Source organism: Carcharodon carcharias, chromosome 8, assembly GCF_017639515.1.
Source record: "Carcharodon carcharias isolate sCarCar2 chromosome 8, sCarCar2.pri, whole genome shotgun sequence".
Taxonomy (NCBI): domain Eukaryota; kingdom Metazoa; phylum Chordata; class Chondrichthyes; order Lamniformes; family Lamnidae; genus Carcharodon; species Carcharodon carcharias.
Window position 1 is genome coordinate 78,219,397 of NC_054474.1, and position 72,089 is coordinate 78,291,485.

Here is a 72,089-nt window from a genome sequence, read left to right on the forward strand (position 1 = left end):
CCTCTAAGCCACACACCATCCTGACTTGTAACTATATTGTCGTTCCTTCACTGTCACTGAGTCAAAATCCTGGAACTCCCTCCCTAAAAGCACTGTGGATGTACCTACACCACATGGACTGCAGCATGAAGGCATTTCACCATCACCTTCTCAATGGCAATTAGGAATGGGCAATAAATGCTGGCCTAGCCAGCGAAGCCCACATCCCATAAAAATAATTTTAAAAGTCTTAATTAGCTTTCCAACAGCGGCACAGATGTTCCTCTTACACCTCGGTCAAGCCCGGAAATAGTCGGGTGAAGTTGAGTTCCCAACACCATGCCAATTTTTGGGCATTTCACCCTGTAACCACATTAATGCTGCCTCCACTTGCCCATTAAAAATCGCAGCCATGTTTCAGAATATGTGTGGGAAAATAAAGATGTATTTTACAGCATAACATTTGACTGCTGAAAGCGGAAAATCTTGGCTAATAAGTAAATTATTGTTTGTAACTGGTCACACATCCAGTCTTCATCTGGACAGCCTTGTTTTTAAGTGTGGGATTACCAAAAAAATCTAAAATGTACATTCTGGACACCAAAGTGGAGATGTGGTAGTTTTAACCTAATATGCCAGGCAGAAAAACAGGGATCGTGTAGAAGCCTGTTCTACACCCCACCTAAAAGTACTCTCCATTAATTTTAGTAGGTTGTGAAAATCAGGTGAAGTTTAAAGATGAAGTCCTGCCTCCAGTCTATTGGATTCTGTCTAATGGAGCAGCTGCTTTTCTGTTCAGCAGGATCCCAGCCGACTTCTTAGTCGAGGGTGGGGTGGGGTGGGAACTGCACCCAGTGCAGTGCAGTTAAATCCAGCCCAATGCTTCTGATCAGACTTTGTTTAGTTTGGGGTGGCTGTCAGATGATAAAGAGTTTGAGATTGCTTGATTGAATAACTTATTGCCGTTCACTCTCTAGATTACCATGAAGAATGACTACCACCACTGGTGAAACTGCACCCAGCAAGAGTTAATATTGTGAGCGACTAAGACCTCACCCAAAAAATATATAGAGATATGCTCACTGCTATCTCTAAAACTTTCAAACTGGACAGAGACCAAAAAATGGCCGAATCTATATCTGTCTGTGACCCTGGACAAAAGAAACTAACTAGCAGTGTCGGGGGAACTTGCAGACATATCTCTGAAGGCCCACTAACAACCCCCTGTGGGCTGCACAGGCCACATTCAAAGAGAGCTATACAAAGACCATCTGCATTTCATAACCCAAGCTGGCCAACAGGAGCCTGTTCGCCTGCTAAGACAAAGGACCCAGCAACCTACCTTTCAGTTTATAATGGATGAGGCATTTAACAATCTCGGGGACCCAGACGAGAGGTATGCATCCTTTGTCAAAGACAATATGGAGAAGTGGGAGCCATGTGACATGGGCCTTTGGCTTGTGGAACCAGTAATATTGCCTTGCTGAACTGCAAAGTCTCAGCCTGCTTTTTTATCATCTGAGTCGCAGCCTTGCAGACAAAGGAGCTCTGGCCTAGGTTGGACACACATGGCCCTAATTTATACTGCTTCTGCTGGAAATTCTATAGCATTGCCTACAAGATTGATTTATCTCTGCATGCTTATCTCATCATATGAAGTCAACAACACCAGAAATGTGAATTAAACAGCATTGGTTTTCAGTCTGCTGACCTCCGTGAAGGCATACCTCAATAGACTTTTATTCTGGACTCTGGACCACATGAGCCAATATTTATTTTCTCTTTGGTCTCTATAATGTAAAATCTTCTTTTCTCTTTCTCTCTTTTTACTGTCTGAGTGTGGAGGCAACGTTGGGTCCCTTCTTCTGCATCTTGACTGTGTGCAAATAAACTAGCCTTTTGCGTTCATCCTATCTTGAGTTTGCTGTGGGATTATTACTAGAAAATTGGATTGCACAAAAACTGAAGGGTTTGGAAAATACACCACTGCTAAGAAAGACAGAAACAAATCAAAACGCCTTTCTGTTGACGGGCGGGTGGTGAGAGGAGAAATTAGTGCTGTTTAAATTAAACCCCCTCCTGTCTTTAACAGTGTCTCCAAGGGGCAGCAAAATGAAGAAATTGGACAATACTTTAAAAAAAGAAAGTTAAATATGACTGCTGGTTTTATTAAAAATGCCCAGTCAATGTGAGGCCATGAATCAAATAATTAAGTGTAGCACAGTGAGCGTAAAGTTTGCAAACGGACTCTCAGTTTTTAATTATAAATCACACTCCAAGTGTTACGCTGTTGCTTGGAGCTTTGGTATCAGAGAGTCATTAGCATTTATGCAACCATCCTGCAGCATGACTCACTGCTTACAACAGAGGAGGAGAGGAAAGGAAAAGCAAATTGGAGAAAAACAACCACTGTTGGTAAACAGGAATTTGTTAGCATCTGAGCCAGGAATTCCTGACAACATATGGCCTTTAAAATTCTAGCCATGTAATGTACCAGTGGGGAATTGGAGAATGTGTTGTTCACAGTGTAAGCCTGAATACAAATCTGTTCTCTTGGTTTGACAGACAGCATTTGTTATGCTACTGACTGTTATCTCTGTATTGTATCTTTACTGTATGCCATAAGGACAGTATGGCAAAATTAATTTTGATTGTTATTTTATAGACCTGTGAGCCTTTAAATATCCATTTTACTATGAACATTCTCCACACTTTTGATTTGTTTTCCAGTATTCATTTGCAAAAAAACAGCAACAAACAATGGTGTCATTGTTGGCCCTTGAACACATTCACTCATTAGCTTTGTATTTTCCATTGTGCTTTAGTTTACTCAGAACAAGCAAGCTACCATTAATAGCATTTGGTAGGTGTTAATAGATTAAAGTAGGTAAGACAAAGCAGCATCTGGTGATAACCACGGGCCCTCAGTAATGCATGGTCAACCTTAAGGACAAGGACAAAACCATGAGTGAAAGCACCAAATTGCAGATTCCCCTCCCTGCCCCCACTCACTGAGCCTAAAATAGTGTAGCATCAAACATTATCTGAAGAATGGTTTGTTATTAAAAGAAATAAACAGAAATTTTCCCCTTAAAAAATTTCCTGAATTGCTTTCTGCTTAATATATTATAAGAATATTTACATAATACACAGGACTAGTAAGGCCACATTTATAACCACCTCTGCTTTTCAATCAGCACATTAATTGCTGATGCAAACAGCAGCCTTTGATTAATTTTTGGGACTCCATTTTGTAATTTTAGTGACAGTGCACCTGTAGCTCGTATAGAACACAATTGCAACCTTGTGTCACCACACAAATGCAAACTATTTTCTATTTACTTTCATTGTCAGTGCTCAAGCACAGAGGATAGTGCAATTTCTACTGTATGCTTGATGATGCCACCTATATTTGATGAGATTCTGAAACGTAAGGCCGAATTTTGTTGTCATGTCATATGTGTGGTTGCATACTCAGGGGAAAAGCGTATCTACAGGCTCTTTGGATAACGCACAATGTATTGAAAGGTTAAAATTTGGATATAGCTGGCAACCAGCTGTTCCTGTCAGATTGAGTCTTGTCTGCTACTGCAACTATTTTCATGGTGGCCAATTTAACATGTGGCAATTGAGAGGTTTTGGCCACAAATTTGAATGTTGAACTTCTCTTCCAAGCAGTTTGCAATCAATGATACTTAAAGCAGAAAATGGTGCCTGCTCAACTAATTCTAAATTTATTTGTTTGAAAATATTTCAACTTTGCTATCAATTCTTACTAGGTTTAACAACTGTTCTTCAGTTGTCTTGTGGACAGGTTGGAAGGTCATTTGGAATATTTCCATGGTGAGTGTCACAACAGTTGCCACCACTCAATGAACAAAGTTCAGTGAGATGTAGACTGCACAGATTTTATGGCATTTACTCTTATTATCTATTAACCTGTTGCATAAAAACAAAGGGTGGAATTTTCCATTCTGGATACTATGTCCAGTAACGGGCAGGAAAGTCAGTGTGATTCCCGCCGGGTAGCTGAACATGTGCGATATCCTGCTTTTCAACTCATTAATTATGCGTCAGAGAGGAGCTCAGCGAATCTCATGGCAGGATGGGCAGTGAGTCATCTACCCATCATGGGGTCAAAGATCCTGGCACCATTTTTAAATGGCACCGAGACAGGCATTCATTCATTGCAGCCCAGGTGGAGAGGAAAACAATGGCCCCGAAGAGAAGCAAACCATAGTAACACGGTTCAGCGAAACCTCCATGGGGATTGTCCTGCAGGCCGACCAAAAAAGTGGGAGGTCCTCTTTCCAAGGGGTGGGAGCAGGAGCAGGAGGTCCTCCCACCTGACCACACTGGGCTCGGAGAAGGCCATTAGAGAAGATAACGCCCATGGCACATGGAAAAGGATCACTCTGGAGTGCCGCAAATGCATGAAGGATCTCCGCTCTGCCAGGGTAAGTGACCCTTCTCCTTGCTCCAAACTCTCACTCTCATAAGAGCATCAGGCAGTCTCAGGGATGTCACACATTACCAACAGGTGGGACAACAGCGCTGAATGTGTTACAGCCACTTTAAGCTCACCACCTCATGTAAATTACTGCACAAACGACATCTTAATCTCTTACGGGGAGGGCTTAGCAGACACAACAGGCAAGCATGCTTCTGAACTGCTGTTTCATCCATTGAGGTCACAGTCAATCTCCCTGTCTTTATGTAGGACAACATCTGGCATAACAATAGGGAGAGAGCCATGGCGTCGGGGGAACCCCGGAGTTGCAGACCCTCTCAAGGTTCGAAGTCCAGTAGTGAGCAGGAAAGTCAAAGAGCAGGCTGCAGAGCTCGCTGGTGAGGATAGGAATTGTTTCTGCACGGAAGGCGAGATCAGCCTCTCCCAATAAGCCAGTGAGGGTGCATCCAGTATACATCAAACAGATGAGGACAATGACTGTGAGTGATCTTCAATGTATGAGCCTGCTTAGTCAATCACTAATTCTCTCTTCTTTCTATTCCAGGTACCAGTAAGAAGAGAAAGAGGAATTCCTGAAAAAGAAGACAAAGTCTCAGCCCCCAGACCACCTCTGAGGAGGAAGCAGCAGCTTCCTCAGAGGAAGAACCGTCCCTGTGTTCACCTGCACCCTTCACCAATGCAGATACATGCTGGTGATCACCGCACAGACATGGGTCCATGGCAAGCAGAGGCAGTTCCAAGTGAGGTTTCTGATACTTGAAGGACTGCTGGACACCAGGCGCTTGTTGAGTCCAAGTCCGATGATGAACCTCTGGACTCTGCCCTAACAGGCCCCTTGGAGATTCAGAGACAGGCAGGGGATCATCAGGCATGGTTGCCAGAGGCCATTTGCAGACTGGACTGAAGGGTGGAAGAGTCTGTCCACGTTCTGTCTGAAGTCATGGCTCCAGCATGCAAGTGCAGTTAAGTCTCCATTGGAAGGATGATGGCCACCTTGGAGACCCAGGTCCAGCAGTTTCTGCCAGATTTGCGGTCAACTTGCACATCATCGCTTTACACATGGGTACATTTCAGCAGTGGCTAGGCAAGATGAGGACCTCACCCTAGGTACCCCTTCTCCTAAAGATGTCAGGGAGGAGCCATCAGGCACCCAAAGGGAGGAGGAGTGCCAGCCAGGCACCCTGGGGGCATCCACGCAGAACACTCCAAGAGTGCCCTGCAACTCTAGCTCCCTTCTGCCAGTGACTCCATCAATTCAGGTCAGGTTGAGGAGGTTGTACTTGCACCTGAGCATGTTTATGAGAATGAGTTAATGAAAAAGTAGTATCAAACGTCGAACCCCAAAGGCTCCCATGTTTCTGTGCAGGTAAGTCTTGTCTCCGCACTTAAGGCTAAACATAATTCCATGTTTAGTTCCCACTATCCCCATCCATGACACTGAACTGGGAAAGTAAGAATCAATCGAGGACAATACAAATGTCTGCAAGGAGGGTGTGTGATGTCAGAGGTTTGTGCTCATCTTGATGAAGCCATCTCCTTATCTGTGAGGATCTTACTTTACTCCTGGATAATTGCTTAACGGTGCTTTACATGATCCTTTTGTAAAGGCACAACACAAAACTCGATATGGAATTCATTAAATGACAATGCATCATTGACTTAGGGTACATGGAAAAGATTGGTCTTTGTGAGCTGGACAATGCCAAGGACTATCATTCTCTGAAAGTGATGCTTTTACACATCTCCTAAGTCCTCAGCAAGATCTATGGTGGGAAGAAGTTGTCATTGACAGCTAGGTCAATACTGACTGGGCCACGTTTCTCCCTAATGCAAAGGTCACCCAGGACACAAACTAAGCAACAATTGCAGGGTTCTGAATTTGGTACTCATCAAACCATTGTCCTGGTGAGGCACGCTCTGTGGGGACAACACAGACAAGGCTCACAGCTTTGGATGCATGATATAATGATTTAAAGGTCACTGTACCCCGATGTGTGAAGGGCTACTGTGGTCAGTAGCAAGACGATGCCTCTGCATTACTCATTCATGAGACCTGGAGATTGGAGAAATGGAGTTCTCTGCTTGCTGCTCCCTCTTGAGACGTCCACGTGCAAACCGTTGAAGAATGTTATGTCTGCTCAGGCCATCTTAATAAGCTAGTGTCATAGTGGCATGAGCGCATTCATGCATCAGCTTTTCAACTGCTTGAAAGCTGTCATGCCCACTGACTTGGTGTGCTATGTGGAGCTGCTTACGCACATGCACAAAGGGTATGCTACTTACCTTCCACAGTGGCCACAAGGCTACTATGCCTTCCATGGATAACCCCATCATTATGGCGTAAGGTGACTAATGCTATTGCTGTGATCATTGTCAGATTTCTGAACTTTCCTGAGATGTTCAAGCTGAGAATGAAGGTGTTGGGGCATCCCATGCATCGAATGCTGAAGGAAACATCGATGGTGACAATTTGTACTCACCCTAATTCTCCTGTAATCTTGTAGCTATGAAGTTGTCACGGTCATGTTTGCCACATCATACCCATGCAATGCCTGACCAGTCCAAACATCAGAAAGTCTTCTTCAGGAGGCCAATTGTTTGATGTATTAAGGACCTTGTGGTGGAATGTGTTGTATTGTATCTCCCCTCAGATGCACTCTGTGGATGATGAACAGCCATTATTAGCCATGTCTTCTGAGGGTACCTTTTGTTACCAAGGAGCCAACCTCCTAAGTGCTGAGGTCCTTCAAAGATCTGTGAGACCTGTGAGTGAATCAAGTTGTCAGAATCGTGTGATCTCCCTGTGTACCTAGCACAAACATGCCGTCTGCTTTCTGTGATCATAAATAAGCTGGATTTTTCTTCTTATGAATCCCGCAGGCTGCTGCCAAGGAGCTCTCAAGGCCACACATGCAGCTGATGATACCCTGGAATTTTGGAAATCCTGAGATTGCAGGAAATCCACAGCTCTTGCAGCCTGGCTTACATCATTCATATGGAGCTGGATGTAATGGTGAGCTTTATTGAAAAGGCCATCTGTCACCTCTCTTACATATTTGTGTATTTCCAATTGTGAGATTCCACAAAGGTCCCCAGTGAAACACTGGAAGTACCTGCTGGCTAAAAAGTTGTGTGTGGCGGTCACCTTCAAAACAACTGGCATGGGATGGCCTCCAAGTCCTTGAGGTTCTTCACAGAGAAGGTGGCAAATGTGAGTTAGCACATATCTAGGCAAGCAAAGGTGCCTGTGGCATTGTCTTTCACTCACCTCCATATATGAGCTGTGTCTTCTGTAGACCATTCATCGTGCCAAATGTTTTTTTGCCCCCCTCGGCAGCACCTGGGGGCCCACTGGCTCTTGCTCATCAGGACAATGGCCTCCCTGGAACTGTCTCAATCGGCAATGGGCCCTTCTTCTCCTCATCTAATCATTGCTATCAACAAGGCAGTGTTGTCTGCAGCCTGCATTCTCCACTCCTCCTTGTATTTGTGAATTGATACAATTGAGCATTCATTCATCCCTCACCTTGAATGGTCCCTCCATCTCCAAGCCATGAATCCAGTCTTAAGCAATTGGCCTCCCCTCAGTCTAGACACGGCATCCCCAGGCCGCTCCTTGCAAGTTAATAACATCCTGAAGGGCCACAGGTGGCTGAGCATCTCCCTTAGATATGACTGCACATTTACAGTGAGGGTCTTGATTAGGATCAATAGACCCTTGTGCTCTAACCCTCTGTCAAGCTATTGTCAGCTCACCTCCAGCAACTTAGACACTAACTATCAATACCCAAGCCTTGTACTTATGTCATGACTGTAAGCATGGTGACTTGTCAGCCATGACCAGTACACTGGGAACATTGAGGCTTGCAGGGTCTATTTTGCTTCTGTGCAGAAGCTGTGATCCATGATTGCTTGACCTTACATCCTTTTCACATGCCTCTCTAAGAATCAGATGGCCATTAAGACCAACTGCACTGCAGCATCAAAACATGATGGATTCTCCCTGAATGCAGACCATTAGTAAAGGAGCAAAGCTTGTTCATTGTGCATCAAACCCTTGAATGCAACACTCAGCTGAGCCCTGTTCTTCATGGTTTAAGCAGGAAATTAATAGGGTGCCCCTTCAATTGGCCGAAACTTTTGTGTTGAACTCCTCCCACATGCCCTGAGACCTCTCCCATCCGTGTTTTCAAGCTTGTTTTTCCAGCTTTGTCATTGATCACTGAAGGCGGACGTGGTGCTCATCACATTCGTGGGCGCGAGCAGCTTCCAAGCTCCACAGTCATCCAGCAAGTTCCTCCCATCCTCATCCATTGTCACCGCCTTGCACTTCCTAATTCCCAGTACTCTTGTAACTAGCCAACCTCCACCACTACCTTTGACCCCATCATTGCCATGTTGATATTCCTGTTCTCACCCCACCCCCGTGATCCCTTCAATGTTCCCATGCCCTTCGTCAATCTGACCCCTCCACTTCTTGAGGCCAAATGCACCCTTACTTTTCAAGACATCGCCCCCATGAGACCATCCAATACTCCAATGCCTTTTCAGCTACCGACATACAGAATACAGAGGCCACCCCCTGAACGTTACTGTGCTCTCTGTCTCCCAATACCATGATTCGAACCCCTATGGCCAAGTGCCTTAGTTGATTGACCACGACCATTCTATGCACAATCATCACTGCCGAGAGAGCCCAAGACTGGTGCCAAGACATATGTAGCATGCAGTGCACTCTAACATGGCCCATACAGCCACAGGACAGCCTCTTAAATATGCCCCTGCTAGTGTGGCCTCAGCCCCAAGACAGACTCTTTGTTTAATTGCTTCATGAGATATGAGCAGTGCTGGCAATGCCAGCTTTTCTTGCCCATCCTTAATTGCCTTTGAACTGACTGGCTTGCTAGGTCATTTCAGAGGGTGGTTAAGAGTCAACCACATTGCTGTGGGTCTGGAGTCACACATAGGCCAGACCAGGTAAGGATGGCAGATTTCCTTACCTAAAGGACATTCGTGAACCGGATTGGTTTTTCCGACAATCAATGATAGTTTCATGGTCACCTTTAGCGAGAAAAGCTTTAAATTCCAGGTTTTTTTTTTAGTACTTGTAACTCTTTTGAGTACAAACCCGTTTCCATCTGTTTCAGATGAAGTTACATTGTTTCATAGTTTGCCATTGTGAGATTTGAACTCTTGATCTTGGGGTTACAAACCCAGTACCATAACCACTTGGCTATGTAGGCCAAGCCTTTTTAGTACTTGTATCTGCAGTTTACACTTTATTAATTTTTTTAATCAATTGAATTTAAATTCCACCAGCTGCCATGGTGGGGTTTGAACCTATGTCCCCAGAGCATTAACCTAGGCATCTGAATTACAAGTTCAGTGACATTAACATGACACTACCATCTCCCCCTATTTAAATGCCCCCGAAAGCATGCTTTCAGCCCCAGGACAGCCTCTAAACCTTCCCCAGGCATTCTTTTGTCTTTTACCCCCAGACAGTCTTTCATTTTTCCATGGGAAATCTTTTAATTTTTACCCCTAGACACAGTTTTTCACTTTTCTGCCCTGTTCCTTTCCCAACCTTAGTCCTGCCTCTGTCTTACCCTTCCCCTCTTGTCTTCCCACCCCCAGTCCTGCCTCCATCTCACTCCTCCCCACTCACCTTCCCTTCCTCGTCCTGCCTCCATATGACCCTTCCCCTCTCATCACTTACTCCCCCCATCCTGCCTCCATCTGACCCTCCCCTGGGCCTTGGCAACACCCCCCCACAGCCCCCCACCCGCCTCCCCCCAGTCCTGCCTCCATCTCACTGCTCCCTGCTGGTCGTGCCCCCCGTGCCCTGCCTTGGCACAAATTGTGCCACAGGCACCCACAATGTAGTGGTGATGGTATTAAAGGAAGGCAAAAGCAGCATCTACTGACCTCCAAGTTGTGGATGAAGTGGAGCTCGCCAGGTGGGTGCGCCATTTACATACAGTTGTAAAATAGACCGTCCTAATTATCCAATGGCGGAGCACTTAATTTGGAGGGGGGAACATGACTCTAGCGACTTGACCTTTTCATGAGCATTCTTGAGATGCAAATGAATGCAAATGGTGTGTCAGACATGGCTCTGTGGGAAACTCAACCAGCCTTTAACTGTCCAGGAAGCTGGGAGAAGTAAGTTCCAAACTATTTTCCGCTGGCGGGAAACTGATTTTTCTATTCACGCCAAATTTAGTGCCCCTACCTGCCATGATTCTTGCTGTTGGCAGGAGTGGAAAATTCCACCCAAAGTGTAAATTACCCTCATATGTTTGGCTGTGACACACAATCTAAAATAAAATCCTTTACAGGAAAAATGTTACTAGTTTCTAGTGTTTCATTCAAGTAAGATTTTCTTTTCATTATAAAGAATTAGAATTACATAGGAGTGGATTTTAACACTCCCAAAACAAGTGGGCCGAGATCAAGACTGATGTTAAAATTTTAAAAATATGAAACCTGACCCCAACCCGCCTCCAGCCCAAATCAAGGCAGGATAACAGACAAAGAAAGGGTGGGCAACTAACCTGTTCCCAGGAGGTGAGTTAGCAATTTAAAACTTTTAGTTAGATTGGTAGCCTCGATTTAAGCAACTTTGCAGGGAATCCTGACAGGTGATTGGCCTTATAGCATTGCTTGTGGGCCAGGAGGAGCAGCAGTACTTCCACCCACCCCCAAGATCCCCCACCATCAAACATTCCCTGCCTACAAAGGCCCCAAAGACCGAGGATCGTCATCCCCAGCATCAAACTCCCACAGGGTTTAGGCCTTCCGAGGATTAGACATTCTCCAGGCATCTGACTCCTGATGTCATGGATCATACCTACTCGATTTCTGCCTCATGCTGAAATGAGTGAATTACCTGAGAAATTTAATAAATTAACTGAATTTTTGCTACTAAAGGAATTCTGCTACTTTACAGGTGTCAGCTTGGCTCAGTGGTAGCACTTTTGCCTAATTTGAGGGTTGTAGGTTCAAGACAGACTCCAGTGATTTGAGCACATAATCTAGGCTGGCACTTTTGTACACCATTGATGGAGCTCAGTACTGTCAGAGTTTTTTTAAATTCTTTCACGGGATGTGGGCATCATTGGCAAGGCCAGCATTTGTTGCCCATCCCTTATTGTCCCTTGAACTGAGTGCCTTGCTGAGCCATTTCAGAAGGCAGTTAAGACTTAGTCACATTGCTGTGGGTCGGGAGTCACATGTAGGCCAGACCAGGTAACGATGGTGGATTTCTCTCCCTAAAGGACATTAGTGAACCAGACGGATTTGAATAACAATTGTTGATAGTTTCATGGTCAGCTTTATATCCCAGATTTATTAATTGGAAGTCTCCCAAGATGTGGCAAGCTGGCATTGCCCAATATCATACAATGCAAATTATTAAGGCTGCCAATAGTTTCTTGTTACACCCCGATGACTTTTTTGGTGTGGTTTATAAGCCCTCATCTATGTGTTCTATAAACTCTCAGTATCTCAGGACTATTTCTCTGCTTGTGAAACAAAGTGCTGCAAGTACCAAATGATGGCACTGTTAACAGTACAATACCCCCTATTGTACTGGTGTACTAGCTTGGACATGTGCTGAACATACAACGCTCCTCGGACTGCTGTTCTCGTCGCATCCTGAGATCCACACTCAGTGCCATGCACCGCCATATGAACACACTCGACTTCTCCCTCCAGCAGCACCACCACACCCTATTTCTAAGCTGCCTGTGTCCCCAGTTTCATTTTATTCTTCGTCTCATCTAACGCCTCAACAAGAAACTTTGTCTCTTCCTTTCAGGTGCAAAGGAACGCAAGCTCCAACAACTCATCGACACCAACACCCATCCAGGACCCTCCACCCCTGCTTGTCCCTCTGTCCCCATCCCGTCATCCAATCCCAGCCCCAGCCGTGTATTCACCATACACCGTGACCTTCCTCTCTCCGATGCTGAACGTTCAGTGCTCAGCAAAGGACTTAGTTTCATACCCTTGCGCCCTCATCTCAATGAATTTCGGGCTCGGCACGATGCTGAACTCTTCTTCCACCGCCTTCGTCTCCGTGCTCACTTCTTTGGGCAGGAGTCCTCTCCCCATTCAACAGATCCTTTTACCTGCCTCCAATATTCTCCCTCCCACTTGGACCCCTCCCTCTGGATTCTTACCTTCTCTTGATCTTTTCATTGAGAAATGTCAGCGTGACATCAATCATCTCAATTTCTCTGCTCCTCTCACCTACTCTAACCTGTCTCTCCCTGAACTTGCTGCACTCCGTTCTCATCAAACATGCTGACAAGGGTGGTGCTGTTGTTGTCTGGCACACTGACCTCTACCTCGCAGAGGCTGAGCATCAACTTGCGGACGCTTCCTCCTACCTCCCCCTGGACCATGACCCCACTACTGAACATCAAGCCATTGTTTCCAGGACTGTTACTGACCTCATCTCCTCTGGAGATCTTCCTTCCACAGCTTCCAACCTCATAGTCTCCCAACCTTGGACAGCCCGCTTCTACCTCCTACCCAAAATCCACAAACAGGACTGTCCCGGCAGACCGATCGTGTCAGACTGTTCCTGCCCCTCGGAACTCATTTCTTGCTATCTTGACTCCATTCTCTATCCACTTGTCCAGTCCCTTCCCACCTACATCTGTGATTCCTCTGACACCCTGCATCATATCAACAATTTCCAGTTCACTGGCCCCAACTGCCTTCTCTTCACCATGATCGTCCAATCCCTCTACACCTCCATCCCCCACCAGGATGGTCTGAGGGCTCTCAGCTTCTTCTTCGAACAGAGGCCCGAACAATCCCCATCCACCACTACTCTCCTCCGTCTGGCTCAAATTGTTCTCACACTGAACAAATTCTCCTTAAACTCCTCTCACTTCCTCCAAATAAAAGGTGTGGCTATGGGTACCCGCATGGGCCCCAGTTATGCCTGTCTCTTTATGGGGTATGTGGAACATTCCTTGTTCCAGTCCTACTCTGGCCCCCTCCCACAACTCTTCCTCTGGTACATCAATGATTGCTTCGGTGCCGCTTCATGCTCTCGTCTGGACTTGGAAAAACGTATTAATTTTGCTTCCAATTTCCATCCCTCCATCATTTTCACATGGTCCATCTCTGACACTTACCTTCCCTTCCTTGACTTCTCTGTCTCAATTTCTGGTGTTGGACTGTCCACCAATATTCATTACAAGCCCAATGACTCACACAGCTACCTCAACTACAGCTCCTCACACCCCGCTTCCTGTAAGGACTCCATCCCATTCTCTCTGTTTCTTCGCCTCCGTCGCATCTGTTCTGATGATGCCACTTTCAAAAACAGTTCCTCTGACAAATTTTATTTTAATTTTATTTGCTGTTGCAAACCTCATCCCGCCCATGGATGAAGTTTCCTAAAAAACCCAAAAGTCACTAGGTTGGACAGGCAGCAAAAAAATTCATTCAATTATAACTTTAATGGCCTTAACAGGCCTGTTAATTGTTGGCGGGCACACTTCCAACTCCCGCTTGCCCAACGTCATCGTGCATCATTTTATACTAGAGCAGGTTGGGCACGTGCCCAATGCTCAGCGCAAATTTTTGCCCCATGTTCTTTTGGCTCACTGCTACAAACTGAGCCACAGCTGACCCCCAAGCTAGTTGCACTCTGATCACTGTGTTATTGATTAATTTTGCCTTTTTCTCTTTGCTGTGCTTCCATTTTGTTTTATGTATCTGTTCTATTTGCAGTTTTACTACTACCTAATCTTTATCCATTTTTCTTGTTCATGCTACTCAATGTAACTCTAATAAATAGACGGTAATATAAACTACAACAGAGAATTAAAGAACTATTGCATTCAACATTTTGTGCTCTGAACTTTGTTTGCTGTGCAAGATCAGGTTTGCTTGGACCAATATCATGCCCACAGAATCCCAGAGGTCTATATATTGAACCATTCACGGAGAGAGATTGCATTCTTTATAATGGCTGTGGTGTCACCACAGTGTTTTCTTGCCATGGTACAGCTGGGTTTCAAATTGGAAAAGAAAGTTAATGCTTAGAAATGACTGCTTAAGTTATCAATTTTAATATTCACCAGCAAATATCTCTTAACATTGTTTGAAGCCTGATGTTTAACTGCTAACTACGGTCTATTCATTTAAGGCCACCACTCAATGACCTCCACTTGGGAAAGTGGCCGTACCCACTTCAAAAAAGTGCATTAAAAACATTTAGATTTTTTATAAATTGGTATGATTGGATTTCATAAAATACACCATTAGGCCCTTAAGGATAAAAATACAATGTACTTAGAATATAAAAGTAATGAGAGTTACCTACAATCTTACCTACAATGTGCAACATTCAGTGTATAACCCAGTGGTATAAGTTGAAAGGACAGCTGAGAAAACTTGTCAATATATGGGGAAGAAAAAGAGTATGATGGATATGTGCAAAATAAATAATCGGGAGCTCCTGAATAGTATCAAAATAGCTAAATAGCCAGAGTGGATGATCCATCTTGGCTTCCTCTGGAGGTCCCCAGCGTCACAGATGCCAGTCTTCGGCCAATTCAATTCACTCCACGTGATTTCAAGAAATGGCTGAAGGCACTGAATAGTGCAAAGGCTATGGGCCCTGACAATATTCCGGCAAGAGGACTGAAGATTTGTGCTCCAGAACTTGCCGCACCCCTAGACAAGCTGTTCCAGTACAGCTACAACACTAGAATCTACCTGGCTATGTGGAAAATTGCCCAAGTATGTCCTGTACCCAAGAAGCAGGACAAATGCAACCCAGCCAATTACAACCCCATCAGTCTACTCTCGATCATCAGTAAAGTAATGGAAGAGGTCATCAACAGTGCTATCCACTATCAAGCGGCACTTGCTTAGTAATAACCTGCTCACTGGCACCCAGTTTGGGTTCCACCAGCGTCATTCAGTTCCTGACCTCATTCAAGCCTTGGTTAAAACATGGACAAAAGAGCTGAACTCCCAAGGTGAGGTGAGAGTGACTACCCTTGACAGCAAGGCTGCATTTGACCGAATGTGGCATTAAGGTACCCTAGCAAAACTAGCGTCAGTGAGAATCAGGGGCAAAACGCTCCCCTGGTTGAAGTCATACCTAGCAAAAAGGAGGATGGTTGTGGTTGTTGGAAGTCAATCATCTCAGTCCCAGGACATCATTGCAGGAGTTCCTCAGGGTACTGTCCTAGGCCCAACCATCTTCAGCTGCTTCATCAATGACCTTCCTTCCATCATAAGGTCAGAAGTGGCAATGTTCTCTGATGATTGCATGATGTTCAGCACTATTTGCGACCCCTCAGGTACTGAAGCCGTCCATGTCCAAATGCAGCAAGACTTAGACAATATCCAGGCTTGGGCTGACAAGTAACATTCGTGCCACACAAGTGCCAGGCAATGACCATCTCCAACAAGGGAGAATCTAACCATCACCCCTTGATGTTCAATAGCTTTACCATTGCTGAATTTCCCACTATCAACATCCTGGGGGTTATCATTGACCAGGAATTGAAATGGACTAGCCATATAAATACCGTGGCTACAAGAGCAGGTCAGAGGCTAGGAATCCTGCAATGAGTAACTCACCTCCTGATTCCCCAAAGCCTGTCCACCATCTACAAGGCACAAGTCAGGAGTGTGATGGAATATTCCCCACTTGCCTGGATGAGTACAGCTCCCACAACACTCAAGAAGCTTGACACCATCCAGGACAAAGCAGCCTGCTTGATTGGTATAACATCCACAAACATTCACTCCCTCCACCACCGACGCACAGTAGCAGCAGTGTGCACCATTTACAAATGCACCAAGTCTCCTTAGCTAGCACCTTTCAATCCCACGACCACTACCATCTAGAAGGGTAAGGACAGCAGATAGATGGGAACACCACCAGCTGAAAGTTCTCCTCCAAGTCACTCACCATCCTGACTTGGAAATATATCGCTGTTCCTTCACTGTCACTGGGTCAAAATCCTGGAACTCCCTTCCTAACAGCACTGTGGGTGTACCTACACCACATGGACTGCAACGGTTCAAAAAGGCAGCTCACCACCATCTTCTCAAGGGCGACTAAGGATGGACAATAAATGCTGGCCCAGCTAGCGAAGCCCACATCCCGTGAATGAATATAAAAAAAAGGTAGAATTGAGAAAAAGATGCAGGGGTCCCAATAGATTTGAAGATCAACATGTTAAACAGGTTAACATTGTGAAGCAGTAAATTACAAAATAAATAGAATGCTTACCTATATATCTAATGAGTCTGACAAAATAATGCTCAAAATGTCAGGTACATTTTAGACCACACCTTGAATACTGTTTCCAGTTCAGATTCTCAAGACATGAGGAAGCATTTTTTTTGCACAGTGAGTTGTTATGACATGGAATACACTGGTTGAAAGGTAAGGGAAAAAAGGTTCAATGGCAACTTTCAAAATGGAATCGGATAAATATTTGAAGCGGAAAAAAATAGAGGGCTATAGGTAAAGAGCAGGGGAATGGGGTTAATTGGACAGTTCTAGAGTGACCATGGGCATAAATGAGATGAATGGCTGCCTTATGGTATTAGTACAGAACTATGATACATGACTTTGTAACCCTGGGGAAAATTTAGAGAAAAACCATGAGTCCTTATGAGAAAGGACTTTTTAGCTGTGATTAGAGTGACTTGAAAGATGTATCTCACAGGGAACGTATAAGACCACAACCTACCGTCTGACTCAAACCCACCCGCTTTTGGGGGTTAAAATTCCACTTAATATGTCCAAAGAGTGGTGAGCATGTGCTAGATGCATGACGTCATAAATCACAAAAATCAGAAAAGTGAAATGTATTCTTCATTTATATATATATATATATTTCAGGTGAATCAGTCTTGACTCCATCACAAGAATTACATGGTCTCTGCTATAAATTCCTAAATAGTTATGGTATATTTTCCTTTTCAATATTTTCGCAGCAACTTGGTTCTGAATCTGAAGATTGTGGTTTCAAAACATGAGCATAAAATCTAGGTTGACACTTCATCACTGTATCGAGTGGATCTTGGATTCTTGGAGCTATTTTCAAGTGAGATGTTAAACCAATCCCAAGCCCATTAATTCTATCTCTTTTTTTTTCTCTTTTCTCATTTTTTACACCTTCTTCCTCCATCCTCCCCTCCCTGTATGCAGTCATACCACCGTGCATTTCTTTCCTCTGGTACTTTGGCCAACCCATCACTACTTCTCTGATTTTCTGCTCTCCTGCCACCAGTCCAGGATCAAATCCCCCTTGAAAAGCCCAGACGACTACTTTTGTGCCTCAGTTGATGTTTTCTATAAGGTCTATAAAAGCACTCATCACAGCTCTGTTACAAGTAGTAACCTTAGCTACTGCCCCATTCTGTCCCATGGACCTTCCCACCCTTTGCACCAACCTTATTTCAACCTTATTCATCTTATCCAATCACTAAACCTTGGACTCTGCCAGTGGTTATTTTGCCAGGCCTTTCCACATTTCCCTCCAGAATGTCCATTCATTTTCATCCATGTGTTTAAATCTCTTCAAATCTCTTAAATCTCCCCTCACTATCTCTGTAAGCTTCTCCAGTTCTTCACCCCAACTTCTAAAATTTTCTATTCATGGGAGTAAGGAAATGGGCATCAGGGTTTTGGATGATTTCAGGTTTATGGAGAGTTGAAAATGGGAGAGCAACCAGGAGTGTGTTGGAATATTCAAGTCTAGAATAACAAAGGCATTGAATGAGGGTTTCTGCAGCAGATGAGTTGACGCAGTGGCAGAGTCGGGAGATGTTACTCAAACAAGACCACCAAAATGGATTATTTGGTCACTTGTCTCAGCTGCTGTGTTATGGGGAGGGATGGTATGATGGTTCCCCCTTTTTCCACCTCTTGACTGACCACAGATGGATGTGCTTTAAAGAAGTGTTGCAAACCCTTGAGTGCCGTGATTGACAAGAACAGACAAAAGACGGGTTTTCTTGTAAGTTTTAAAAAAAGGAAGAATAAATATTTATTTCTCAACACCCGACCCCACTCTCCCTCTCTCATGCACACAGACACAAACACTCACACACACACACACATGCAAGAAAGGGTGATTAGAAAAGAGGTAGCATGCACTTTAAAAAAGTCCAAAAATTCACTGTTCTCCATGAGTTATACAGACATACAAACTAGGAGTGGGAGTAGGCCACTCAGTCCTTCAAGCCTACTATGGCATTCAATGAGATCATGGCTGATCTGATTGTAACATCCCAGCTACCCCTGATAACCTTCACCCCCTTGTTAATCAAGAATCTATCTAGCTCTACCTTATAAACATTCAAAGACCCTGCTTTCCACTGACTTTTGAGAAAGTGAATTCCAAAAACTCACGACCTTCTGAGAGGAAAAAAATTCTCCTCATCTCTGTCTTAAATGACCAATCCCCTATTTTTAATATGTGACCCATAGTTCTAGATTCTCCCACAAGAGCAAACACCCTCTCCACATCCACTCTGTCAAGACTCCTCAGGATCTTAAAGGTTTCAATCGAGTCACCTGTTACTCTTCTAAACTCGAGTGGATACAAGCCTAACCTGTGCAACCTTTCTTCATAAGACAACCCATCCATTCCTGGTAATAACCAAGTAAACCTTCTTTGAACTGCTTGTAATGAATTTACATCTTTCCTTAAATAAGGAGACTGATACTGTACACAGTACTCTGGATGTGGTCTCACCAGTGCCCTGTACAAGCATAACCTCCCTATTTTTGTATTCAATTCCCCTAACAATAAATTATAATATTCTATTAGCTTTCCTATTTACTTGCTGTACCTGCATATTAACCTTTTGTGATTCATGCATGAGGACATTCAGATCCCTCTGCATCTTAGGGCTCTGCAATCTCTCACCATTTAGAGAAAATGCTTCTTTTTTATTCTTTCTGCCAAAATGGGCATTTTCGCATTTGCCCACATTACACTCCATTTGTCAAGTCTTTGCTCACTCACTTAACCTAATATGTCACTTTGCAGCCTCCTCACATCCTCCTCACAACTTACTTTCCTACCTATCTTTGTGTCGTCAGAAAATTTAGCAACCGTACCATCTGTGCCTTCATCCAAGTCATTTATATAAATTGTAAAAAATTGAGGCCCCAGCACTGATCCACTGACCACTTGTTACATCTCACCAATCAGAAAAAGACCCACTTATGGCTATCCTCTACTTCCTGCTAGCCAGCCAATCTTCTTTCCATGCCAATATATTACTCCCTACACCATGAGCTTTTACTTTCTGCAGTAACCTTTGATGTGGCACCTTATCAAATGCCTTCTGGAAATCTAAGTACAGTACATCCACCGGTTCCCCTTTATCCACAGCACATGTGACTTCTTCAAAGAACTCCAATAAATTGGTTAAACATGATTTTCCGTTCACAAAACCATGTTGTTTCTGCTTGATTGCCTTAAATTTTTCTAAGTACCTGACTACAACATATTTAATAATAGCTTCTAACATTTGCTCTATGACAGATATTAAGCTAACTTACCTGTAGTTTCCTGCTTTCTGTCTCCCTCCCTTTTTGAATAAGGGAGTTAAATTCAATAATTTCTAATCTAATGTAAACTTGCCTGAATCTAGGGAATTTTGGAAAATTGAAACCAATGCATCAACTATTTCACAAGCCATTTCTTTCAAGACAATAGGATGAAGTCCATCAGGACCTGGGGATTTGTCAACCCGCAGACCCAGCAATTTGCTTAATACCACTTCTCTGGTCGTTGTAATCTTTCCAAGTTCCTCCCTCCCTTCCATTTCCTGATTTACAGCTATTTCTGTGATGTTATTTGTATCCTCTATAGTGAAAACCGATGCAAAATACCTGTTCAATTCATCTGCCATCTCCTTACTTTCCATTATTAATTCCCCAGACTCACCTTCTATAGGACCAACTCTCACTTTGTTAACACTTTTTAAATTTAAATATCTATATAAACTCTTACTATCTGTCTTTATCTTTCTAGCTGGCTTTCTCTCGTTCTCTAATTTTTCCCTCCTTGTTAATCTTTTCATCATTCTTTTCTGTTCTTTATATTCTGTCTAAACTTTTATATGCAATTACATGCTTTTTCTTTAAGTTTGATAATGTCTTCAATTTTTTTAGTTAGCCACAGACTCTCCTCTTGGAAGTTTTCTTTCTCATTGGAATGTATTTACTCTGTGTGTTCTGAAATATCCCTTAAAATCTGTTACTGCATCTCTGTGGGCCTTCCATTAACCTAATTTGCCAGTTCCCTCAGCAAGCTCTGCTTTCATGCCCTTAAAATTGCCCTTATTTAAGTCTAAAATACTAGTCCTGGACCCACTCTTCTCTCCCTCAAACTGAATCCAAAATTCAATCATATTATGATCACTGCTACCTAGGGGGGCTTTGACTATGAGATTATCAATTAATCCCATCTTGTTGTACAGTAACAAGGATCTAGCATAGTTGTTCAAATTGGTAGGTAAAAGGCTAGCCCCAATTCTCTGCCTGAGGGTGGATTTTAGGCAGGCATCTTTCTTTGCTGGGTTCAATTCATTCCCTCTGATTCTCCTTGTCTCCAAGACTGACTAACTGACTGAGGCTGCTTTCAAAAATATGTATTAATTCGTGTTCCTTATCACAATCTGGTTCCTGTCAGTTGACCATAGTATCTGTTTTCCCATTGTCCCCATAACTGATGACTTAAGCATTGTTACGCAACAGGCTTCGAGTTTCAGCCATTTACGTTTCCTTTTGATAAAATGAGTTTCTCCTCATCACCATTCTGTGGAATTCCATTCTGCAGCCAAGAAGTCTGCAGGACCAATGTGAACTAGCAACAGCCATTAAATCCACAGGAATGATCTGTTGCGCTTTCATGTCTTTTCAATGAAAAGTCCTAATATTTTGTGTGCATTTTAATGTCCTGTCCAGACAGGCAGGTTAACTTCCAAGAGATAAAAACAAAAAAACTGCGGATGCTGGAAATCCAAAACAAAAACAGAATTACCTGGAAAAACTCAGCAGGTCTGGCAGCATCGGCGGAGAAGAAAAGTCAGTTCTGTCGAAGGGTCATGAGGACTCGAAACGTCAACTCTTTTCTTCTCCGCCGATGCTGCCAGACCTGCTGAGTTTTTCCAGGTAATTCTGTTTTTGTTTAGGTTAACTTCCAGCCTCATGTAATTCCATGTACAGTGGCAGACAAAAAAAGGTCACCTCATCTTTCAACTCCATCTTCTTTCAAAACAGCTTGTCCATTCTCCATTTTGATTTTAAAAGTAGTGTCAAGTACGACGGCTGTTTGTGGGATCAAACACATTTAGTACATTATCAATAATTGAATTTCAAAAGTTTATTTTTTAGCTGTGAATTGTCTTGGGACGTCACGAGAATGTGAAAGGTGCCATACAAATGCATTGTTTTGTGCAAAAAATTTCCATCAGACTTTTTTATTTGCAAGCATACAAAATGATTATGCAAACTATGTTGATATGCACTTCCATTTCACTTTCACGTCATCAGAACATAAATAGCACAGCTTTTCTCTGCCTCTGCAACTACGAGAGACACGTTTTTCATGAAGACAATGCTTCTTTTAGTACATGAACTAGTGGTATATTGTAGTTTAAAGTGGCAGCACAATTATTTAGCTTTAGACTTAGCTTGCCTTATATATCCTTTCAAGATACTCCATGTATATCCAAGGGCCCAATTCTCAAAAATAGCTTCACTCATTGTTCAGTGTAGAAATCTACATGTTCTGTTTTGAGAGATAGGCAAACCATCAGGAGTGTGTGTGTGCATGTGTACGTTTTTGACAGATAGGCAGCATGGTACCATCCCTTTCTGAGAAAGGATTCCTGTGTGTGCCGTTTAATAATCATTATTGGAAACCCTCTTGTGGTAGAATATGCTTCCGCACTTCTGTAAATACGGTCAGTTTAATCACTGCCCCGTCCTGTGTCTTATTTATTGCATGCATCTATCACAGAGTAATGGCTCTAGTCAATGTGTGGCCAAATTGAATGACCCTGATACTTGAGGAGGTCACTAAGGTTAGTGTTCCACTGAAGTAAGCTTTCTAGCTGAATTGTTGCCCAACTGAGATTCTATCCAAATCACAATGCAAACTCGTCTCATTTAGAGAGAGCAGACAACACCGTTCTTGATTTCATATAACAGCTCTCACTTTGAGTATGGGGGTAGTGTTGTAATAGAGCATTGCCTTCTTGTTTTGTTTTCCTCCAGTTAACAAGTTACAAGACACAGAAAGCACTATTCTAAGAATCTTGAGTAAGTATGGAATACTGCATGGAATGTGTTTTCCCAGCTATGCGCTGTGGATATAGGGATATAACCGTCTTTACCAGCTTTTCTTTTTCATGTGATCCTGATTTAAGATGGGCATTCTTATCTGTTGATTATATTCAATGCATCTCAGACCAGTACATCTACTAGATTATGTAATCATAAAATAATGGAAGGCTAGGCAAAGAACAAATGCAGAATGCAATCATGACAAATTACTGGACACATTGTTTTTGGTTAATCATTAAATGCTAATGAAACCTCTGTGTTTCTTGCATGCAGTGTGAAAACAATCAAACTGTTAACAACATTTTTCTCAAGGGAACAGAATTCATTATGTGCAGCCAATCTTACATTGTGATGATGAAACGCCTTTGAAGCTTTTCCCACTGGGATGTTGATGCTATCAAGCAGTCCTCCATCAAAAGTAATTTTTACTTTACTGCCCAACTTCAGAAAAATAAATACTTAATATGAATACAGCAGCTCTTCAATGTAAAATAATGGAAACTTCAATATATTCAAAATAGTTTAAAAGGCAGGAAAGCTACAGGCTACACTATTGTTGCAGAATCTACAAACACATTTGAAAAAAACTCTGAAAAAGAACAGTGGTGATTTTCCTGATGTTATCTATTTAATGTAAATCATCAGAAAAAGCAGCTGGGCCCCACACTCCCCTCCAGCCCTGACTGTCTTCAAATTTGGAGATCTTTATCTTTGAGTTCAGAAGAAATTGGTTCTCAACCACACTCAAAACTGAAAAACAAGATAGGTTGTGCACAGCTGACAATTTAATGAAAAAGTAGCTCTAACATTAGACAGCACCTGAATGGCAGAGGAGCATCTGGACAAGTGGCAAAGGTCTGATCCCGAAGCTTTTTGTTGCTCTTTCATTTTAATTCAAACCACGTTGTTTGATATTCATGGGGCTAAGTAACTCCAACTCCTGTTAAACGTGTGAGTGAATGATGGGTACTTTGTCCTACTTAATTTTGAGAGTGCCCTTGTTGCAATATTTTTGGCCTCAAATCTCACACATGCATGACCTAATCAAAGAAATAGTATATTGTACCATGAAACTGATCTCTGTGAGAACTAGTATCACAATGAATTATAATTGTCATTTCATTTCTGACATCTAGATTCAACTCTATCCAATACTTTGGGGGTGAAAGACTCCTTTCTCTGCTCATTGTAATATCCCTACAACAATAACAAAACCAACTAAAATGGAAAATGCTTTTAATATAAGAATTATTTCAAGCGTCTCACAAATGGAAATAGGTAAAGGAGAAACTGGGGAGAGATGACAGAAATTATGAATATTCAAGCTTAGTGCAATCAGCAATTTAAATGTGTAATACAAATTTAGCTGCTTCTCCCTACTCTGAAGGATTTAATTATTCTGATAATGCATTTAGTGTAATAATTGAAGTCAAATAGTCATTGTTAGATGGGGCTGAGTATAGCATTCTTGCTGATGAAACAGAAGGTTGAGGGTTTGCAACTCACCCTAGTGGCTTGAGCACAAGATCTGCACTAACACTCCAGTGTAGGACTGAAGGAGTGCTGCACTGTTGGAGGGGCCATCTCTCTTCCCTCTCAGGTGGATGCAAAAGATCCATGGCAGTATTTTGAAGAGAGGTAGGGGAATTATCCCTGGTTTCCTAGCCAATATTTATCCCTCAATCAGCAACTCTTAAAAATGATTATAAAAGCAAATGCTGTGGATGCTGTAAATCTGAAGTAAAAACGGAAATGCTGGAAATATTCAGTAGGTCATGTACGATGTGTGGAGAGGGAGAAAAACAATTAACATTTTAGATCGATGACCTTTCATCAGCATCACTAACCTGAAACATTAACTTTGTTTCTATCTCCACAGATGTGGCCTGACCTACTGAGTACTTCCAGCATTTTCTATTATTGTATTAAAAAAGATTATCTGGTCATTATTATTGTGTAATATGTTCAGTAGGTCTCACAAAGTGGCTCTGAGTCTTGCTGTCCATGGTTGCTTAAAGTTCAGGGGAGTACAGCTGTAAATGCGGTGCAGGTTTTAAAGGTGGTGCCACAGTAACTGTTTTTACAAAGAGTTTTCCCACATTTGTTGCATTTTGGCAGGCTCCCGCAGCAGTGGTGGGCCCAACCGCTTTGTCTTTCGTTTTGTACAGCGATTTCCTCAACTTTGCTGGGCCTTGCCTGCGATATCAGAAGATTCTCAGGTGTTTTACAGTGGATTCCTGGCTTTGGTGGAGGTTTTTAAACCTTCTAATTCATTTTCCTTTATTTCTCATTTCTTACAACGAGCTCAGCCACCTTGTGGTATGGCACCAATTTGGAATCTGGGCTGGCCGTGTTGCTTTTGGAAATGGACTGCTCTGAACTATTAACAACACTGAAGTTTTTTAAATTAGCCATGGTTTAGAACTGAATTTTTTGCTCACCCATGCTAGGTCCTTTGACTCTGTGGGCATTCACAATGGACCTCCACGAGATCTTGTGGAGTCCTCAGCTGCACAGTGGATTTTCTTCTTCTGCCTTTCTGCTTGCAATTCTGCAAAGGAGCTTCTTTCATGTGATCTCCCTCTGTGTCTTCACTTCAGGTGCATTCAGTCATGTCAAAATGTTGCTTCTTTAATTTTCCAGCTTTTGAACTTCTGCTCCAGCTTCTCTGAGTTTCTGAGGTTTTCCATTCACTGCCACCATGTTGTATGTTGTATGTTCAGTATGTGTCAAAAAGAAGTTCTGAGTCTTGTATGATTGAACATTAAGGCCTGAATTTTCCCGTCGGTGATTTGGGGGTGGGGCCCACTCGCCGATGGGAAAGTGACGCAGGATTATGTTGGGAGGAACCCCCGACATCATCCCGGTTCCTTTAAATTTTTAGGAAGGCGGGCGGACAACAAAATCAGCTGTTTGTCCGCCGACCTGTCAATGGCCAATTGAGGCCATTGACAGAGTAACTAAGGTAATTAAAGACCTGCCTGTCCAACCTTAAGGCTGGCGGGCAGGCCAGGAGCCCCAATGGGCTTCTGATAATACATGAAACCTCATCCAGTGGCGGGATGAGGTTTCATGTCCATTTTAAAAAACTTTAATACATTTTATGTGATATTTATTAACATGTCCCATCTCGTGTGACATTGTCACATGAGGGGGACATGTTAATAATTTTTTAACTTTCCTATTTTTAAAGTTTTCTGGACTGTCAGTAATCTCCCTGAGACAGTACTTTGTCTCAGTGAGCAGTGTGGTCTTTTGCATGTATGCGCGAGAGAGCATACTTTGACAGATGGGGAATCGCTCCACCCCACGCACAGGAAGCGCGCTTCCTGTCAGGTGGGCCGCTAGGCAGGCCTTAATTGGCCCGCCCACTCAAAATAGCAGCGGGTCCCATTTCGGTGGCAGAGGTCAGCTGTCCCACCAAGGGCAAAATTCTGCCCTAAGCTTTATTGGTAATACATAACTACATACATATATGTAATGTATAGCTCAAGCTATGAGCTAACTCCATGCTTGCTTCTACACAGGTCTCTATCCAGTGCACAATTGATGCTAGTCTCAGGTCATGTGTCTCTTTACATCACACTATGGGAAGTTCTGTTTCCCAGTCCTACATTAACCCTTGCTGAGCCAGATACCCTTATACTACAATCATCACATTGTTGTTTGTAGGAGCTTCCTCTGGGCAAATTCAATGTCACATTTTCTACATTACAGCTGTGATTTAAACTTCAAAGGTACTTCATTAGTTGTAAAGCTCTTTGGGAAACCCTGAGGTCTTGACCTAGCATGTTATCAAGCAGGAAATGGAAGAAAAACAATGTCACAATGATGACATATTTGTATAGCACCTTTAAAATAATAAAATATTCCAAAGTGTTTTACAGGAGCATTGTAAAAGAAATTATGTCACCTAGCCACATAAAGAGGTATTAGGGTAGATGACAAAATCCTTGGCTAAAGAGGTATATGTTTTAAGGAATGCTTTAAAGGAGGTAGAGATACAGAGAGGTGTAGGGAGGGTATATGCTTATGGCCTAGGCAACTGAGGGCACAGCCACCAATGGGAAGCCATTAAAATCAGGGATGCTAAAGAGGCTGGAATTAGAGGAGCACAGATACCTTGGAGGGATGTGGGGCCGGAGGAGATTACAGAGATAGGAAGGGGACAGATCATGGAGTGATTTGAAAACAAGGATGAGAATTTTAAAGTTAAGATGTTGCTTGACCTAGTGCAAAAAAGGTCAGTGAGCACAGGGATGATAGGGGAACAGGACTTCCTGCAAGCTAAGACATGGGCAGTAGATCATTGCAATTTTATGGAGGGTAGGATGTGGGAGACCAGTCAGGAGTGCACTAGAATAATTGAGTCAAAGCATCTCAAAGACATGAATGGGCGTTTCAGCAGCGGATGGAGCTGAGACAGGGCAAAGTTGGGTGCTGTTACAGAAATAGAAATTGATGACCTTAGCGATGGCATGAATATGTGGCCTGAAACTCATCTTGGGATCAAATGTGGCACCATTGTGAATAGACCAGCTTAATCTCAAAATATTGCTAGAGAGAGGGATGGAGTTGATTACTAGGGAGCAGAGTTTGGAGCATGGACCAAAAACAATGACTTAATTTTTCCCATAATTATAAGAAAATTATAATGAGATCCTTCCATTAATATCAGCAGAAACCCATATCGCCAGGTTCCCTCCCATGCCCGCCACTGCGCCCCCCCCAACCGCCCCATGTTCCCCTGCAGACTTCTTGCCTCCTAATAAATGTCAAATGTCATGAGCTTTATTTCCCAGTTTTATATTTATTTCACCCTTGCTTGTCTAGCTCTTCTGACATGATGTGCTGTTGTCAATGAGTGCATCTGTGAGGTATCCTCTGTTACTTATGTTGAAATATTTTAATTGGAAGGAAGTGCTGTTCAATAGAATTTGAATAAGCAAAGTGTCCATCACTTGAGTAATTGCTTTGGAGATCATTTAAGCAATTAGAAGCTGATCAAATAAAACAAAAGAATGAGTTGCTGCTAAGTAACAATTATTTTGAAAAAGAGGCCACAAACTTGGAATGACACAATATGTTTCTCTTTGTCCAATTTTACAGATACTGCAATACGCAGGTGAAGTTGAGAAGTAAATTGTTTAATAAGATACAGTTGTACTTCACACTTTTTTTTATTTGCCTGGATACCTTCTTCTGGATACTGTAATTATTTTGCAGATAACATTCAATGCATTTGAAAGCAAAATGCTGCAGATAAGGCAGGGTGAAATTAAATCACAAATGAGTTCATGGTACAAGGCCAAAGGGAGTGGTAATGGGACAAGTGAAGAAACAAAAGATGTGCCTGGAGGAGGTGTGAATGGCAGAATCATGAACAGCTGTTATCTGAAACCAAAATAAAGGGGGAAAAAATCAAGACAGAAAGCCAAAACCAGCAAAGAGAAAGGAAACAAAATGGATGCAGGAATTAATCTAAAATTGTTGAACTCAGTGTTGAGTCTGGAAGACTATAAAGTCAGAAGATGACCTACTGTTCCTTGAGTTTATGTGAGCTTCATTGCCATAGTAAGAGGCCAAGGACAGAAAGATCAGAGTGGGAGCAGGGGCCACACTTGCAGACTAAATGGAGCACCTGCCCTTTGACCTTTTCCCTTCTCCACCGTACAAGGCCTCAAATATTCCTTCTAGGTGTAACAATTATTTACTAGTGCTTCTTTCAGTTTAGGATACAGCTCACTATGTGGTCTCCATTACAATGGGGAGGCTAAACATTGATTAGGTGATCAGTTTGTGCAACACCTCCATTCGTTCATAACCTTAAGATTTTGTTAAAATAAATGGATCTAGTGGTAAGGCTAGCATGCAATTATGTCAGAAGACCCAAGTAATATTTATGGGCCTGATTCCAACAGGATGTTACAATTGGGATCGGTCTTGAGGGGGACATAGGCAAAATTCAGCCTCAGGCTCCTACTCCTTCACTTAACGATGATCCTTGTTGGATAATAATTGAATAGCTGGTCAACACTTACTGTCTGAGTTCACTTGGGTGAATTACTGAAAGGTGGATGCAGCTGAAAACATCCTCTTTTATATACAGGCATGTGTAATAGTTAATTGGACACATTGTGACTGTGAAATAAATATAAAACTGGGAAATAAAGGCCATGACATTTATTAAGAGGCAAGAAGTCTGCAGGGGAACATGGAGCAGGGGTGAGAGGGAGCCTAGAAAGTCTGGGGACAGGGATTTCTGCTGATATTAATGCAAGGATCTCATTATAATTTGCTCATAATTATTGGGAAAATTTAAATCATTGTTCTTGGTCCCTGCTCCAAACTCTGTTCCCTAGTAATCAACTCCATTTATCTCCCTGGCAATATTTTGAGATTAAGCCAGTCTATTCACAATGGTGCCACATTTGATCCCAAGATGAGCTTCAGACCACATAATCATGCCATCGCTAAAATCGCCAATTTCTACTTCTGCAACAGCACCTAACTTTGCCCTGTCTCAGCTCCATCTGCTGCTGAAAACTTCATTCATGCCTTTGATACCTATAGGCCTGATTATTCTAGTGCACTCCTGACTGGTATCCCACATCCTACCTCTGAAAGTGTGTCCAAACAGGAATAAAAGTAGGAGGAGGGAAGATTTTTAGTTAAATATATAAAAGCCACAGAAACTTCAAATTGCAGCAAACACAGCCACATTTACAATATCCACCACAATAGCTCTTTGTAGACAGATTATTCCAGAAGCAAAACCTATCCATTGTCTACAATTATCCTTATAATGATGATGCAGGTCCTTTAATAAGGATTTGCTGGCAATTTGAAATGATCTCCACTAAAGCGTTATATAACATGTTCTAAAGCTTTTGCAATTTAGTGGAGAATTTAAGGCAACAATTTTGTGTTGGGAATGTGGTTAATTAAATAATGCAAGAAAAAACGCAGCTGAAAACATCCTCTTTTATATACAGAGCCGTGTAATAGTTAACAGGACTCAATGTGACCGTATTAATCTGTTTTTACAACAAAGCTATTATCAAGTGAAATAGCTGATGAGCTAAATCAGTCAAAACAAAGATTGTCTGACTTTTTAACGCATTCTTAGACCAAAGACTGACCCCAATTTGCCATAACACTGTGTCCGTAATGATGAATAGTGTGACCAGAACAACCCAGATTACATCATCGCTGGAGCCAGAAAGAATACACACCCAGTAGACTTTGTTTAGCCTCTCAGTTATTAACAGCGTCAGCAGCACAATTTCCCTTTACATTTTCACGATACCCAGCACTTAACCCGTTGGTTTCCTAAGCAGAGATTTGACATGTTTCTCCTCCATCTTATCAGATTAGTGAGTAGCTTTGGAAGGACAATTGCAATGCTTGCTGCGTATCTGACCATGAGTTTTTACAAATGATTGAGGTGACAAGATAGCGTTCATTGTGTTTTTGTGTAATATTGAGACTCATGCCATGGATCTGCAAGGTGCCAGAAATATATCATGGGAGGTGAAAGATTGCAACCCACTTTATAACAGTTGTAAAATTTTACTAAATCACCACTTAAAAATATCTATTCCCTTTTGTTTCAGTCTGCCTATATTCTAGCTTTTAGAAATGTAGAAATTGGACAATCATTTCATGAGTAGCTTATATTTAGTTTCTCTCTTGTATTATGTTATGATCTTGGATCAGATCCACAAGTTTTTGGTGTGAACTGGTTAGGGACCAATAATGTTTGGTTAAAGTAGAAAAAGTTTGAGATTCAAGACTCTTGCTAATAGAGTAAACCCACAAGATTTCATGGGCAGAATTTTCCCCCCGTTGGGGGGGATGTTCAGGAGAGGACGCACTTCCGATTGGCACCCCGGATCGGGGACGCGCTGCCATTTTACGTGGGCGGGCCAATGAAGGCCCGCCCAGCGTGACATCCACAAGCAAGTGCTATGCACTCCCTGTGCAGGCAGGAGGGAGCTCGCACGAAAGAGTACACTCATCTCCCTGAGGCTAAGTGCTGCCTCAAGGAGATCAGCTGCACGATTAAAAATTCTTAAAAACAGAAAAAAAAAATCCCTGACATGTCTCCTCATGTAACATGAGTTGGGACATGTCCATCACTTTTAAATACACTTTTATTACATTTTTCAAAACCTACATGAAACCTCATCCCGCTCGTGGATGAGGTTTCATGCTTTTTCCAATGCCCACCAGGGCTCCTGGCCTGCCCGCCAATTTTAAGGTTGGATGGGCAGGTCCACTAATTACTTTAATTACTTTGTCAATGGCCTCAATTGATCATTGACAGGTCGGCGGGCGCACAGCTGACCTGAAAATTGAAATGGGGCAGGATGAAGTAGGGAGTTCCACCCGAAGTCATCCCGCGTCATTTTATGCATCGGCGAGCGGGCCCCCCCCCCCCCCACCCACCCACCAGCTCGCCAACATGGAAACCCTGGTGCATGGGTTTTGAACAAACAAAAATTAACTTCACTATACAAGGTCAGAAAGATAAAACAATTTACAACATCTATCTTATACTCTAACATTCAGTGAAATAGCTGATGAGCTAAATCAGTCAAAACAAAGATTGTCTGATTTTTTAACGCATTCTTAGACCAAAGACTGACCCCAATTTGCCATAACACTGTGAGGTACATGTGAATTAAGAGGTGAACTATGGTTGAACACATCACCCTGCACAATCAATGGCAAATGTGACCGGGACAGATTCCATGAATTTTTCAACAGCCCTCCCAGACGTCAGTAACTCTCTGAGTCAACCAATTCCATTGAAACTCTGTCTCTCTCATGAAGGATTCTGGTCTTCACCTTCAAAGATCCTGCCTTGGAATTCTCTTCAAAAGTCACTCTAACTCGAAGAGCCTCAGCGAGAGCCCACCTCGCAGTGTTTCTACCTTGTCTCCTGAGACTCTGTTTGCCTGGATTCCTGAATCTGTACTCCAGCGACAACTCATAAGCACAACTTCAGCTCTTCTCTGCACCGAGTAGAATACTACTGCTCCATACTACCTTTGCCCCAACGGCCTGCAGCACAGAATTACCAACCTTCTGCTGCCTTCCTTAGATCTTCCAAGTTTTCTCCTGAGCCTTCTTTGATTGCCAGGGCTTCTCCTGAGACCCCATTACTTAAAGTATGCTAACCACAGCCCCTTTTCTGCTTGGAGCCTCTTTCTCTGCTCCTCTTTCTTCTTAACTATGGAACCTCTCCCTGTCCCCTCTCCCGGTCCTCTGTTTGGGACTCTTCTTTGGTTATGGCACTCCGAAGAACTGCAAAAACACTGGATTCGCATACACCACCTGCACACGGGAACTGGAGACCCTGGCCCCTGCTTCATGAGGAGATAAGTCTGGATCTCATTACAATTATATTATAATAAATAAATATCTGGTTTTGAAGCTACATCAATTTTAAATTCGTTTTAAGTGGATGCAGGTAGATTTGATCTTTATGTCTGTAAAAAGAAACTACTGAATGAAACACATAGTGAAACTGAAGTTTCAAAAATCAAATCAAAATTTATTGATGAAGCTCAGAAGTGTATTAGTAGGCGATGACAATAAGTTCGCTAGTTCGGAAGAAACATCACTCTCTCATTTGGGAAACTAATTTAAAAATCCTCATTATAGTGGAATCCCCCCACTATCCTCCATGATGGAAAGGACAACCCCCAAATAGATGACAAAAACTGGCACCTAATTGAGAATCCCCAAATTATGATCTTGCATGTATAGAACAGCAAAACCCTAAGCAAATGAATGAAAATAAGTACAATACAAATATTTAAAAAATCATTATTTAATTAGGATATTGCATGTAAAGAATGACCTGTGTAAATTCTGGCAGATAGGCAGGAAGGTCAATGATTTTGGAGTGAAAATATGGAGGTTCCACAGTGCAACTCTGGTCATATGAGAAAAGAAATTGAAAGGACCCCAGCCATATCACAACGTCCCCATTTAGAACATCCTTCTGACACAGCATGCAATATAGAACAAAAGTTTTAAGGCAGAATTTTGCCCTTGGTGTGTGTGGCAGGGGTGGGTGGGGCAATTCGGAAGCCAAATGCTGCCCACGGTTGGCAGCGCTCTGTGATTTTACATTGGCGGACCAATAAGGCCCACCCAGCGTGATACGTGAGCAGCAGCGCTAAGTGTTGCCTATGTGGGTGGGGGGAGGAGGGTGAGCAGGCCTAGCGCGAACTTCACGCATGCACGCAAAAGAGTGCTGAATAATCTCAATGGAGCATGGAGCTGCTTGGCCTTTTTGCCTGCCCATCAACCATTAGGTTGAACAGGCAGTGAAAAATTAAGAACAATTGATAACTTAATGGCCTTAATCGGCCTTTTAATTGTTGGTGGGTGTTGCCGGCTCCGGTGTGTGCCCGCTGACTGAACTATTGCGCAACTGCGCATTAACGTTGGCACACTCGGCCGACGTCATTGTGCATCATTTCACGCTCAGTCCAGTCCAGCGTACGCCCATCCACTGAGCTAAAAATCCTGCCCTTAAAGTAATTCAACCACTTGAGATGCAAAATAATGACCAAATCAGTTGCAATATTGGGTTAAATGTGATTCTAATGTCATCAGCATGGAGGGTACATTCATAATGCGGCCAGATATGTTTAGTATTAGCCTGTAAGTCCTTCCAGCATGCCTGATGGTAGACTGTAAGAACGGGATTTACCTGGTCAGCCATTCTGCAGAAGGCAACAGCAAACCACTGCAATACTTTGCCAAGTATAATCATGAACCAATCTAATGGAAGTTTATGATCGCCAATGCCCTCTTAGTGTATGATACCTGAAGGAGGAGGAGGAAATTTACCAGTGCCTGAATTTTTCAGTCAGCATGCGGGGGCGGGCCCGACACGCCGGTGCGTAAAACGTCCTGCGATGACGTCAGGCATGCATGCCGATGTCATCGCGCTGTCTCGTGATGTTTCGTTCGGCGGCCAACCTTAAGATTGGAGGGCAGGTGAAAAGTCCAAGTGCCTTTACATTTTTTAGGAAACTTCATCCACAAGCGGGTTGAGGTTTCCTAAAGCTTTTATGACTCAAATAAAAAAGTTTTTTGAAATATAAAACATGTCCCATCTCATATGACACAGAGGGGACATGTTTAATTAAATATTTTTTCCATTTATTTAATTATTTCAGTAGCGATTCAATCCGTGCCTCAGGGAGAAACGCAAAAGAGCACTGGCTCCCTCCTCCCCCGCCCGCACAGGTAGGCATTAATTGGCCTGTCCACGTAAAATGGCGACAGGGAGTCGATTGCAGTCAGCGGTCGGCTCTGCAGCCGCCCACACCCGCTCCTGTCGACCGAAAAATTCAGGCCCAGGTCCTGATACATGAGTCTTACAAAATATCCAACAAGAGTGTTTGCCAGATTTGCAAAGGTGAATAGTCAGAAATTTACGTTAAAAAAATGGATTCCCAACCATTGACCTTAACAAATTGGATAACGCTACTTTGGGGTTGCACCTAGCTATACAAAACTGTGTTGGAATAAAATATCAATAGCACGGCATTTAATCCAAAATAAAAACAGCCAATAGCTTTTGAGAAAGTTTTCATCACCTTACATTAAGGTGGCATGAGGCTTAATAACATTTTGTTCCCATATGCTATGGGAAAAATCACATTTACTCTGAAAGGCTTTAAATCTGTGCCATTACTCCTTAACATTGTGCACTAATCATAAGATTATTTTTCTGTTTTAACGTGGGCCCTCTGAGAGTGTTATCTAAATGAACTCACCAAGTTGCTGTCATGTTTTTATATTTAAATTTGTTGTGGGTCCCCTGTAGCCCTGTTAGAAAACAATTAGACAAATGGAAACTTCTTTTTCTGTGCATGCATATACTCTTTTACCCATTGTTTTCTGAGTGTCCCGAATAGTGAAAGGAAGAAGAAGCGAGATACAAGCAGGATGGGGAAGGAGTTGAATAGAAAACAAGAAATTGGAGTGTAATGTGAATACCAAGTCGGGTTGAGAATTCCTGAATGCAAGGGCTACATTTGAGACCAGTGTACTCTGCTGTGAAAGCAGGAAGCAAGTGAATGTGTGTTTGGACTGAGAATGAAAAGTGTATACTGTGCCAATATGATGTGTAGTGAAGAATATGATGCTGGGGAGAGAATTGCCCAGATTGCTGGAAAAAAGGGAAAGATTGTTGTCAGGTGTTGTTGAGAGAAATGATGAAATGAAAGATTTGCACTCAGCCTTACTGCTTTTGTCAGGCATTTGAAGCTTTTCCTGCATTGGATCTTGACCCTGCAGGTCATATTCCTGGAGCTGGCCATTTCTGCAATCTCATGCAAATTGTGATTAAATATATTCCTGGAGTTTTCATCACATGACTTGCTCCCATGCCGCAGCCATTAGTTGGCCAACATATCCATCCTTGTGACACACTGCCTTCCTATGACAACTGGAAAGCAAAACCCAATTGGATGAGGCTTGACTGTCAGCCAAACAGCATCCTATTCCCTATTTTCAATATTTCCAGATCAAGTGGAAAGAAATGTTCAAAGAAAATTTTTTAAAACTATATTTTTAATGTCCCAATGATTTTTCTCCAGGGTTACACCTAGCAGTGTCCTAGAGATTGATCTTCAATTCCTGAAGACTCCAATCCTGGAGGGTTGGCAGCCCTACATGTAACCTCCTTGTAAGCCTAGTGTACATCAGTCTTTGCAATCATCCTCCTATTGGAGGAAAAGAGAACATCCCTCTTGCATCACAGAATCTCGGTACACACTTCCGACTAAATGGCACAAGCTCAATAAAGTGAATGTCACCTTCTTTTAGAAAACACATTGAGAAGAATTTTTTGGTCTTCGAGCAGGAGCGAGGCCCGCTCGCCCATACGTAAAATGACACGCAGTGAGGTCAGGCGTGTGTCCTGACATCACCGCGCGTCATTTAGATTGTCAGCTTGGTGGGCGCAGAGCAGAGTTGGCTGCATGCCCGCTGAACTGTCAAAGGCCTCTTAAGGCCATTAAGAAAGTAATTAAAGTGTTAAGAATGCTGCCTGTCCAAAGCAAAGAGCCCAGGCAGCCTTCACGTTTTTCATGAAACCTCATCCATGGGCGGGATGAGGCTTTATGAAGGGTTTATTAATTAAACAAAAAATTTTGAAAAAATTAATAGGTATGTCCCAGCTCATGTGATAGTTTTACATGAGGGGACATGTCCTTGAATTTTTTGGTTTTACCTTTCTTCAGTGTTTCATAAGTGAAAGTAATCTCCCTGAGGCACCTCAGCGCTTCCGGGTGCACATCATGCTGGGAGGGCCTTAACTGGCCTGCCCACGTAAAATGGCGGTGCGGCCCCGATCAGGGGTGCCAATCAAGTTCCCGCCCGTCCCTGCCCATCCCCACCCGTCCCCGCACAAACCCCAGACAGGGGGAAATTTCTGCCCATTGCCACTAAAAATAAGGCCCTGACAGCCTGCTGGAAATTACAACCAGAATGTGAGCAGGAAGCCCGTCAATCAAATTTTAATCAGGCACAGTTTAAAACATAAAATACTGCAGATGCTGAAAATCTGAAATAAAAGCAAAAATGCTGAAAAAAAGCAGCAAGAACCATCTGTGGAGAGAAACAGAGTTAATGTTTCAGGTCGATGATGACCCAATGTCATCATCAACCTGAAACTTTAGGTGGAATTTAATGATGCCTGAAATGGGATTCGTGGTGGAGCAGCCATAGAATTGCACTGGTGCAAGCAAGTTGGAATCCCAGTGGTGGAGACTAATGGAGGGATTAAATGGCTGGTGGGAAGGCAGCAAGATGTTAAATCCACATGAATGTAATGGGAAGCCAATTAAGATGGTTAAGTAGCCAGTTATTGCATGAAGCTGGATTCTATCAAATGTACCTTTTGGTTTTTACGTGAGTGGTGAGCGGACGCTATGGGCTGTCAGATCACCAACTAGTCAAAACTGATAGTGTTGGAGTGAGATGCCACTCCAAGGTGGAAGGTCACCATTTTACAGCTTGCTTCTACAGGAGGTAAGACGGAGTTATAGTCTGAGGGGGAAGGGCTGATGGTACATTTTGAAGGGCATAGATCAGAAGGGGAGACCTTGATGATACAGGCTGAGGGACATACATTGGCACTTTAAATCCAGGATCAGCAGCCAGTGAAAGAGCTAAAATCAGATCCATGAAGATCACGACAGCATAACCCCACGATTGTTGGATGCCTGAGTGGTGGAGGGGCAGCACTGTGGGAAGCGTCCGCAGGCACCAGAGGCGCTTTTATGAGAGAGGCAGGAGCAGAAAAAGGGCCCATCCTACCATGTAACTGGGTGGGCCCGTGCATCACTTCACCTAATTGGCCAGCCACCGCATGACCAACTCATCCGGCCCCTTCCAACTCACTCAGGATTCTCACCGATTTCTGGGTCTGCCAGCTGACCCCCATTGCCTGGACTCAATTCTGTTAACTCTTTATCTCTCCACATGAATTAAAATACCCTGGCCTGAAACTTATGAGAGTGGTGTGTTTTGCACTTCTCCACACCACTCCCCCACCATAGCCCACACTCCACCCACCGCCTGGAATCTGCTCCAGGTTAAAATCTCCTGGTCTCTGCTGAGTTAACTGATCCAAGCTGGGGCAACAGTTAGGTTGCTCATTTGGTTTCAATGTTTGGATTTATGTAGCGCTATTTGTGCCCACTGGATGTCTCAAAGTGCTTTAAAGCCATGAAACACCTTTGAAATGTAATCACTGCCGTAGAGTAGGAAACACAGAAGCCAAGGTGTGCACGAAAACTCCCACAAACAGCAATGTGATAATGACCAGCTAATTTGTTTTTTTTATGATGTTGTTTGAGGAACAGACATTGGCCAGGGCATTGTGCATAGCTCCCTTGCTCTTCTCCGCAGACTGGGGTGTCAGCCTGATTTTTGGGAGTTGAAGGCGAGAGAGCTAGTGGTGAGGGGGCTATCAAATGAGCTATGGCTAAACGAGAATATCATCAGATTCGTCTGTGATGTTGAATAGCCTCATGCTGGAAGAATAGACAGTAAGTATGCAACAAGGATAGGCTATACTTTAGGCCATTTTGTTTGGGCAGTGTAGGAATAGTTCATCAAACTATGTTGGATGTGACATAGCCCAGATACAATGTAGAGTGCTTGAGAATAAGTAGAATAATATAGTATTTAACAGAACTGCCATTCATCAGATTGGTGTGGAAAGAATCCTAAACCATCTAATGGGTGTTTCCTCCAGTGAATGTCATCTAGCCTGATATCACATTCTGTCAACCTGACATTGTAGCACAGATAAGAACTTTGACAGAAGGCTCCAACACTCAGTATAGCTGCATTCCACAGGCCTTTTTGTAAAGATATGGAACAGAGGAGGAGCCTGCCTTCTGTCCCAAGCTGTCTAACCTGGTGTGGCTTGAGTATCTCTTGGGAATTGAGTGCTTTCTGTTTTCATGGGATGGGAGAGTTCGAAGGCATTTTGAAGAAAATAGTTTTGTCCCACTTTAATCTTTCATGTTCCTTGATGAATTGTAACTTCTTATTTTGGACTATGATACCTGGGGCTAAATCTGCAGTGCCCACTGTACTCTTGGGAACAGAAGTGCCAGATTTTTCAACATCATAACCCATTGGTCAAGCACCAACTGAAATTCATTAGAGCCTTTAATTTTCTCCATTACTGATTGTTTTATTTGAATCTACACAATTCAGTTTGGGAAATATTTTATGACATTGAGATCTAAGAGTCCAAATGCGCTTAGGAGGTGTCACAAGGCTATGCCCCTTTATTTTTGAAAATATGATGTTTCACATTTCATCTGATGGGAAATTTTGCAATTTGAACTGAGGCAGTGAAAACTGCTTAAAAATTCAAGGCCACATTCGAAGGTGAAGGTCAGAAACAAACAAATCACCCTCAGGGGACTGTGAAGAGGGAGACATTTCCTATAATTCAGACACCCAGCGAAACTCATAACTGCCTAGGGAACAAATATTAAAAATGCAAAGCATTGGATATTGAAAGAATGGCTGCCACAGACATACACACCCAAAATCTTTTGGAAATACACAATGGATGAAATATTTCAAGACAAGGCTGTCCAACCATTTAAGAGAGATTGCAAGTGACACAGGCGGTGCCAAGAAAGGCTTTAGCAGAGGAAACAGGCTGAAGTCTGCTCTCTTTCTCTCTCTCTTTTGGAATAAGCATGTCACCCAGTTCGAGAAGCCAACTGTACCAGAAACCTACTGGTTACCAAGATTTCATAATAATTGCAATATCTTCTACATCTGACCACATCCAAGAAACCAGCTAACCTAAATTGGTTGCCATGTTTACAATCTACACCTCAAGGACAATCAAAGGACACTTAACTGTCTATTTCTTTACCTTATTTTTATTGGACTGTAAGGGCAGATCATCCCAGATTTTCACTAAGTGTGGTAGAGGGCAGGAAAAATGACGTTTTACCTGGCATCTGCAATGGCAGCATCTCACGCCGTATCATCCTAAACCCGCCGCATTAATTGTGCATTCCCAGGAAACATGGCGTTTCGCTGGCGGTCGGGTTCTCATTCGCCCGACGTGCCATCACCTCACTGCTTCCTTACACCAGGAGCCATATTTAAAGTGCATCCACATGCACATCTCTGTGCATCTAGCCCAGGACTGCCGCACAAAAGACATGGTCACAAAAAGTAAAGAGACTACAGCAGTTCGTGCCAACCCACCCCCCACTCCCCCAGCCCCCGCCGGTTTAATGACATGGCCCTTGAGTGCCTTGTGGACAGAGTAGACGCCCACCGTGATGTCTTCTACTCCAGCTCTGGCTGCAGGAAGGTCAGCAACATCACCAATCCAGCATGGGAGGTGGTGGCAGTGGTGGTCAGCGCCAATGTCCTGCAAAAGAGGACAGCCACTCAGTGCAAGAAAGGATGAATGGTCTCATACGCTCCTCCAGGGTAAGTCATTCTTCTCATCACTCTCAACTCACACACTCACAAACCCATCACACATTCACAGGGATCTCTCCCCTCAAGGGACAACACCACTGATTCCTACACACGTTCTCACATCTCCATCAGTCTCATTTGCTCTGGAGCTCACGCCATCATCCCATCCAAGTCTCCGCTCACCATACAAACATTCCATGCAGTGCCATGTGTCCTGCTCACACTCTCTCCATCTGTTTTCATGCTGTAGAAGCTGGCTCACAACAGCAGGGAGAGGTCCCAGACCAGGGGTGGAGTGGCCCATATTAGGCCCCTCACTCATCTTGAGGAGCATGCCATTGCGCTGACTGGTGAGGTTATAAACCATGCCTGCGGCGATGATGAGGTCGGCGGTGAGCACCCTCGCAAGGATCCTGCACCACATCATCTCTTTCTCAATGGAACTGTGAGTGCGCTCTCTTCTGCTTTTGACTCTGCTACCATGCATTAATTTGCTTCACAGGGAGCTCTGCCAAGCGACCGACACTCTCAGCCAGCCAGTCCCTTAGCTCCATCCACATCCTCATCTCCAGCCAAGAGGATACCTCCTCCATTGAAGAGCTGGAAATAAGCAGCTTGGAAGATCCATTACAGTGCCTCGGTGGGACATAGATCTAGAGCAGGCTCAGGTTCACAACCTGGTGGTCACTGCATGGACATGTGTCGTCAGCAGCAAGAGGCAGGTTCGGCTGCGCTCCCTGGCACTCGGGGGACTGCTGGGGAAGAGGCAACTGTGAGGTCCGAGTCAGGTGACGAACCTCTGGATTTGGCCATCCAACTCATCATGGAGAGTCAGCAGAAGGTGGGGGAGTATCACGCAGAGCTGTTGGAAGCCCTCAACAGATGGCACATGAGTCAGATGTGTGCGTCCACCTGCTCTCTGATGAAGTGGTGCCCATATGTGAGTATGTGAAAGTCTGTATGGGAAGGATGGTGGATGCCATGAAGACCTTGGTCCAGCAGAATGCAGAGATGCGTGCAGACCTGCACTTCATCACGATAGCCATGTGTGAGTTCCGGCAGTGGTGATGTGAGAGGGAAATGGGGCACCTTGACATCCCTCAGGTGCTCCTTCCCCTCAAGGAGTCAAGCAAGGACCCTTGGACATCCAAAGCAAGCTGCGTCCCCAAGGCCTTGGCTTTCCAGAGGACCCATGCCAAAGATATCAGAGGCAATAGGGCCAACCATTGCACAGGCTGTCTCCATCCCTGTCGCAGATGTCAGGGCAGCACCTAGAAGCCTAAGGCTTTCAAAAGTTAATAAATTCTGGTCACAGTTGATTGCATGGGTGAACTCATTTTGACACCTTATAAACTGGAAATATATTCACTTTCACTAAATAATGGGCAGAATTTTGCCCTTGATGGGCGGGTGGACAGACGATCACCGCTGCCGAAATGGGTCCCACTGCCACTTTAAGTGGGCGGGCCAATTAAAGCCCACCCAGCGGGCTGCCCAACAGGAAGCGCTTCCAATGCGGGGGGGGGGTGGGGGGTTTCCCCAACTGTCCAAGTGCGCACGAAAGAGCGCACATCTCTCTGAGGCAAATTGCTACCTCAGGGAAATTGATGAAAGGCTGGAAAATATAAAAAATAGAACAATAAAAAATTCATTAACATGTCCCCGTCATGTGAAAATGTCACACAAGATGGGACATGTTAATGAAATAAACAAAAACTTTATTAAACATTTTTAAAATTGCTATCAAACCTCATCCCGCCACTGGATGAGGTTTGTGAAAGAATCACCTACCTGCCTGCCCGTTGGGCCCGGGCGCCGAGCCAAAGTTCGCACGGGCCCCTCAAAATCATCGACGATTGGCAAGTTAAGGGCCTTAAAGAGGCCTTTAATTAATGGCGGGCACGCGCCCCACTGCTGAGCTCGCCCGCCGACCGATATATCGTGATGCCGCACAATGATGTCAGCCGTGTGACATTTTAAGCGCTGGCATGCGGGGTCCGCCACCCACACGTCTGCCCAATGTGTAATGGTGTCTTTCAGCTTCAGTGACAGGCTTTGTGAATCCTCCCAATGCATTCCGCACTCCCACCACCCCCAACTAGGATTTCAGCTGCATGCAGCTGGCTCACAAGTGATTCTGGACAGATAATGTTTGTGTGGCAGAGCCTTTCAGAGCCATGTGCAAGCACTGTCCCACACATCTGGATCCTTCCCACATCACATTCATCTCAATGTCCTGAGCATTTTCAATGCTGCCTGCTGGGGTCCTCTTTCAGTTACCCATCTGAGTTGATCTGCATCTCTACCCACCCACTGATCACACTCTCATGGAGCACCTGACCTCGCCCACCGCAACTCTCGTTTCACTTTTGAATTGGCCAGCACAGTAGTGCTACAGTTTTCCGTTCACTCATCCGTCCTTTCCCCTCCCCCGTCACCCATTTCTTTCCCCTATCACAGTCGACTCCCCTAGAATCACCTTCCACCTCCCTTATGGGGCGAAGGTGGGAGAATGGGGTTGAGAAACTTATCAGCCATGATTGAATGGCGGAGCAGACTTGATGGGCCGAATGGCCTAATTTCTGCTCCTATGTCTTATGGTCTCTCCTTTGTGACCTACTAGCCACACTACTTTTCTTTTGTGGATGTCCAGGTGAATCTTCACGTTCCCTTCCTTCAGACTCACAACGGTGACTTTCCACCTTCCATGAGCCATGTTCATGAGAATTCACTCAGCATGCCATGGACTCCAGGGTCTTGTTGCTGTCAGGCTCCAGCATCTTCTGTTCCCCGGATGTCGATGATGAGAGCAGGGCCCTGGCGGTAAATCCCGACTTCTGCACATCACACTTGTCAAGACGTGTTTTACACTGGCGTGTTTTCACGCCAACGTGTTCAGACAATCCAGCGTGGGGAGATGATTCTGGCGGGCTGGCATTCTAATGATATATGGGTGTATTATAATGAGGTTCTCTACATCGGGAAAGGTGGCCCGCCATTGAAGGGCAGAGCAGATGATCAAACTGGTTTTACGACATTGTTAAACCAATTTTTGGCCTTCTCACCATATTGTCTGCTCATGCCGCCGAACACACCCAATGTTAGTGGGCACAGAACATTCTACCCTAACTCTCCTTATTTCCGGTACCTGTGTGTGTGTGGGCCTGAGTGGCTGCATGAGGGCCGAATGCTTGATGTCACATTTTTATTATTTTTCTTGGATTTAGGGGTTAATAAATTTGCTCTTTCTTTGACTCAAGAAAACCTTGTTTGATTGGCTCCTCATTGCTCACAGCTTAAACAATGAAATACATTCTGATTTGGAAAGGCATATTCTTGTGAAAAAGAAACTTAAAGCTTTGTTCTGACCAACTAATGAGATTGAATAGATGGGAATCAATACACCCCTTCTCACCTGGTCACAGCAGAGGAAATCATTATCAGGATTTAATATTTTCCTCAACACACAAAATAGTTTCAAAATTTCAAAACTAAGCTGAATTTTTAGTTTTTGCAAACCTATTGCTTTGTTCGAAAATATTGGTTACATGAAATGTGCAAACCCCAAATATCCTCAGATCCTTTTGTGAGAGCAGAATGCCAGTAGGGTAGGTCTTGCAGCCACCAGTGATGTGTGTTAATCGGATCCGTGCTGATTAGTGAAGTAAAAACTAAGATACAGCTGCTTACTTTGCTGGAGAGAGTTTGTTGACTTAGTTCAGAATCAACACTACTCCAACTCCACAGTGTCCCAGCTAGCCCCATTTATAGGTGTACAAATGCCCATCACCTGTTTAATAATGTAATTGCCATTAAACCTTAACAATGTAATTAATAAGACATTGACAACGTGTGATGCTGCTGGAGTTCACAGATTCAGCTCCTCTACATAAGGAAGGGAGGTCTTGGCCTAAATAGCCAAGTGGTTATGGTTAAAAACAAAAAAACTGCGGATGCTGGAAATCCGAAACAAAAACAGAATTACCTGGAAAAACTCAGCAGGTCTGGCAGCATCGGCGGAGAAGAAAAGAGTTGACGTTTCGAGTCCTCATGACCCTTCAACAGAACTTGCGTTCGAGTCCAAGAAAGAGTTGAAATATAAGCTGGTTTAAGGTGTATGTGTGGGGGGGCGGAGAGATAGAGAGACAAAGAGGTGGAGGGGGGGGGGGCGGTGGGGGGGTGTGGTTGTAGGGACAAACAAGCAGTGATAGAAGCAGACCATCAAAAGATGTCAACGACAATAGTACAATAGAACACATAGGTGTTAAAATTAAAGTTGGTGATATTATCTAAACGAATGTGCTAATTAAGAATGGATGGTAGGGCACTCAAGGTATAGCTCTAGTGGGTTTTTTTTTATATAATGGAAATAGGTGGGTAAAGGAAAATCTTTATAATTTATTGGAAAAAAAAGGGAAGGGGGAAACAGAAAGGGGGTGGGGATGGGGGAGGGAGATTACGACCTAAAGTTGTTGAATTCAATATTCAGTCCAGAAGGCTGTAAAGTCCCTAGTCGGAAGATGAGGTGTTGTTCCTCCAGTTTGCGTTGGGCTTCACTGGAACAATGCAGCAAGCCAAGGACAGACATGTGGGCAAGAGAGCAGGGTGGAGTGTTGAAATGGCAAGCGACAGGGAGGTTTGGGTCATTCTTGCGGACAGACCGCAGGTGTTCTGCAAAGCGGTCGCCCAGTTTACGTTTGGTCTCTCCAATGTAGAGGAGACCACATTGGGAGCAACGGATGCAGTAGACTAAGTTGGGGGAAATGCAAGTGAAATGCTGCTTCACTTGAAAGGAGTGTTTGGGTCCTTGGACAATGAGGAGAGAGGAAGTGAAGGGGCAGGTGTTGCATCTTTTGCGTGGGCATGGGGTGGTGCCTTGGAGGGGGTTGAGGAGTAGGGGGTGATGGAGGAGTGGACCAGGGTGTCCCGGAGGGAGCGATCCCTACGGAATGCCGATAAGGGGGGTGAAGGGAAGATGTGTTTGGTGGTGGCATCATGCTGGAGTTGGCGGAAATGGCGGAGGATGATCCTTTGAATGCGGAGACTGGTGGGGTGATAAGTGAGGACAAGGGGGACCCTATCATGTTTCTGGGAGGGAGGAGAAGGCGTGAGGGCGGATGAACGGGAGATGGGCCGGACACGGTTGAGGGCCCTGTCAACGACCGTGGGTGGAAAACCTCGGTTAAGGAAGAAGGAGGACATGTCAGAGGAACTGTTTTTGAATGTAGCATCATCGGAACAGATGCGACGGAGGCGAAGGAACTGAGAGAATGGGATGGAGTCCTTACAGGAAGCAGGGTATGAGGAGCTGTAGTCGAGATAGCTGTGGGAGTCGGTGGGTTTGTAATGGATATTGGTGGACAGTCTATCACCAGAGATTGAGACAGAGAGGTCAAGGAAGGGAAGGGAAGTGTCAGAGATGGACCACGTGAAAATGATGGAGGGGTGGAGATTAGAAGCAAAATTAATAAATTTTTCCAAGTCCTGACGAGAGCATGAAGCGGCACCGAAGTAATCATCGATGTACCGGAGAAAGAGTTGTGGAAGGGGGCCGGAGTAGGACTGCAACAAGGAATGTTCCACATACCCCATAAAGAGGTTATGGTATTGGGTTTGTAACCCTAAGATCAAGAGTTCAAATCTCACAATGGCAAACAATGTAACTTCATCTGAAACAGATGGAAACTGGTTTGTACTTGAAAGAGTTACACCTTCTTATTTAAAAGATTATCAAGAGTTCAACGGCTACGTTCGCTGCCGGATGTCCCTGGAGAGGGAGCACGCGGTGTCTGCTGGCACTCTCGAGGCCTTCCATGCTCGGTGGGCACCGCGGGGACTGGGGTGTTTTGTTGACCCCTTTAATCACATTTTGATTTAAAGTTTGTAAGGTTCCTTTAAACTTTTGTCCTTGGTTTTACAGCTGACCTGAATTAGGGGCTGTGCCTGATTTATCCCAATTTTGTTGATTTGGTTTTCATTTAAAAGATTATCAAGAGTTCAAATCTCACAATGGCAAACTATGAAACAATGTAACCTCATCTGAATAGGAACAGATGGAAATGTGTTTGTACTCGAAAGAATAAATAGCCAAGTGGTTATGGTACTGGGTTCGTAACCCCAAGATCAAGAGTTCAAATCTCACAATGGCAAAACTATGAAGCAATGTAACTTTATCTGAAACAGATGGAAACGGGTTTGTACTCGAAAGAGTTACATAAGGAAGGGGACACCCTGCTGCTTATGGCAGCTTCATTTCTGTCTGCAACCATTGGCTTCCCCTTAAGTGACACAGGGCAAGTCAGTGCCTGCTTCCCCTTAAAGTACAGACATCAGTTCATGAGCCCTGGGGATGGATTGGAAAGAGATCACCAATTAAATTCCTACATTCAGAAACTTAATCCAGTCTGCCAATTTAGGAGTTGGTGGTAACCATTAGATCTGCTTTCCCACTTAACAATGGGCAGCCTCGACTTGGATCTGATACCAATAGCATAGCTAGAACATGAATGAAACAAACAGAATAAAAGCACATACTAAGCCTCCTATCTCAGCCTCAGAGACCTTCTGGTGTTAAGTATACCAAGGCTAAATTATGAGGACAAGTTCAACTGAAGGCAAAGGAATGCTCTAAGTGAGAAATCAGGAATTGGAACCCCATCCATTCTCTGGGATCAGGGACCAGATCAAGTTTGTTCTCCAGCTGCTGCCTGCTCCAAAGTCCTCTCCACCCAACTGGAAGCCAAGTCTATCAATCAAGCTGACTTCCAGCCAGGGATCCTATCAAAAAGAAAATACACACATCAGGTGAGGCAACCCTGACTCCCAGGATTCCCACCAGGAACTCCACAATCCCACTTGAAAAATCTGTCCCTGTCAACATTGGTGTCATAGATAGTCTCTCATGGAAGTATCAGAGTCAGTATGAAAGCTGAGAAGATGTAGTGAGTGCAATCAGGAACTGCTTTAATTCAAGTAGATATGGGCAAAAGCTGTACAAGTTGGAGCATGCAACTTTGAATGTAGCAGCCCCACAGGATCAGCTGATCCTGTCAAACCATAATCTGATAGTCAGAAATTCCTTTGGGGAAATAGTGATGGTAAACTTGATGTATAACATTTATTACCAATTACCATGCAACACTAATATATGTGCAGCTGAAGGGGTGAGCAGGGGAAATGTTCACCAATCAGGGCTAAATATTTCAGTGGCCCAAAACTAGTGCAAAAAACCCTGCAGACATTGGTTGTAACCCAATTAACACCCCTCGTGAGGCACCCTCATATTTTTTCCTTCATCCCTGCTGGCAAGATCCTGACCTGCAATCATGGCAATGCTGATGGTGATATGCTGAGATTGTTGATGGGCCATGTGGGAAATCATAGCAATGAACTGGCATGTAGGATGTTGCTGCTTGACCTCTGCCTCACTATATTGCACTCTAAAGGACATAACAAAACTACATTACAAACCAGTTTTATTGACAGAGGCATTTCATTTTCAATATGTATACTCTTTAGCAATTAAAGCATATGTTTTAATTTACTTGTTTGTAAGAAATAATACAAAAGCTTTCTATGTCAGTCCCTGTGCCCTTATCTTAAGTTAAGACAGGAACTGAATCAGACACTGAATCAGAGATAGCACCTCTCACTATTTTGCTTATTCTTGCAATTAGAAAGTAAGCTGCAATTAAAGTCTCCATGACAATTATGCTGAAACATGGGCTGGTGACCACATGGGCAAAATACTTCTCTTCATTAAATTTGTAAATGCATTAATTAAATAACCGGTTGATTTACATACAGGAAAATAGGCGCTTTGTCAGGCTGTCAGTACTTTTATCTGTGTAACTACTAGTTGCAACATTTTATCAGCCAAAATATTATAGTGAATGAAAAGTAATTCAAATATATGATATATTAATTTAATTATTAAGAGAGGCTCTTATGTACACTCCAACTATTTCCTATACTTAAACCTGTCAATTGTATTATCTATGAATGATATTATATTGCTAACACAAGTATGAGTGAGATACCCTTGTTTACCATGTGTGACAGCCATTTCCATTAAGCGTCTTTCATGCACATAAAGGTGAATTACTGCAGCTGGTTTTCTTTAAAATAATACATTGCTGGGGTCAAGTTTTAACAGCGTAATGATTCAAAATATACCCCACATGTCATCAAGCCTTAATTGCTTCAGAGTCAAACTAGGTGCAACATATTAAATCCATCTTTTTACCACTTAAGTTAGACAATCTTTGGTAAAATCATTTTTTTGGGTTAAGTTGGTCTGTAAGCTGGACGGCTCCAAGAGACTCTGCATTGACTATCAAAAAGTTAATGCAGTAACCCAAACTGATTCATACCCAATTCCTTGCATTGAGGATTGTATTGACCATGTGGGCAACTCCCATTACATCAGTAAAGTTGATTTATTAAAAGGGTACTCGCAAGTTCTCATGACCACGCAAGCTAAGGAAATCTCAGCTTTTCTAACACCAGATGACTTATTCCAATGCAAAGTCATGCCATTTAGTTTAAACAACAGCCCGATAACCTTTCAAAGATTATTGACTCAAGTAGTGGTTGGCATAAGCAACTTTGTTGTATACATTGATGACCCGCTGGTCTATAGCAACACCTGGGAAGAGAACCTAAATCATTTAAGGGTGCTATTAAAAGCCCAACAAAGCATTAACCAGGTGGTAAATTTAGCCAAAAGCGAGTTTATTAAGGCCAAAGTGACCTAGTTGGGACATGTTGTAGGTCAAGGCCAGGTGTTTCCAAAGACAGCAAACGTATAAGCACTGATGTATTTCTCCATTCCCAAGATCAAAAGAGAGATAATGTAATTCCTGGGGATGTGTAGATTTTATAGAAAATTTGTCCCTAATTGCAGCAGCCTTTGACCAACTTGACCAACTTGCTGAAGAAAAATGTCAGGATGGTGTGGTCAGGTGGCTTTTAAAAAATTGAAGACTATCCTAACAAATGAACCAGTGTTAGCAGCCCCAAACTTTAAGTGACCATTCAAGGTGGCTATTGACGCGAGTGAAGTGGGAGTAGGAACCGTCCTACTCCAAGGAGATAATTTGGGTATTGAGAGGCCACTTGGCTATTCTTTAAAAAAATTAAATAAACACTAGTGAAAATATTCCACCATAGGAAAGGAGGCTTTTGGACTTCTGTTAGCTCTTCAACATTTTGAGATCATTAATGGGCATAGGGAGGTATTAATATACACTGACCACAATCCACAAACTTTCCTAGAGAAATGTAAAGACAACGCTGTGCTGTTCAGATTAAGCCTATTCCTACAACTGTTTAAGTTAAAAATCATGCACATTGCTGGGAAAAATAATGTAATTGTGGATGCTCTGTTAGAACTTAAACTGACAATGTGCTAAGCTGTGGAAGGCCTAGTGGCAGTAGCCATGCGGAATGCATGTGAATGAATGTATGTGGATGTTTGCTATCAAGTGTCTTTATCTTTATTTCCTTCTATGATGCAACAAAGAAAAACTGAAATGTCAAGGAATTTCATTTTTCCCTTTTGCAGGGAGGTATCACACTCATGCAATGTGGGCTTATGAAGTATAAACTCAAAGTGGATAATTATTTTCAAACAAAATTGAGTTGAGAGGTCAGGTGACCATTTCTTTGCTGCAATATAGAATTACAAGACATCCTGAGCTAATCTTCATGTCTGAACAATCCTTGATGAAGTCATTAAAATGCAAACAACCTTTCTGGACTTTTTTTTAAAAAGTCATTAAAATGCAAAGGACCCATCCTGTAGTTAGTGGCTGCCCTTCTCTTAATAATTAAAGAAACTGGTTTCACAATACTGTTTGCAGACTTTTCTTCAACTCCAGAGTTGAAATCCAGAGAATGGGTGTGAAAGAGTTCTATTTTGTCACAATGGTATGTGAATCGGTGATAGTCGGACTCCATTGTTTGACAATGGCCTAACATCAGAAACCATTTGTGAGGACAATGGAAAAAAAAGTTTAGTCACATGACAGAAACTATGGTCAGGATTTTCCGGGCTCATCTGCTGGTGGGATCTTCCGGTCCAGCCAAAATCAATGGGGATTTGAATGGCCCGCCGCATTGACCACAGAAAAGTCCACCGGTGGGGGCCAGAAAATCCCGGCCTAGGTTTCTGATAAGGTGATTTAATAACACACATTTTTGGGGTCGGAGAGACAATAATAGGCCTTTACAGTTCAGCGGGCAGGCAGCTGACGTGGCTGCATGCCTGCCGAATTGACATTCTAAATGACACAAGGTGACGTTGGGACATTTGCCCGATGTCACCATGTGTCATTTTACGCGTCGGCAAGCAGGGCCTGCCCCCGCTCGCCGGCAGGAAAATTCTTCCCCTAGTTCTAGATTTTCCAACAAGAGGGAACATCCTCTCCACATCCACCCTGTCAACTCTGCATTACAGGGATTTGCAGGGTAAAATTTATATCGCATTTGTGGCAATGACTGTAAACCTCAGCTTTGTTAATTATCTGGAGGAATATTCAACTTCATGCTAGGCTTTTAATAAGTTAACCTTCACATTTAAATATGCAGAATATTTTTTATTTGTCAAAAGTTAATTCATTATTATTTTCTACAAGTAAACCGAAGACAAAAATGTATATAATTAAGAGCACATGGAGGTCCAGGCCAGTTTATCAGCTTTAACCCAACCAGGACTGCTGAGCAAATCTCAAGACTTGGTTGAACAGGAGCTTGTCTAAGATCAGTCTAGAGATAATGCACTAAATATTTAGTTTAATCATAGCTCCTGAGGTGTAGTGGAAAATATGTCATATTTAAATGAGATCAAGAGAAATGCCATCTTAGCTCATTGTTCCAGAAAGAATTTACAGTTCACCAATTGCAGCATCTAATTGCTTCTTTAATAATCATAGGGTTTTCATCACCATTACTCTATCTAGAAGGGCATTCCATGTGTTGAACACCAATTTGTGTGAAGAAATTTATTAAAATCAGTCCCAAATTTGCCTTTTACTAGTGTCCTTTTGGCCTAATTTCACAATTTCATAGCAAGTTATTTTATGGATCCATCATATCCATATTTTATTCATTTCTAAAAAATCACTTCTCCAGACTTTTATCATACTTCAGTCATCTGCTATGAACAGTTTTATGGCTCTTGTGTAAACATCTTTCAGTGTTTCCCATTTATCTCAGTAAGCAAAAGTGGACACAGTACTCAAGGTGTGGTCTGACCACGGCACTATAATTTCCTCTGGCTTGCATTTTACTATCTAATGCAACTTTCAATTTGCTCTGTTGTTTGTTGTTCTACAGTGGATGGTTTGCTGAATATTGAATAAATTTAGATTTTTTGAGTTTATCTTTTTCATCTTCAGCATTAGCTATTTCAACACCATGTGTTGCTCATTTTTTCTGTCAATGTGCAATATTTTACATTTATCTATATTAAGCCTCAACTATTGCTCACTTTGCACAATTCAGAGTCAACTCCCCCAGCTAATTTGGCACATTTGCAAATTTAGTCAATTTATTTTGAATCCAAGTCATCAGTTCCAACAATAATTCATGGGTCACACCACTCAATACTTCCCTACCCCAGTATAGTATGATTCTTCAAATTATGCCCATTGTTTTATAGTGTTCAGTAAATTTAATTTCCTTTCCTAAGGTTTACCCTGAAGCCTCAATGCATTGTGATTAACTAGTAACCTTTTGTGTTAACAATTTCTTAAATACTTTTAGAAGTCCAGGTCAAACACATTGTACAGATTTCCACAGTTCACAGACTGTAATTTCCCCAAAAAGTCAAAAAACTGTTTATGTAGGATATTAGCCCCTGAATCCATGTTGAATACTAAGTTATTATTATACAGGTAATATTCGTAATGATCAGTTTCATTATTTTACATGGTATTGAAGTAAGAGTTCTGACTTTGTTTTCAGATTCCTCCATAGTCTAGCAATTCTCTCTCTCCAACCTCTGCCAGCCTACAACTTTCCAAGATCCCTTCATTCCTCCAGTTCTGGCCATTTGCTCATCCCAGATTTTCTTTGCTATACCTGGTGGCCACCATTTCAGCAAGACCCTAAGCTCTGGAATTCCCTCCTGAAACCTCGCCATCTCTTTGTTTCTTTGTCCTTCTTTAAGATGTTCCTTAAAATCTATTTCATGACCAAGCTTTTGGTCAGCTGTCCTAATATCTCATTATATGGATCAGTGTCAAATCTTGTTTTGTTTATGTGAAGTGCCTTTACTACAATAAAGGTGCTATATAAATGCAAGTTGTTGCTTTGCAGACTAATGGATAACTGTCTCTGATTGGCCATCATTCTTTTCAAAAGGAGCACCAAATGAACATCTTTGTAATCAATTGGTAGTTTTTCTCTGTTTAATGAATCCCTTATAATGACTATTAATACCTTACAAATCAGTCTCTCTCAGCTCAGGGATATCTTTTGGGCTTTATTTGTTTTGATCTCTTAGCCAACCTAGCACTTATATTAGGGAAGACATGTTGCTCTTGTGCTCCCTCATGAATACTTGGAGGAAGTAACCATTCAAAATATTAATTTTCTTAGGCTAAATCTTTGTTTTAGTCCTGATTACCTCTTTTACAGTTCTCACTTTTTTCTGGCTTCTCTTGCTGTTAAAGATCTGAAAAAGTTTCCATTATGGTCACTGGTGTTTGCAGCTCTACTTTTTCCTAGCTTTCTCTTTGTCCCACTGCCCTTTTCCAGTACTCTCCTGCATATTGACGATTGAGTTATATGCAATAAAGGAGAAAAGTTAGGAAATTGGGAAAAAGAGAATATTGTGTATTATTTTCATTCCACCCATAACTCAAAATACCATTATTTAAAAAAAATGATGAGGGACAGGAAATTGTATTTGATATGAAACTTCCTTTATGTGTGGAACCAAAAATATCATGTGATGACATGGAGATATCACTGTTTTGTTTAAATTCTTTATTGGTGTTAATTGTAGGTAGAAATCCCTCTGTGAGATATAGTGTCAAAGCTGTAATCCATAAGTAGAACTGAAGCTGTTAGTTCAGATTTAAATGGCATCAACTACCTCTTAGCATGAGCTGCTCCAAGATGGATACAGAAACAGCAACATTGATTTGCTGTCACCTTTTTTTTCCAGGCTGCACTTTTTGACTGACTGTCTGACTATGCTTTATTACGAGATCTGGCAGCTGGCAGAGTCTCAATATAATTCTCAACTGGTGAGAGCTATAGCAGTGGCATGCACAGACAAATCACAAAGGGGGCTGATTCCCTGCCCAGTGGGAATGTTGAGATGTACCTTGAATCTCCTGAGCCCAAGATAAATCTGTTTGGCCCAGATCAACAGTTTCTTGAAGTGTATCAGGGGTACAATATATGTTAAGGAGGAGCCTTATCCTCCACATCTAACTGCAAGATAAACATGCTTTGTTGGTTCTTAACGTTAGTCCAAAACACAACTTTCTATTGTTTAAATATTAAAAAAGTTTGTCCACAAATTAATTTGTGTTTCCTTAATTTTTCTCTCCTTCACTCCTGAAACTTGCTGGGATATAGTACCATTGGCACTGGAAGTCCTCCACAATCTTACGCACATGGCAATTTTCATGCCTGCACCCACACAGTGAGCTATTTCTTTGTGTATTGTTCTGCATCGTCCAAGAGTTGCTGTAATCACGGTAACATCACTATGGGGCAAAGCAAGGAGGCAAGCTCCAAGAACAACCTCAGCCAGTACAAGGATTGAACTGTGCTGTTGGTGTTATTTTACACCACACTCTAGCCATCTAGCCAACTCAACTAACTGACCCACCTCCCCAGTGAATATCAACAGGCTATTTGGCCATGGCAGGAGTCAGAGCTGAAGCCAATCTGTTCATGTTCACTCTCCAGCAGATATCACTTGACAACAATCAGAGGAGTAATTCGAACTGATTTTCCCCCCTCCCTAGCCCAGGGCTGGTAAGGCCAATCCTAGTGCCCAAGTTGTTGCATCAACTAATTTTAGCTACTTCAGTAAAGAATGGACTGTTCTAACATTAGTGTTTATTGCCGGCTACAGCATCAAGGGATTTGGCTTTGATGTTTTTACTTTTTTGAGTGAGGCACATTTTAACAGAATTCAAGCAAATTGATGCAAAAGAAATACATGCTATCTGTCTCAGTGTTACTAAACAGGGTGTCATGCACATCAAATAAAACAGTGTCTTCATTACAAACACGCAGAGGTTCTGCTAAGAAGTTGTGTTTATGTGGCACAGCATAATCCATTTAGGAGCCTGGCCAAGAATTGATTCCCCTCCTATACCTCTAGCTAAGGGCTGTTGATTTCTAATTTTAGTTGATGGAGAAGTTTAAACTAGTCACTTTAGGAGGAGTTAAATATGACAAAGGCCACATAATTGTAAATCTAATCCCTATTGATACATATGGAGTGAAGTCTATGTCTTCTAACTTTCAAAGACACATTGCAAGGTATGAATTTGATTTCTATTATATCATGAAATAATTATTCACATTCAGGTTTACTCTCACTTGTATTTCAACCTAACTGTCTGAGTGCTCAACAGTAATTTTCCATGAAAGTACTGTAAAGTTACACTGCGTATGGTTTTAAGAAGTGATTCTATTGTTAAAGCGCTAAGGAAAATACATTAAATACCTTTCAGCGATAGCCATTCCAAAATCTGCATTTCCTGCTTTTGTCTATGAGCTGCTCTCTGAATTAAATATTGAAGGAACCTCTCTGGGGAATTGTTCTTTGGTAAGTTAACTCTTACTCTGCGTTCTGTCACTACCTGGTTTCACATTAAACAAATCCCACACATTGAACTGATATTTTGATGTTGATTAACTAATGACTCAGCAGATCCATCTTGCAAATAAGAAAGAAGTGCTGTTAACTACTTATGCTAGCTATAGCTGAATATGAATATAATCACAACTAGCAGTAAGAATTTTACGTGAGAGCATCTGTGGTATTACATTTGCAATAGTCAAGTAAGACATATCAGGTGAAAGGGATAATGTAATTCATTCTTTGTGTTGAAAATCTCCATGAGATGTACATTGTACTACTTCATTATTCAAAGCAAGACTATGTTGACAATCTACTTTGAAAGAAGCATTTTTCTATAACCTAATTAATGTGCTTTCTGCTGGAACAGGGCACCTAGTCCTCCAAATGTAATACATGAAATATTTCTTTGAAATTACTAGATAATTTCCTGTGGCATTGCTTATGGGCTGAGCAATGTATTATGCCACTGTGTGACCAACTTAAATAGCAGCAATATTCCCCTGGACTTAAGAAGGTGGGTCTGAAAGTTTGCCAAAGGTACTGAGGAAAAGGCTGGGAGGCAGGCAGGCTAGGGTGGCAATCTGAATCTGAAGTGAGTATGAGGCAGGAAGGGAGAGAGCAAGCAGCAGGTCAGGCCAGAAAGGGAGGTTGGGCCCAAATCATGGAGGAAGCATAGGAACATTAGAAACAGGAGTAGGCCATTCAGCCTCTCCAGCTGCTCCATTTAGTGTCACAAACGGTCCATGAACGAGGTCCCCAATTTGTTAAATTCCCAGATGAGATCCCAATTTGTTACAACCAGGATGGGACCCCAATTTTGTTATTATCCCAGGTGAGGAGGAATGAACTGGCTCCCCTTCTTTTTTCAAACCCGCCCTCCCTTCCACCCTGGCCTCTCAGTTGGCCGCAACAAGATTAATTTAGAAATCCTTTCCCCGTGGATACCTTTTCCCTATCCAAATTTATTTACTTTTATTAAGGAGACCAATTTAACCAGGCTTTCTTAAGTCAAAGAAAAAGTAAGTTTATGACTTACTAAAACCTGAGAAAAGTAATAAAATGCAACACACATACACACAGATCAGAAATGAGAAGCTAAGAGTCCAAATAAAAGTTAAAATACAAATCAGTCCCTTACTTGTCCGTGAGGCGTAGATGGAGGTATGTTGCGGCATTAAGTTGGGTGGAATGCCATGTCTGCGCCCAGAGTCCATTTATTCTTTCACCTCAGAGCATTTTACACATTCTGAGATATAAATCAACAGAAGACAGATTTTTGAGTGATTGCTGAGACGTGCAAATCAGTCTTTTGTCTCCGCAACCACAGGAGATTAAAGTTCAGTCTTTCACATCTTTCCTATCTACCTTTCAAGTGCCTCTGCTTAAAAAAGGCTATGGCACCATTTCTGGTGCAGCATTTCATGTTCTCTCGGGACAGGTTTGTCCGTATAATCCACATAGGAATTTTCCAGAAAGTTGTCACTTTACATTATCAGTCATCTTTTGCTCTTTGTGTTTGCTTGTGTTTCTTTTAAAAACACAGGTCTACTTTTAAAAGTTTGATATGTCCATAAGTAATTTGTGGCTGTAATCTGCTTTTCATGACATTAGTTAAAACATGGCTGATATGCGCCTCAACTTCATTTATCCCCCTTTGGTCCATATCATTTGATATACTTATCATCTATCTAAGTCTTGGAAACTCTAATTATCCTGGCAACCACAGCCTTTTAGGCACCACAGTTCCAAATTTGTATCACCCTACATGTGAAAGAAAATTTTTCCTGATTTCACCCCTAATTGGTCTTGATACACTCACCAGTGGCAATTTTTCCATACCTACCTTATGAAAATCTTTTTATATTTTCCAAACCTTGAACAGGTCAATCTTCTATACTTAAGGGAATATATGCCAAATTTATACAGCCTTCCTCATAATTCAACTTCCTCATCCCCTTAGGGAACAGATGTGAGGTAGGACAGGTAGTGATGGGTGGAGTGAGGCAGCAATAATCACACGTAATGTGCACGGAACTGCTTTGTCAGCTGTCTTGTAATATTCATCTTTATTTTAACTATACATGGAGGTTGACTGGGAACTCTTGTAGCTGTTTTCTGTTTCTGGTTTTACAAAGTGATTAACTACATTTTGCTAACCAGATCATTAATGTCATACATTAACCAGACCAACTTGGAACAAAATGCAACTCATCAATATAACACTGTTACATTTATTCATTTTTATTTGTATGTGTCCTGGCGTTACTTATGAACATTTTTTTTAAACTTACTGGCCAATTTTAACTCCCTGGGATTTGGGTGGCTGCATGTGGTGTAAGAGGTTCCTGCTCTCATTTCCCCTTACTGATGGCTCTTGGCTTTAGGATTTTATAAAGGGCAAAATTACACAGGCATGGGACTTGGGTCAACCACAAACTCATTTATTAAAACACTCCTAAAGCCCTAATAACGCTAGGGTTAGCTTCCGGGTCTTTTTCCCACAGGGTCTGTGGTCAGCCTCATCATGTGCCTGACTCTGCGCTACCCTGTAAGCGTCTTAACATCTTTCAGTTGCCACTCAGCCTTCTGGCCCTCCCCAGATTCCTGGCACTTTGCTCTCGTTGAGCCTGGCACACCCCCCCCCCCCCCCCACCCCCGGCTTAGTCTCCTTAACCTGGCAGTGTAAGTACTCTACCGCGCTCTTTGAAGTCTCCTCCTATGCTCCCCTCTCCTGCCACTCACTGCTTAATTCTGCTGCCAGCTGATCCAGCACAGCTTCTCTATTGTTTGCTCTGTTCTCCCACTCCTCCTTTTCCTCCTCTACTTGCTTAAGTTTCTCTGTTCAAATTTGAATTTGCCTAGCCAAACTGCCTTTTCCTTCGATTCCTTGTGTGTGCTACTACCTGCCCATTCCGCTGCCTTCTCTTCCGGATGGCTAGCACTCATCAGCTCCTGCAACCACAATGCAGGGAGGTTCAACTTACTTCCCACATACTCAAATACCCTATCCTTCATTGAGGGCTTCTTACCCTTGGCCCATTCATAATATGTCCTTGACCTTAAAATCCTGTTGCGATCATCAGATAGGTAAGAGGTTCACGCTCCTGTTTCCCCTTACTGTGGTTCTTGACTTTAGGATTGTATAAAGGACAAAATTACACAGACACAGGGTTTGGCTCAACCACAAATTCATTTATTAAAACACACCTAATGCCCTGAAACAAGAGCTCTAAATGAAATGCCACTACACAACACTTAATTGGTTAGCTTGATTTAAATCCTTCCACGATTTAACCCCGGATTCCCGTAAACACATAAATGAAACCCCACAGCTTATTAAAAAGCCTCTACAGAAAAACCACAGGCAAAACCCCACATTTCTGCCTGAAACCTTCCACAATTCAACCCAAGCCCCTCAGGATTTGATTGTTATCCTTAAACTACCTTTTAGACCTCAGCCCCATTACCCCTCGGATTTGGCTGATAACTTACAACTCCCCACACGGTTGGTCCTTCCGACAAAAGTTATAGGTTCACAAGTCAGGTTGACAATTCCTGACCCTCTTTCTTGAATGCACTTCAAAACTTTCAATGCAATTTCACCATGACATGGCTGAAACCGCTTACAATCCCCAACACGGCTGGTCTGCCTGGTGTTGAAAGTAGGCCTGAGTCAAGGTGACCAGCCCTGACCCTTCTTCTGATTGCTGTGCCAGACCCTTTGATCTTGTCCTTTTATGATGATCCTTATTAAAAATATCAAAACACATTTCCTGAAGACATTCTGCTGAATGATGAACATATTTCCTGAAGTTATCCTGCCAGATGGTCAGTGCTTAGCATCCTTTAACCTCTTTAATCTGTTACATGCCTTGGTCCAGACAGACCCATTTATCACCAATGTTGTTTCCACAACCAAAACAATGGACCCCATTCAGGTGAAGTATCTCTGGCTCCCAGACTGATATGCACGTAACAACTTCCTCTCCTTAAAAGCAAAAAACTGTGGGTGCTGGAAATCCGAAACAAAAACAAAAATACCTGGAATAACTCAGCAGGTCTGACAGCACCTGCGGCGAGGAATACAGTTAATGTCCGTATGACTCTTCACCAGGTTCCTCTCCTTCTTGGCCGTTGTTGATGTTGTTTGTATGATAGCTGATGTCTGGGGCCATTTGTTACAATGGCCTTCCCAACTTCTTAATTGAGTTACTTGATGGCAGCTATCTGTGTTGCCTTTGTGATAATGTCCCAATGGCCTTTCATAGTATCGGTTTTGCTTCAATATTGGAATGTTTTGAAAATTAACCCCTGACAGTATAGCCTGCCTCTGTTTGTTTTTCATGTTGAGGTTTGGCCTGTATATTTGCAGTACTTGTGTCCGTGGGTTTTGGGGTTTTTATATTTTATAAAGTCCAGTTGGAGAGGATTCTGATCTTACATCTACAATATAATAGTGTTACATTTATTCATTTATACAGACCCAAAATATTTTTATGTGTCCTGGCATTGCTTATAAACAATTCTTTTTTTAAACTTATGGACCAATTTGAGTGGCTATAATTCACATTGGGAAATAACTGTTATTGGCCTGAGCTAGTCTTGTACACCTTAAAATAAAACTTCAGTTTGAACCAATTGCTTCTGGGCTTCTGGTGGAAGGCAGGCGGGGGGAGGATAATGGGGTGGGGGTGGTGTGGATTGAGAGCCCAGACAACTATTATAATTTGTGAATATGACAGCTAGTATAATACAAGAACACCTGCTCCCCCGAGGAAACATTGTTTGATTGACAGCTCAGGCTCTCTGATCTCTGCGGTCAATTTTGCAATGGTTGTTTACACAAGTTAAGTGGTTTCAAGGGTTTGTAGTTTCTGGTTTTTGACACTTCAAAGACATTCCCAATTTCCTGCGATTCTGGGTGGCTGTATGTCGGGCAAGGTGAGTTTTGAAATAGATTTTGTTGTTGAAGTTGTTTTCTGTGAATGTTTTAGAATATGATTCTCTAATTGAATAGGTTTCTGCTAATTGTGTAACCGATATTACCAGTAGCTGGCAAGCAACAATTAGACAGCAAATTATAACACTGTACACTAAGACAGAATGCATTCATATAGAACCTGAGCTATTCTTGTTACAAACGGTGTACCACATCTACAATTAGCAATTTTGTTGATTAAAACCTTACCCCCCATTTTAACTGTAGCTTTGTACAGAATTGCCTGGATTTTCACTGAGTAATGTTGCAGGTGGGTTCACACTGCTCCTTTAAAAATGGCAAGCGGGTCCCGATTTTGGGATTCCCGATCCCATTCCTGTGCAGTGCAATTTTTGGGAGTGCCTTTTAAGGGTGCGGGCTGGTTCCTGTCAGAAGCCCACACCTGGCACTGCTGACCTGGCTGGCTCCTCTGTAATTTGCATGGAGTTGGGCCAGGTTTTTAAAGAGTTGTGGTTCATAGCCTCTTAGAGGAGTCATGAACCCTATCTACATGAAGGGTCATATTAAAAAGTAAGTTCAAAAGGTCTCCCCATGCCTCCTATGTCAAGCTACACCCCTCCAGCCACCTCCTATGGCCCCTCATGCCCCCTATGCCAAGCTCTGCCCTTCCACCCAATGCTCTTGTCTTCTCATGTCCCCAATGTCAAACTCTGCCCTTCCATCCAGCCCCCATACTCCCTCATGCCCCTATGCCAAGTTAAACCCCTCCACCCACCCCCTATGGCCCTAATGCCTCCATGCCAAGCTCAGCCCTTCCAACCACCCTCTATGGTCTGACATGCCCCATATGCCAAGCTATGGCACTTTCATGCCCATTGACACTACTGTTTCTAGAATCAATGAACCCTATAGTCTAAAATTGTATGTGTAAAAAAAAAAAGTCCTAGAAAAGGAATCATTCATTGAGAGCTTTCTCCTATGTTTGATAAAAGTCTGAGGTACAAGCTAATAAAAGTGTAAATCACCCACCCTTTGAAATTTCAAAAACCAGAAACTACAAAGCCTTGAAACCACTTAACTTATGTAAACAAACATTGTGAAATTGACCACAGAGATCAGAGAGCCTGAGCTGTCAATCAAATGTTTCCTCTGGCTGTGGGGGGGTGGTGCGGGGGGTGGTGGTGGCGTTCTTGTATTATACTAGCTGTCATATTCACATATTATAATAGTTGTCTGGGCTCTCTATCCACACCACCCCCATCCCATTACCCTTCCCCTCCCACCAGAAGCCCAGAAGCAATTGGTCCAAACTGGAGTTCTATTTTAAGGTGTACAAGACCAGCTCAGACCAATAACATTTATTTCCCAAGTTTTTCTGGTTTTTCCTCCTGGGTTGGATCAGGGAGGTGAAGTCTGTTGAGAGCGACCCCTCTGCCCTTGCAGTCAACCTCTCTTCCCATTCCCGCCCCTGCCTCCCCCCCGAGACCCCCACCCCAACCCCTTTCCACTCACCTGTGGGCTGGGTCCCTCGGTAATCCTGGGCCTTAAGTGGGTACGTTGCCAGCAGCTGCTATTGCCTCCACAGTGGCGCTGCCAAGCAGTACATAGCTGCAGGGCTCTGACTGGTTGGTGGTTCTCGGTGTTACACAAGTTCTACCCCCTAGGTCCTTGATCCCAGGAAAAGCTCATTTGTGCCTGTTTAGGTGCCTGATTGGCTATCTAACCAACAGGTGATTTCCCCATCACCTCAGTTAAATTCTGCCTATGGTCTGGCAATCCTCATCTCCCTAATCCTTACTGCCACCATATGATTGCCTTCCTTCAGCCAGCATTATGGACTTCATCCTCACTTCACCACAAATAGTCACACCAATGCCAAAACTAGAAGAAAAACAAATTCAACAACTCAACTCAATCCATGTCTAACTTTCAACAGGAATAATTAAAAACTTTTTACTGATTATCTTCTGTGTTTGTTCACTTATTCTAGTATTTCTATGGTATGTATCTGATGCCTACAGCTTAGGAGGTAGAAGGTTGCTGAACTTCCATTGAGAACACTTCAGATGGCCGTGGTGGGTGACCTTGAGCAGCCCTGGGCCTTCAGGGCTTAGCCGTGGACTACAGCATCTCAATGTGGATCAGCCAGTCTGGCGTACCTACTGTCCAGCACTAACAAGGGTACTGGTGGAAGAGACGGCATAGAAACAAGGATGCTGCCATTCTGAGAGAGGATAGCAGGTGCGCTCTCCCATGGAGACACGGCCATTATCCTCAGCAGTCTCCCCTGGTGGCAACTTCCAGTCACAGGTTGAATACACCCTTCTGCACAAAATAAAGGTGTGTATTAGTAAGAGTCTTGTGAGGCCTTTATCGAATATACCTGGCATAGTTGGAAAATTTGTGTACAGAGAAGTGAGGGTTGCAATAATGCTGAGAGTAGGAAGCACAGAGCATGAGTATGAGAAGAAAGAGGTGGAATGGTGTGGTGATTATAAGAGAGTGAAGGGAAGTGAGGAAGGGCAATATTACAAGTCGTGAAACTGCAGGTGATGCAGTTGTGAGGCTAGAGCAGGATACCTCGACAATTCTGTGGAGTTCATTATCTATATCTACATTGCAGTCATGTCCTGGCTCATGGCATTGACCCTCCTCATGACCACTTTCCAATAGTGATGGAGGTGCTGTCTGGAGGGCTTTATGTCCGTTAGGGCACAGGAATGATTTCTTCCTGTCTACCACCTGGACCAAAGTCTTCAACATTGTATCCCAGAACCTGGAGCCTCTCTTGACCTTTTGAGCCATGGTTTCAATTGTAAGGTTTTCCTGCTTTCTGGAGCCCGAGTGCACCTCCCCTCTATGAGGTGCTGGCTGCCTTTAAGTGGCTTCAGTGATGCTCGATTTCCAATTCCCACAAACAGGAACACAGAAATGAAATGAAAAATGCAGATAGCATTGGGTGCACACCTGAGTCATGATTAAGAGCTGCCAACACCATTGCACATGATGCCTGTGACCACACAAATAGGTGGGTACATCCTCATCCCCTGCATACTCTTCAGGGGCAGTCACGTTTCTCAGTCGTTAATTACACAACTTAATACATTGCATGTAAGGACTTTTTGAGGCATTATAGGTTAAGTGAAGTAATGTGCATTAACCTAGGTCAGAGATTTATAAAAATCTATGTATCTCATTGTTTCATGGTGAATATACTGTCACACATAGTGGCTGTGTAACTTGTCCATAACTGGAATCAGAAGCATACAAAGTAGTTATTGCATAACACTGCATTGAGGCACTCAGCTGTAATACCTCTCTCTCTGTATTTTAAATAGTGTTTTATTCTTAGCCACAACAAAGTTTGTTTTGTTCAGTTGTTTCGACATTTAATGTTGCAATGGTGCTGTTAGAGATGTGGGATCTCTGCAGACATATACAATGTGAGACACTGTTAGACTGGCTCCAAGTTAGGTCCCATTAATTTAAAAGGGAAGAGGCTGATTAGTTGTTTTGCAGTTGATTGTTATCAGCTGAGGAAAACTGGATGGTCCAAACAGACGGTAGGAGGTTTCCCTATGCACATCACAAGAGAAGCTCAATGCTCCCAATAGGTCAGCACTTGGCAGAGGCTGTGGAAATGACAATGTGGTCTTATTACTGTGGATTGACTAGACAAAGCACAAAAGGAAATAGCTTCAGAAAGATATTGCAATTGCAACAAATTCATATACATCCTTCCATTTGCGATCATGAGGCGAGTGTCATCAGCTTTTCCTCACAGGGGAGACATACCCCAATGGCCTCTTTCCCACTGCATGCTAGCAGTTTAGGCTAACAGCATCAAACAGGGCAAAGATTTCAATTTGCAACTCAGAATTTCTAGAAGAATTGACTGCAACAATAATGGAAATGAAAAAAGAATAGAAAATGAGCGGGATTTTCCGGCCCTGCCAGCGGCAGGCATTGTCGCTGGCAGGACAGGAAAATTTGGAGAGTGGCCAAAAGTCAACTGACAGGGCTGTGAGGTGATCAGCACCTCCATTACTGGGCCCCTGTCGAAATTGGGCACCCATCTCCAAGCAGTAACATAGAGATGGTAGAATGAAGGGTCTTATGCAAAAAATGTTCACCCATCTTTTTCTTTCCTATGCTGACCTGGTTGCTCTACACTTTCTGTTATTTCTTTGGGATTGTTAATCATGGCTTCAATTTTATTGCCACTTCTCTCATCCTGAAAAACAGAAATAGTTTGGGAACAGGATTAAAATCTTAAAAAATGTGATCCCCCATCCAAGTCCCATTGGTGTCGGGCGTCATGGTGGGTGAGGAGGGTGGGGCAATATGGCGAGGAGGCCAAAAACCAGTTTCATGCCATTGTGCGCGAATGTCCACTCCACCCATCAATGGCGGGCTGCGTTTCTTACCGCCGCACATTGGGAACATCGTTTTAATACATCTGCATCCAATTATAGCCTGGCTCACTGGAATCAACCCCAATGTCAAATTTATCACCCACTTCAGCATGAAAACACCCCAGCCCCAGGCACATCTTGACAAGAGTGACGTGCAGAAGTTGGGACTTACCGTTAGGGTCTTGCTCACATCATGGACATCCAAGGAGCAGAAGATGCTGGAGCCTAACAGCTGCTGGACCCTGGAGGAAAATGTACATCGCATGCTGAGTGGATTTTCATGGACATGGCAATGCCGCGAATCAGATCACGGAAGGTGGGATGTCTGGGGTCTGCTTCGGGACATCAGGGTCTTGGCCATGGGCTAGTATGGATGATCATCAAGTGGGCAGGGTAGGGGGTTGTGGAGGGGAAGGTGCAGATGTGAGTGGGAGAGGAAGGTGTACCGGTGTGGGAGGGTGAGGGTTCGGACCTGGGGGAATTAAAGGTGTCGGGGTGTGGGGGTGAAGTTGGGAATGGGAGAATGAAGGTGTCGGGGGTGTTGAGGTTGGCGGAGGGGAGGGAGTACGGGAGGAAAAGGCTGTAACGGGGATGAGTGTGGCAACTGGGGAGGTAGGTGCAAGGGCAGAGGAAGGCGTACGTGAAGTAGTTCGGGGGGGAAGGATTTTGGGGGGGGGGAAGGTCGGGTGAGCTCAGAGATTGGGGGCTGATGGGCCACATTGGGTCGGGTCCTGGGGGGTGATTGGATGCCGGGGGGTCGAAGATCAGGGCGTCGTTTCAGAGTGTGGAGGTCGGGTATCGGGGAGGTCAGAGGTCGAGTCGGGTCGGGTCAGGCCTCAGGTTCCCCCCTTGAACCTTGGTGGTGGCGGGGATGAGAGTTGGGCCTGGCAGGGGGATGCGGGTTGAAGAACCTGCTGAGGGTGGGGGAGTTCTCTAAGTTGAGGAGTTCTTGTTGGGGATTGTAATCCCTTGGGGTGTTGTCGGGGATGTGGTTGGAATCCCCTTGGTCTGTACAATAGTTGCCCAAAAGTTAGAAGTGGGGTTTTAATCCTTATAACTTTTTCTGAGTAACTATTAATGTAACCAAGTCACATCGCATTTTCAGATGGTTTCCGGTGCAGGGCAATTGGCGAGCAAGCCTTATCTCAGAACTTCCGAAGGGGATTCCCAAGCGCATCTTTGGGGTACTGCTCCAGTACTACGCTGGGGTGCTCAGAAGTTATGGTCCATTAACTCTTTCTCTCTCTACACATGCTGCCAGACCTGTTGGGTTTTTCCAGCATTTTCTGTTTTATTTCAGATTTCCAGCATGCACAGTATTTTGCTTTTGTTAAGGATAGTTCCTTGAAGGAACTCCAGAGGTAATGATTTGATGCAGGAAGAGAAGCCATTGGAAGTGATTTTTCTGGCTGTGACTGGATAGATACAGCAGCATAGTGATTGTGTTGGTGGACTAGAAATCCAGAGACCTGGATTAATGGTCTGGAGACATGAATTCAAATCCCACCAGGCTAGCTGGAGAGTTTAAATTCAATTAATTAAGTAAATCTGGAATTAAAAACCTAGCACCAGAAATGGTTGACTCTAAATTGGCCTAGCAAGCCACTCAGCTGTTTATGCAGTCCAGAACCACCTTCTCAAAGGCAATTAAGGGTGGACAATAAATGTTAGCATTGCTAGTAACATCCACATCCTGTGAATGAATTTTTAAAAAGTAGGAATGGAACCAGACAAGGGCAGTCCAACTCAGAGTCCAACGAGAGAGGAGAGGTGTTGTAAGAGGATGGCGGGGCCAACCATATCAGAGGATGAGGAGGGATTGTTTATTACGGTCAGAGACACAGGCGATGTCATTTAAGTTAAAAAGAAAAAATGCTGGAAACACTCAACGGGTCAGGCAGCATTGGTGGAAAGAGAAACAGAATTAATGTTTAGATCAATGATGTTGCTCAGAACCAGAAGAGGTTGGAGATGAAACAGGTATTAAACAGTTACAGAGGCAGGGAGAGGAGAGAAAGACCAAAAGGGAAAATCTGTGATAGGGTGGAAGGCAGGGCTAATTAAGTGACACAAAGTAGGATGCTTATGGGAGGCAGTGGCGTGGTGGCCTTGTCACTGCACCAGATAACCTAGTGTAATGCTCTGGGGACCCAGGTGCAAATCCCACTCCAGCAGATAGTGAAGTTTGAACTTAATAAAAACCTGGAATCAAAAGTCTAATGATGACCATGAAACCATTGTCAATTGTCATAGAAACCCCATCTGGCCAATTTCCTTTAAGCAAGGAATTCTGCTATCTTCACCTGGTCTGGCCTACATGTGACTCCAGACCCACAGCCATGTAAATCAACACTGCCAGGCCAATTAGGGCAACGGGAAGGGCCAGATGAGGCACAAAATTGGGTATTATGGAGAACATTTTTCAGATATATGATAGCATCAGGCTTCAATAACAAAACAGAGACTGAACAACACTATTATATTTAATAGGTCCAATTGCCAGCAACAAAATTGCCAAACAAGGAATAAATGAATCTTTCGATAACTGAATTCCATTGACACCTACTTTAACCTAAGAAGCAATAACATTTTGGAATGGGAAAAATTTAACAAGAGTCCAAAGGCCCAGAGAACCTGTAGATTCTTTCATAAATGATTGATACAAATTGGCTGAAGGCTGTGACTACGGTGACTCTAATCTGGAGCTCATAATAGACCAAATAGCAGTGGCAGGGGCTGATGATACTCTTTTGGATGTACTCCTATCTAAAGAAGATCTGACTTTGGAAAAAGCCACCCAAATTGTCAGATAATTGGAAGTCGGCCAGCAAAACTGATCTATTTTGTGTGGTGAATTAATCGTGGTACAGAACGACCCCAACACTCCAGCTTATAAAGCAACAAAAGGGTAAGGACTTCAAGGCAAGCAATGCAATACTGAAGCAAAACACAAGATGGTGGCAGATCATGTTGGTGCTGTGGCGCCAAAGGACCTCACAGGTGTGGGCAGTGTCCAGCAAATACTGTGCAGTGCTTTCACTGCAACTGCTTGGGACACTTTGGAAAGATGCATTAGTTCAAAACTGTGTGGAGGATTCCAAATGAATCCATGAGATAGGTGAGCCATACCAAGAAGAAGTCAAACAACGTTTCTTGGGAGAAACTAAGAATTCCAGTTTCTCATTTTGGAATGCTGTTATATCTGTAAATGGTCACCTCACAAATTTCAAATTAGACACTGGATCCAGTGTGATGGTGCTGTCAGATAAGGAACCGTGGCTAGTGAAACAATGACTGAAGTCACCTAAAACAGTCATATGGACCAGAAGGCATCAAGCTCCAGGTCAAAGGCATGGTTCAAGCAATGCTCCAATATAAAAACAAACAAATGTGGGAGACGTTATTTGTGCTCTGCGTCTTAAGAATTTTCTCTCATGAGCAGGAAAGCCTGTATCAATCTCAAGCTCAACCAAAAGATCACAAGATTAACCAGCAAGGATCTAGGTCTGATTTTAAAAAGGATTTTCCAAAACTTTTCACTGGGCTCAGGTGACTGAAGACTGCATACAGCATAACACTGAAAAACGATGCTAAAGCCGTGTGAGTGTTTACACCACGGAAAATACCACACCCACTTGTGAAGCAAGTACAACAGCAACTTGACGAGATGACCAAGATGGGAATCAACTTTCCATTCACTCAGCCGGTGAAATGGTGTTCCAGGATGGTCCCGGTTGCGAAGTCAAACTGGTCTATTCGTATCTGACTGACACAATTGTGTCGACCTGACACAATTCAACAAGGCAGTTGAGTGTGGGAAGGGAAATCCACCCAATGTCCTCGATGGATGACAGCTTGACCAAACCCTTCAAGAGCACTGTGTTCTTGAAACTTGATTCCAACAGCAGCTTCTGGAGGGTTCTGTTAGGCAAGAAATCTAAGTTGCTGACAGTTTTTATCACCCGATTTGTCAGATTCTGCTTCAATCATTTGCCCTTCAGCATTACCTCGGCACCTGAGATTTTTCAACACACAATGTTGGCCATCTTACAAGGCCTGAAAGGAGGCACCTGCCATATGGATGATGTCCAAAAGGGAGGCAACAGTAGACGCAAACAATCTTGAAATGCCTGCAGGAAGCGGGATTGATGCTAAATGATAAATACACATTCTCTAAGACCTCCATTCAGTTCTTTGGTCATATTGTGAGCAGCAAAGGGACCATGGCAGACTCACACAAAACGAAGGAAATTGGTAAGTTTCCAACCCCATTATCCACTTCAGATCTCCAAAGATTCTTGGGAATGGTGAACCAATTGGTGAAATTTCTGCCCAACCTGGCACAGGTCCAGGGGCTGTGACACCTTCTCAAAAAGGCTCAAGTTTGGTGTTGGGATGCACATCAAGCCCAAGCATTCCGTCAGATCAAAGGCATGCTGCTCTCACCAGATATCCTTGCTCACTACTACCCATCCCTGCCAACCACAATCGCATCAGATGCCTCATCAACTGTACTAGGGGCAGCTGGATGGATGGATGGTGCCGACCAGTATATTACTATTTCAGTGGTGTGGCTGGGGTGTAAAGCTGTTTGCAGGGGTTCAAACATGGAGTTTCAGAAAAGATGAATATTGTTTACAAGGGCAGATAAAACCAACAAGTCTTTGAATTGTTGGACAAGAAGAAATACTGCCTTTTTTGGGTGGTAGTTCTGCAATGTCAGGAGAACAATTGCAATTTCTTTGTTCATTTCACCACGGTGTGAGAAAGGAATGGGATCTGTAACTGCTGCTCATGTACACCCATATTTATTTCCATCAGGGTCTGGGAGATGGGGGCACAAACAGTACTAATCACTGGGGCAGGTGCCTCTAGGGGGGGCCAGGCTCATTGGCTAAGTAGCCTGTCAATTGGGATGCTCAGTGTCCAAAGCATCAAATTCAGTATGTAGAGCATCCTGATTGACATGCTACTCAGCCAATGGTTGCTGTTGCTCTGATCAAAAGCAATCATTGGCTGAGTAGGACAAGCCAGTTTCCCTAGTTCCTCCTTCTTACCTCATGTGGGGACTGATTTGAGGACAATGCTTATGAAACTTTCTTTACTTCAGACCTAGGTGGAGTGCAAGATAAGGTAAAGCAAAGCAAGCACTTAGGGCTTACCTTTGCCCCAGAAAGCCCTTCCCGAACTCCTCCCGCTTGATGGTGAGTGGCCCTGGGCCGGGCCCTTCCTGACCCCATTGCCTGCATCTCCCTGACAGTGTGCATGCTTCAATCCCCCCATCTCCCCCACTCTACCTCCTCCAACCCCAACCCCATCCACTGAATCCCTGGAAGGTACTGAACAACTGGCGCTGGAGCCACAATGTCTGATAATGAAGTTGCTGGTAAACAATAAAGAGATTAGCACGGGCGATTGGAGCTGAAGCATATGGATGTCCCAGAGTGCGCTCCATGGCCTCTGATGATGTGGATGAGTTTTGGGCTGTGTGTCCCTGGATTCAGTTTAGAAAATATTGGTACACTACTTCAGACAGATAGGCAGTAATGCAGCCTTGCTGTTTGGAAAATCTCCAATTTGCCTCTCAGAAGTCCAGGAAGGCAAGGTGTATGGAGGTAGACATCATTGGTGAAGTGGGTAGTAGTCTTCAGCATGAGAATGAATTCCCTTCCTCTCCCATCACTCCTAATCCACACCCCCAGTAAACAGGTCAAGAGGAAATCAGTTTGATGCTCAAAGTAGAAAACAGTTTAATTTTCCAAGGAGACAAAGAAACATTGTGTTTAACTGACAGGCCAGGAATAAAAGAAGGAAGTTGTAGCTACTGAGAACTCTGTTGGGGGCCACAGAAACTGTGATTCCATGGGGTTCACTCTGAAAAATGGAAATGGTGTGAGTGTGAGAGATTGTGTGAACCCTGAAACTGGGAGTGAGCTGGACACACACAAACAAAGACTGAGGCTGGTCAATGTGGGGGTCATACACATCCTCCCCCTTCTCCTTTTCCTCCTCCTTCCTCCCTCCCTAAAACCCTATCCACACACCGGGCCAGAAGAGAAGGAAAACCCAAACTAAAAGGCAACCCGCTTCTGACTCCCACACTCGGGTGAATTCTGGCAAGGCCAGCTCAGAGTGTGCACCACCAGAGGTGAACGCAAGGTCGGTGTTAGTTAAATCCAATTCCTTATCTCGGCTCCTGTCCCCCTCCTCCTTCCCTGGTAACAAGGACTTGAGGCCTAGTCTGTCTCTCTCTAGCTCTGCTTCCTAAGCAAAAATGCAAAAAGGTTTTATTAGTTAGCTCTGCTGCTTGGCACATTTTAATGTTCATTTTTATCAATTTTTTAAAAAAAAATTCAATGTATTGCTTTGACATTGATTTTTTATGCTCAGGAAGTTGTTTATGTTTCCTTCACACCTTAACCTGCTTTTTGAAATTCATGTTTAATGTTGTGCCAAAACAGATCTCAGGCAGCTGCTGCTGGGTTTCCTACTGAAGGGGAATGAAAGGCTCACAAGAAATCTGAGGGGAGGATCTTCTGGTCGGCGAGCAGGGGTGGGGCTCATTCGCCGACGTGTAAAATGAGGCGGGATGATGTCGGGTGGAACTCCCAACTTCACCCCGCGTCATTTCCATTTTCAGGTCAGTGGAGGCGCAGCCGAATCAGCTGTGCACCCGCCGACCTGTCAACGGCCTATTGAGGCCATTTAAAAAGTAATTAACGTCATTAAAGGACCTGCCCGTCCAACCTTAGCGTTGTTGGGCATGCCGGGAGCCCTGGCAGGTTTAAGAAAAAGCATGAAACCTCATCCACGGGCGGGATAAGGTTTCATAAGGGTTTTTAAATATTTAATAAAGGTTTCAGTAAAAATGATGGACATGTCCCAACTCATGTGACAGTGTCACATGAGGGGACATTTCAGGGAAATTTTGATATTGTTTCTTTAATATTTTTAAATTTGGAGTTGATCTCCCGGAGGCAGCACTCAGCCTCAGGGAGATCAGTACGCTCTTTTGCGTGCATGTGCGAAAGAGCGCATTCCTGGCTAAGGGATTCCCCCCCCGCCAGTGCCTGCATAGCACTTCCTGGAACACGTCACATTGGGCAAGCCTACCCACGTAAAATGGTAGCACTCCCCCGACCGGGGGGCACCAATCGGAGGGGCGCCTGCCTGCACCTGCTCTTGCACTTCCCCCCACAATGGGGGGAAAATTTTTCCCTGATTGTTTTTTGGATGGTGCTGGCAAAAGGGGGTATTTTTACCCCAGTAGAAATGCGAAGTGTTGGAAATGCTCAGCACGTCTGTTGGCATCTGTGCAGAGAAACAGATGTCAGTGACTCTTCATCAGAACTAGTGCAGATTGTGGACCTGAACCATTTACTCTGTTTCTCTCTCTCCAAATGCTGCTTGACCTGCTGAGTATTTTCAGCATCTTCTGTTTATATTTCAGATTTCCAGCATCTGTAGAACTTTGCTCCCCTATCATACGCTCCAGGTTGGGCATTTGCAAGTGTAGTTAGTTTCAATTTAAACGGGAAAATATTTATCACTCAATGCAAAGTGTAATTTTTCTATTAACAAAGCCCGCGCATGTGGATAGAAACAGCACATTATTAAAGGTGAATTGGTTGGTGCTAATTTACTGGAAGGTTTTGCCATTTTTAAACTTGGAAGTGAAACCAGGAGTCATGCGCTAATAGAATATGTCACTGTTAGTTCAAGATATTCTCATTTTTACATAGGATTGTTGGTTACGGTGAGGTCAAGTCTTTTAGATGTTGCTGTCCAGATATTGCGTAGGGCCAGCTCCAAAGTAGTGGAGCTGGCTGCATAATATGAATGACCAAGTTGTGTGTAATTGTCTGATAAAGCCATGGTTGTAAAGTACATCATACTGAAACCTGAGCTTTCGATGGGTTTATAAATAGAGACATAGCGCAGAATTTTACGCCGGCGGGATTTTACAGTCTCACCAAAGTCAATGGGCTTTTGAATGGTTCGCCACATTTTATGGCCCTGCCCCTGGTGCAACAGGGCTGTAAAACTTCCCCCATAGAGTACAAAAGCTGAGA